At 37.5% G+C, this 72089-nt stretch overlaps 3 protein-coding genes and 1 non-coding gene across 8 annotated transcripts; 2 read left to right on the top strand and 2 right to left on the bottom strand.

Annotated features, from left to right (window-relative positions):
* The first annotated feature begins 738 nt into the window (after positions 1–738).
* LOC138910442 (uncharacterized) lies at positions 739–1455 on the top strand. Its single transcript, XM_070201682.1, has one exon. It carries the CDS (start codon positions 739–741, stop codon positions 1453–1455), a length of 717 nt encoding a protein of 238 aa, XP_070057783.1.
* A 30770-nt stretch (positions 1456–32225) lies between these two features.
* Positions 32226–36305, bottom strand: LOC104118071 (UDP-glucuronate:xylan alpha-glucuronosyltransferase 2). 2 transcript variants are annotated; one of them, XM_009629246.4, is made up of 4 exons: positions 36013–36305; positions 34827–35469; positions 33080–33487; positions 32226–32952 (listed from the first exon to the last, which is right to left on the bottom strand). In XM_009629246.4, exons 1-4 carry the CDS (start codon positions 36181–36183, stop codon positions 32426–32428), a joined length of 1749 nt encoding a protein of 582 aa, XP_009627541.1. In that variant the 5' UTR covers positions 36184–36305; the 3' UTR covers positions 32226–32425. The 2 variants fall into 2 exon arrangements, with proteins under 2 accessions (XP_009627541.1, XP_009627542.1); XM_009629247.4 differs by having other exon boundaries at positions 36008–36300.
* Positions 34481–34553, top strand: TRNAR-CCU (transfer RNA arginine (anticodon CCU)). The gene has a single exon. It is a non-coding gene; the product is annotated as a tRNA-Arg (tRNA).
* A 1970-nt stretch (positions 36306–38275) lies between the features above and the next one.
* On the bottom strand, positions 38276–43254 carry LOC104118072 (protein TIC 22, chloroplastic). 4 transcript variants are annotated; one of them, XM_033661776.2, is made up of 9 exons: positions 42786–43254; positions 42458–42520; positions 41418–41492; positions 40842–40892; positions 40589–40648; positions 40415–40477; positions 39509–39544; positions 38588–38758; positions 38276–38493 (listed from the first exon to the last, which is right to left on the bottom strand). In XM_033661776.2, exons 1-8 carry the CDS (start codon positions 43203–43205, stop codon positions 38666–38668), a joined length of 861 nt encoding a protein of 286 aa, XP_033517667.1. In that variant the 5' UTR covers positions 43206–43254; the 3' UTR covers positions 38276–38493; positions 38588–38665. The 4 variants fall into 4 exon arrangements, with proteins under 4 accessions (XP_033517667.1, XP_033517666.1, XP_033517669.1 ...); XM_033661775.2 differs by having other exon boundaries at positions 38276–38497; XM_033661778.2 differs by having other exon boundaries at positions 38578–38758.
* Positions 43255–72089: the final 28835 nt, after the last annotated feature.

Genomic DNA, 72089 nt, shown 5'->3' on the forward strand with positions numbered 1-72089 from the left:
ATGACTTTGTGAAACATGTTTAAATATTGCAAACACTCTTTTATTTCACCTTACTAACTTGATTACCTTTTGATTTTTCGTTTCTTTTTTATTATTCCCATTCCCAAAGGTTGGTTCGTGCATACTGGCATCATCAACATACCACACCAGATCCAGAGGTCCTCCTCCTCCACCAAGCGACCCCAAAGGCAAAGGAAAAGAGAAAATGGATGATTTAAGTGGTATCAGGAAAGACAATGCTACTATAGCAGAAAACGTTGAAATTTCAGATGGCCAATGTACTTCGGCATAGAATGAGTTGGTCTTACATTTGGAGCAGAAAATCCTGGAATTACAGGGCGAGCTTGAGCAGGTCCGAAATTTGGAAAACCTCTCCCTTACTCTCAATATTCCCGACAGTAACCGGCAAAACCCGACTACCCAAAACCAAATACTACCGCAGAACACACAAAACTAGAACCCACCACCAAATCCTCCCGCACCACACCAATATCCTGCACCTCCCCAAAACCTTAACCCGCCACCAGTACTGACCCCTCAACAACAACACCATCAGCCAACTCAATACCCGCAAATCACTACTTATCACATCCCTAGAATGCACCACAACCTACTCCTGATCCCCAAAACTCGACCAATGACCACCCTTATACCCAAGTTTCAGGAATCCATCAAAGCAATCCGATATATGTGGAAACCTTACCCCAATCGACTAAGAAGGACCTGCTCATTAAAAACATGGTGGAGGAACTCAAGAAGCTCACCGGTAGAGTTCAGAGTGTTGAAGGTGGTAAAGGCGTTGAAGACCTAAACTATGAGGACCTATGTATTCAGTCGGATGTGGAACTGTCGGAGGGTTACAAACCTCCCAAGTTCGAAATGTTCGATGGTACTGGTGACCCGAAGGTAAATCTGAGAACGTATTGTGACAAGCTTGTAGGAGTGGGCAAGAATGAACAAATCCGCATGAAACTGCTCATGCGAAGCCTTATAGGAGACGCCTTGTCTTGGTATATCAGTCAAAACCCAAAGAAGTGGGTTAGTTGGGTGAGTATGGCATCAGACTTCATGGATAGATTCAGGTTCATCACGAAAAATGCGCCAAACATTTTCTACATTCAAAAACTCAAGAAGAAGACGACAGAAACCTTTCACGAGTATGCTACTTGTTGGAGATCAGAGGTCGCAAAGGTAAGGCCAGCACTTGAAGAGGAACAAATGAACAAGTTCTTTTTCAGAGCTCAAGACAAGCAGTATTACGAAAGGTTGATGGTTATTGAAAATCACAAGTTCCCCGACATCATCAAGTTAGGAGAAAGAATAGAAGAAGGAATTAAGAATGGGATGGTGACCAATTTTGAGGCACTGCAGGCCACAAATAAAGCTTTTCAATCAGGAGGCATTTTGAAGAAGAAAGAAGTGGGTGTCGTGTTGGTAGCCCAGTGCCCTAAGTGATCTCCCCTCACATACCAAACACCTCCATCCGCATATAAACCCTCACCTCCTAGATACCAACACCCTACTGCCACCTACCATACCTATAATACTCAACCTACATATTACCATTCACCTGCACCCGCCCGCCAAAACTACCCGAAACCACGTCCAAAGTTTGACCGCAGACCTCCTAGACAATACACCCCAATTGCTGAACCCATAGACTAATTGTATGAGAGACTGAAGGCCACTGGTTATGTTACTCATATCCCTGTTGTTGTTGTGAAAAACACCTCCCAATGGATCAACCCCAACAAAATGTGTGCTTATAATTCAGGCATGAAGGGTCATACCATTGAAGAGCGTCGCACGTTGAAAGACAAGATTTAGACGTTGATCGACACTAAGATCATTGTGAACAACTAATTTTTTACCACACTCAAATTCTATACTATTTCAATGTAAATAATTTTTCTAGGTCTAATCGTGATATTTTAAAACTTTTATCTTATTTTTAATAGGTTTTATTTGAGAAAAGTTAAATAAATTTTGTTCCTATTTATAAAGACAAAAAGAATATTTACAAAAATATATGGTTTCTTTTAATTATAATTATAATAAATAAGTTAGTTTAGCTTTAGTATATTTTGGGTGTCATTTAATTATAGTATAAATATTTAGTTTGTCTATATTATTTTAGTCTAAATATTAGGTAGTTAATTTTCTTATCTCTATATTTTATTTTTTTTAAAGAAAAAACAAAAAAAAAAAAAGAAAAGAAAATAAACCAAAAGGTTAATTCATATATAATAAAACTAATCACTACCACACGTCCCAACCCCCATGTCCCCAATTCTTTCACCCCCACACACACGATCCCACACTCAGCATATACACGATCTTACACCACTTCACAATCACTAGTTTTTACGCACTATAAAATAAATCCATACACTACACACACAAAAAAAAAGAGAAGGAGGGCAATGAAATGGAGAGGAACAAAAAATTAAAGTGGCGGAGAGTAAGAAAAACAAAAGGAAAGAAAAACGAGATTTTAGAAAAGGGAGGCAATTTCATAAGACAAAACTAGCAATGAAGAAAAAAGAACATCGTTCTTGGAGTACGAATTTACTGAAGATATAGTTTTGGCCGAATTCTAGTGTTCGAAGCCGAAATTCGGGATTTTTCGAGGTTCTGAGTTTGCGGATCCGAAAGTTAACTATTTTCAACTTTGGAAATTAGTAGATTGTAGCTATTTATCTAATGTGAAATCTTCGCAAAAGGTAATATTAAATATCCTTGTTAGTTCAATGATAATGTCATAATTTAAGCATGAATGTGTGTTAATATTTGTATTAATTTTCGTAAAAGTTTGTTGAATACAAATGTGTGTGCTTGTTTGGTGTCTGATTTACTGTCATCTATCTCTATAATTTAGTATATATAGTGTTCTTAAAATATATCTCTAGTCTTAGTTGATTCAAATCATCTTCGAAGTTCAGTCCATAAATCTGTGATTAATAAATTTAGGTTTGAACACTTTGTTTAATTAATCCTTGAAGTCATCTTTCTATTAATTTTGCCCACTCACTCTTGTAAATAGGCCATAAATTACGATATTTTTTTTTTTATAAGATTATGATAGGTTTTTCTCTTTAAAAAAAATGATTTTGTTCTTCTTGGAATACACGTTTATAAATGTTTGATTACATAGCCATGAAAGCTGAAAATTATCGAATGTTAATTTAGTAGGAATACTTTTACTTTTTTAAAAAAAAAGAAGTCTCGTAAATTAGATCACATTCTTCACGTCTCAACTTCACTGTAAGTTAGATTACAGTGAAATTGTTTATTGTATACAACTTCATATTTTATTAGTTAAATTTTTTTAGTATGATGTTAGTTACTTAAAGTAGTCTAAGGATATAGATTCTTTCTTTGTTTCACTATTGAAGTATAAGATAGAATTTTTATGAGTTATTATCTTTATTTATAAATTTTATTTGATTTTCTGTTACCATAAATATGTTTCTTTGTAAATAAATATGATGTTTGCGGCTAGGTTACTAATTACATTTCTTTCATATTCCCATTGAATACGGGGTCATGGGAGAATATAATTAATTGGGGCTAGATATATTTCAAGGCCTATTACTAGAAAGTAATTGTGAGGGAGCAAAATGAGTCATGAAGTAACTCACGACTCGTTCTAATAAGTAAAAAAATAATAATAAAATACACAAATAAATGTCTCGAATCGGAAAGAGACAAAACAAATGAAATACCCTAAAACACTAGAAAAACTTTAGATGTACTTTAAATATTAGCCCATGTGTTCATACTCGAACCTTGGATTGATATGCTTAAATAATAAAAGGATCATGTGCGCATTCCGCATCTCGATACCTTTAGATTTAAAATAATTATGTTATAATCATGTGTACATTCCGTACCTTGGTTTAACATTTAATTTCAAAGAAGTACCTTGTGTGCGTACCGCATCTTGGTGAACACAATTAATAAAATATAATAATGAATTAAGCGGTAATAAATAATCCATAATTAATAAAATACAAGAATAGCTAAAAATTGATTTAAGCCTTACATTAGTCAATAAAGCGACTGTGCTAGAACCACGGGACTCGAGGGGTGCCTTACACCTTCCCCTCGATCAACAGAATTCCTTACTCAGTCTTCTGTTTTCGTAGACCATAAATTAGGAGTCAAATCTTCCTTTTGATAAGGGATTGAATGAATGGTGACTTGGAACACCAAAACTCAATTTCAAGTGGCGACTCTAAATAATAAATAATCCATTTTCAAAACGTCACTTTAATTGGAAAAACTCTTCTAACTCAACCTCGTAATAAGGGTTGCATGGAAAAAAGAGGTGTGACAGCTCTGGCGACTCCGCTGGGAAAAATTAATAAGAATTCGAACTTTGTACATTGATTCTTGTTTGGGTTTTATCATGTTTTGGATATTATTATGTTTGGGAGCCTTATGTGCTATTTGTCACTTATTTACCGCTTTAATATTTATTTAAACTGTGATATAAATTGTATCCTCTCTCGCACCCCTCTGAGTCTTCTGATAGGTAGTTATGTTGTGTTTGTCTTCCGGCATCACAAAATTTCTGTCTTGAGATAAAGCCAGTTAGCCTACCAGCTTCTGGTGATGGATTTAGTCACACATGTTTAGGTGGGAGAGCCGTTAGCTAGCCAGTGTTGTTCTACTACTGGTGATGCTTGACGCTCGTCGGCTCGGGTTGTCCGCCCGGGTAAGCAAGGTATAAATACCATCTCCTTTAGGGTTTGAAAACTTAGAAGAACAAGCCACAAGCAGTGAATATTCCTAGTAGGTTACGCTTTATTTGCATCATATGTATTGGACTTAGCGGGACTCGGCACAGGGGCCGGGCCCGTCTAGGACAGGTACCAATTTTTCAAACCAACATGTTCATTTTTCTGTGCTATATGTAACATTATTTGGTTGGCTTTACTGAAATGTTAACCGGCTTTAGGATAGATTTATTGAACAGAGGAGAGAGAAAGAGAAAATTTCCTCCAAGTTTGCATAAAGTACCCATTTTTTAAAATAAATAAATAATTTTTTGAAGAGTTCTATTGTGTAAAATCATAATTTTTTAAAATATTTTTTTATTTGTTTTGACCGAATTACGCGGATCTGATTCTCACCGGATGTGAGATGCGTAGGCAAACCTCATCAGTTCCGGCCCCCATTTTCAAAAAAATCCAAAAATATTTTCCCTTTTCTTAATTCTTTCTTAGAAATCTTTCCTTAGAAAATTCAAAAAAAAAATTCATTAAATCCAATATATTTTCTTTTTTTTTTTCCGAAGTCTTTCATTCGAAAAACAAAAAAACAAATTTGCAAATCAAAATCCAAAAATATATTTTTTCCTTCTTTAGAAGTCTTTCTTCCAAAAATTCAAAGAAAGATCAATCAAAATCCAAAAAAAAAAATATTTTTTCTTTCTCCTTTAAGAAGTTTTCTTTCCAAAAATTCCCAAAGAAAAAATAAGAGCTAGTTTATGTACTTTGTTCCCGGTATTTTCGAACTACGCAAGATCTGATTCATGCGGCCTCATGATACGTAGGCAATCCCCATCGGATTCGATCATTGACATCAAATAAACCGAGTAAAAAAAAAGAAGAAAGGAGTGACAAAAATAATAAAGAAAAACAAAGAGCGAAAAACAACAAAAACAGAAAAGAAAGCAAGAGTGAAAAAATACAAAAAGAGAAACTCTTGTCCAATTTAAAAAAGAAAACTGCGGAAACTTTCCGTGAATCCTGTCAAATGGCACAAGCAAGCCGCCAAGGTAAAGCCTCCAATAGATGAAGCAAAAATGATTACGGTTTTTCTACAGGCCCAAGAGGCGAACTACTTCCAGAACATGATGTCCGTTATGGGTAATCCGTTCACCGAGGCTATCAAAATTGGAGAGATGGTCGAAAGTGGTTTAAAAAGGGCCAAATCTTGAGTCATGCTGCCTTTAAGGCCACATCACAGACTGTTGAGAATGGTTCGGGGAGTTTGATGAACAGAAACAGGAGGGAAGAGGGAGCTATGATGGCTTTGAGCTCAAAGGGGGCTCGCAGGTCATTCAACCAATCATATATACTTCCTAAGGTCCCATAACAATATTATCCCCATCAATATTTTGTTTATGTCGTGGCACTGCCTCTCTATGCGGTGATAAACGCGCAAACTTACACGCGGCCACGACATTATACACAAAACCGAGCTCCACCTCCCAGAAATGCCCGTCCCTACCAAGCTCTATATAATCCCCAACCAAATGTTCCCCAATACAATCCTCACCCAAGAGAGCTCCGCAGAAGGAATCAGTTCACTCTTATAGGTAAATCATATTCAAGTTTGTTTCAAAAGCTAATCGGGCTAGGTCTGCTGCAGCCAGTGGCCCTGAACCGGCCAAATCCTGAGTCCCCTCGCACCAAGCTGATACTAGATGTGAATACCACTCTGTAGCAGTAGGACATGATACAGAGGACTGTTGGACCCTCAGAAGGGAAATTAAAGAATTTGATCCGGCTCTGAAAGCCATTATAGCCATTGCCGCAATAGAAAAGAAACCTAAAAATGGACGCCAAACCTGAAACTTTCCCTATCAGACGGGAATCTCGGTAGCCGGTCTTGCTATCTTTTCTGTATTTTGGGTTATTTCAGGGTGTAATCCGAATTTCTTTACTTTACTATCTTATTTTCTGATGTAAACCCTTCTATTTTGTTTACATATAAAATTCAAATAAATGAAATCAATATTTCATCATCCATGAATGTCTCTTTTATTAATCTTGTCACCTTTCTTATTATCTTTTCAAGTTTTGTTAATGCATATTTTAATAACATGACATGCTTGCGGACTTCATGCCCAGATCCTAAAATGATGCCAGACCTTGAAATAATGAATCAAGAAGTAGAATGTGCCAAAGATAAGGCTTGTAAGAAAATAAACAAAGAAGGGACAACAAGCCTAAACCAAGTCCAAATGAAAACCGCCCTTACCTGATTAGTTTATGGCACTGTAGCCATGATATCAGTAGAAGTTGAAATTCCTTCTTCGGATCATTGTTGAAACCGAGTTCGAGGATGAAGATTGAGTCAAGACCCGATTGAAGAAAATGACTTTGGTTGATGAAAAGCGATTTACTGTAGTTTGCCACAGGCAGTTGTGCTAACAAAGAATGGCATATGCCTACAACAAGAAAGTGCGGCCCAAGAAATTTGAAGTAGGGCAACTCGTTCTGAGGCATATTCTTCCGAATCACGAGGAAGCTAAAGGAAAATTTGCCCAGAATTGGAAGCTCCATACATTGTAACAAGAGTGCTAGCAAAAGGAAGTACTGTATTTGGGAGACATCGAAGGAAATGTTCTCAATATAACTGTTAATGCAGACGCGGTCAAAAGGTACTATGTTTGACCCTTTACGCAACTTTAATGCTCTCTGATTGGGATGACAAAAGCTTTCATTCTTACTACCCAAATACTATTAACCCTTTGCTAACCCTTTGAGCCAGATACTTTTTCTTTGGCCACCCTCTTTGGAACCTTGTATGTAATGAGAAAGAAAAAGGAAAGAAAAAAAAAAGAGAGAGAAAGAAGAAAAAAAGGAAAAAAAAGAAAGAAAAGAAGCAAAAGAAAACAAAAAAAATATCAAAACAAGTTCAAGTTAATTGAACTATGTTCAACCTGATTCCGAAAGGATACGTAGGCAGCTTCACTCTGGGGTTCGGTCATACCAAAATAAAAATCCACATTCCCCCAAAAGTGAAAACTGGGGCAAATGTTACAATGGTTCGGTGATGATTTCGCCCAAAAGGTTCCAAAGTTATAATTCAATCCAAATTCTTTTTACCCAAATCCTTTCAAGTCCTTCCGATCAATTGGCAATAAGGTTCAAGAGTTCGAGGATACGATTACTAGGATCGGATGCAACCAAATTACAGAAATAAAATGAGAGAGTCCTATTGGTGAAAACCCTCATGGGCACTGTAGGGCAATGGTGAGTAGAGAAAATAAAATGAGAGAGTCTTGTTAGTGAAAACCCGCAAAGGGCACTATAAGACGATGGCGAAAAGAGAAATGAGACAGGCCAGATAGTGAAAACCCGCAAAGAGCACTGTTAATCGAAAAGAGGATCCACGCATCCATGACATCAACACTGTCATGAGCAAGATTTCTCGATTTTAAGTCAAAAGTTGTGATGAGTTTCTAAGAGTCGGACAGTTTACACAGATCAGACATCCAGTCCAAAAGGCATGTCATATTCATTGAAGTCTGCATGTACTCCCAGATAAGTTCCCCTTTCTGTTCCCCGAAAGAGACACCTCTTGTTTTAAACTCATTATCTATTCTATTGTTTGTTTTTCTTTGAATCCCTTTCGGTCTAAATTTGTTTAGAAAATAAGGCAAAGAAAATACGGAAAGACCGATTTACAAGGTTCTCGTTTGAAGTGAACTGATATATTCAAAAGGCGCCAAGCCTCAGTAAGGGCATCAGGTCGACCCCGACTGGCCATGATTGGCCGATGCTTTGAAATTGAAAACTTTGGAAGAAGAAAATAAAATTGAAGCGCCAGCAAAGGCAAAATAAAGCTGAAAAGTTAAGCCACACGTGACTAACAGTCATTGGCAAAGTTTCAAAAGCCAAAAGTTCCCCGACTAGCCATGATTGGTCGATGCTTTGAAATGGAAAGCTTTGAAAGAAGTCAAAAGTGAAATACCCACAAAGGATTAATAATGTAGAAAAGGGTTAAGTCTCACGCAACCAACCGTCATGGTAAAGTTTGGACAAGCCAAAGGTTCTCCAGGGTCAGAAATGCAGTTGGTATTCAAGAAATAATCAGTTGCAGTTGAAATCATTAAAGAAGATGAGCCGAGATCAAGAGTTCGAAATAATCAAGGCCACAAACCAACCTCCATTTTAAAACTAACAAATCTTTCTTTGTTCTGAACAGGAACAGAACAATTTTAGGAAACAGTTCGTGAAAATACGAACACCACCAAGTGAAGTTCTCAACTCCTTGATTTTTTTTCCAATATATATGTAAACATGTTATGTTTAGTTTCCCTATCTTCAATATAGGGTACTACATCCCCTGGTTATATTTTATTTCCAACATAGGGTACGACATTCCCTAGTAGCATCTCAGAGTGCCACGAGCCTCATTTTTCTACCTACATAGGGTACGACATTCCCTAGCAGCGTCCTATGAGTGCCTCGAGCCTCACCTTATTGCCAACACAGGGTACTACATCCCTTGGTTGCATTTCTTGTTACTAACATACGGTACAACATTCCCTAGTAGCATCTCAGAGTACCATGACCCTCATTTTATTGCCAACATAGGGTACGACATTTCCTAGTAGCATCTTAGAGCGCCACGAGCCTCATTTTATTGCTAACATAGGGTACGACATTCCCTGGTAGCATCCCAGAGTGCCAAGAGCCTCCCATTATTGCCAAAACAGGGTATTACATCCCCTGGTTGCATTTTTTGTTGCAAACATAGGGTTCGACATTCCCTAGTAGCATCCCAGAGTGCCAAGAGCCTCACTTTATTGCCAACACAGGGTACTACATGCCCTGGTTGCATTTCTTGTTGCAAACATAGGGTACGACATTCCCTAGTAGCATCCCAGAGTGCCAAGAGCCTCACCTTATTGCCAACACAGGGTACTACATCCCCTAGTTGCATTACTTTCTGCCAGAATAGGGTACGACATTCCCTAATAGCATCCTAGTGTACCACAAGCCTCACCTTATTGCCAACACAGGGTACTACATCCCTTGGTTATATTTCTCATTGCCAACATAGGGTACGACATTCCCTAGTAGCATCTCAGAGTGCCACGAGCCTCATCTTATTGCCAACACAGGGTACTACATCCCCTAGTTACATTTCTCATTGACAACATAGGGTACGACATTCCCTAGTAGCATCTCAGAGTGCCACAAGCCTCATCTTATTGCCAACACAGGGTATTACATCCCCTGGTTGCATTTCTTGTTGCAAACATAGGGTACGACATTCCCTAGTAATACCCAGAGTGCCTCGAACCTTATCTTATTGCCAACAGAGGGTACTACATCCTCTGGTTGAATTTCTTATTGCAAACATAAGGTACAACATTCCCTAGTAGCATCCCAGAGTGACTCGAGCCTCATCTTATTGCCAACACAGGGTACTACATCCCCTGGTTGTATTTCTTGTTGCAAACATAGGGTACCACATTCCCTAGTAGCATCCTAGACTACAATGAGCCTCATCTTATTAGCAACACATGATACTACATCCCCTGGTTGCCTTCCTTCTTGTTAACATAGGGTACGACAATCCCTATTATAAAATATTATAAAATATTAATAAAAATCTCATTTCTTTTTCAATTCTTTATTTTGCAATAGAAAGATAGTTTATTATATTTTCAATAACTCACAAAACTTTTCTAGTGCAAACTGGGGCAGAAAATTTTTGTTCGTTTTGTTTGTTTCTGATGGCTTGCAGGTTTTTCTGCAAAGTACGGATTGGATGTGCAAAAATAAGATTCTAACTCTCGCCAGAGAAAATGGAACGTCTGATCTCAATACCAGCCAAACCAGCTTTGACGTAATGCATGCAGAGACATAGGGTCTCAAGATCCATCTTCTCATCATCTGAACAAGAATCAAGCCTGGGAGAATATTTCATAGTTTGTTACATCGAGAGCATCAAGTTTCAGTCTAAAGTCAATGGGGGAAGCAAGTCAAGAATCAAGACAAGACTCCAGATGGCATTTAGATAGAAATTTTGTAACTCTTAGATTTCAAGAGTATGTAATTTTCTTTTCATTTTGATGTAATAGTAGGAACCGCGGATCAGAACCGCGAAGGAACATCGCTCTGCTCTCCATCTAAGCATACTCTATCAGTTATTTTTCACATAAACTACACGGGACCTGATTCCCTTAGAACCCGGGATATGTAGGCTGCCTAAAATCAAGGCTCGGTCGCAACCTCTTCTTTTCTCTTCTTTTCCTTTTTAAATAATAGTGAGGTCAAAAATCAGTCACCTGGTTAATTTTCTTTGCCTGAAAACTCTTCATGTTTCCAAGCAAAGAGGGGCATGCTGTGAACAACTAATTTTTGACCACACTCAAATTTTATACTATTTCAGTGTAAATATTTTTTCTAGGTGTAATCGTGATATTTTAAAACTTTTATTTTATTTTTAATAGGTTTTATTTGAGAAAAGTTAAATAAATTTTGTTCCTATTTATAAAGAGAAAAAGAATATTTACAAAAATATATGGTTTCTTTTAATTATAATTATAATAAATAAGTTAGTTTAGCTTTAGTATATTTTGGGTGTCATTTAATTATAGTGTAAATATTTAGTTTGCCTATATTATTTTAGTCTAAATATTAGGTAGTTAATTTTCTTATCTCTATATTTTATTTTTTTTAAAGAAAAAACAAAAAAAAGAAGAAAAAATAAAATAAACCAAAAGATTAATTCCTATATAATAAAACTAATCACTACCTCACGTCCCAACCCCCATGTCCCCAATTCTTTCACCCCCCACACACGATCCCACACTCAGCATATACACGATCTTACACCACTTCACAATCACTACTTTTTTAAGCACTATAAAACAAATCCTTACACTACACAAAAGAAAAAAGAAAAAAGAGAAGGAGGGCAATGAAATGGAGAGGAACAAAAAATTGAAGTGGCGGAGAGTAAGAAAAACAAAAGGAAAGAAAAACGAAATTTTAGAAAAGGGAGGCAATTTCATAAGACAAAACTAGCAATGAAGAAAAAAGAACATCGTTCTTGGAGTACGAATTTACTGAAGATATAGTTTTGGCCGAATTCTAGTGTTCGAAGCCGAAATTCGGGATAGTTCGAGGTTCTGAGTTTGCGGATCCGAAATATAACTATTTTTAACTTTGGAAATTAGTAGATTGTAGCTATTTATCTAATGTGAAATCTTCACAAAAGGTAATATTAAATATCTTTGTTAGTTCAATGATAATGTCATAATTTAAGCATGAATGTGTGTTAATATTTGTGTTAATTTTCGTAAAAGTTTGTTGAATACAAATGTGTGTACTTGTTTAGTATCTGATTTACCGTCATCTATCTCTATAATTTAGTATATATAGTGTTCTTAAAATATATCTCTAGTCTTAGTTGATTCAAATCATTTTCGAAGTTCAGTCCATAAATCTGTGATTAATAAATTTAGGTTTGAACACTTTGTTTAATTAATCCTTGAAGTCATCTTTCTATTAATTTTGCCCACTCACTCTTGTAAATAGGCCATAAATTACGATATTGTTTTTTTATAAGATTATGATAGGTTTTTCTCTTTAAAAAAAAATATTTTGTTCTTCTTGGAATACACTTTTATAAATGTTTGATTACTTAGCCATGAAATCTTAAAATTATCGAATGTTAATTTAGTAGGAATACTTTTACTTTTTTTAAAAAAAGAAGTCTCGTAAATTAGATCACATTCTTCACGTCTCAACTTCACTGTAAGTTAGATTACAGTGAAGTTGTTTATTGTATACAACTTCATATTTTATTAGTTAAATTTTTTTAGTATGATGTTAGTTACTTAAAGTAGTCTAAGGATATAGATTCTTTCTTTGTTTCACTATTGAAGTATAAGATAGAATTTTCATGAGTTATTATCTTCATTTATAAATTTTATTTGATTTTCTGTTACCATAAATATGTTTCTTTGTAAATAAATATGATGTTTGCGGCTAGGCTACTAATTACATTTCTTTCATATTCCCATTGAATGCGAGGTCATGGAAGAATATAATTAATTGGGGCTAGATATATTTCAAGGCCTATTACTAGAAAGTAATTGTGAGGGAGCAAAATGAGTCATGAAGTAACTCACGACTCGTTCTAATAAGTAAAAATAATAATAATAAAATACACAAATAAATGTCTCGAATCGGAAAGAGACAAAACAAATGAAATACCCTAAAACACTAGAAAAACTTTAGATGTACTTTAAATATTAGCCCATGTGTTCATACCCGAACCTTGGATTGATATGCTTAAATAATAAAAGGATCATGTGCGCATTCCGCGTCTCGATACCTTTAGATTTAAAATAATTATGTTATAATCATGTGTACATTCCGTACCTTGGTTTAACATTTAATTTTAAAGAAGTACCTTGTGTGCGTACCGCATCTTGGTGAACACAATTAATAAAATATGATAATGAATTAAGCGGTAATAAATAATCCATAATTAATAAAATACAAGAATAGTTAAAAATTGATTTAAGCCTTACATTAGTCAATAAAGCGACTGTGCTAGAATCACGGGACTCGAGGGGTGCCTTACACCTTCCCCTCGATCAACAGAATTCCTTACTCATTCTTCTGTTTTCGTAGACCGTAAATTAGGAGTCAAATCTTCCTTTTGATAAGGGATTGAATGAATGGTGACTTGGAACACCAAAACTCAATTTCAAGTGGCGACTCTAAATAATAAATAATCCCTTTTCAAAAAGTTACTTTAATTGGAAAAACTCTTCTAACTCAACCTCGTAATAAGGGTTGCGTGGAAAAAAAGAAGTGTGACAGTCATACAGGCAAAGGAAGTTGCACCAAATGTTCGTAACAACCCTCTCCCAGATCACAGAGGTGAGGGAGTGAATGTGATAGAAACTGATGAAGAATGGGATCAGGAAGGGTCCATCAGACTCATCCGAGAGGGAGACATTCCTAAAACATCTCTAGTCACCCTCACGCCAGTTGTAGTACAAACTCAGGCACAATTTGAAGTTGAGGTAGCTACACCCTTCACTGTGATGGTATCTCCCATGCCATCTTAAAAGTTTGATGTCATTCCATGGGATTATGTTGCGGAAGCAAGGAGAAAGGGAAAATCAAAAATGGAGGAAACAGGTGCGGCGCAAGGTATGACTAGAACTGACAGAGTTTATACACCTGAGAATCTGGGAGGAACAAGCAAGGAAGTTGCACCTAAGCCGTCTGTTGTCGAGACTGGCACTGATGATCTTTGGAGGAAGATATAAGCAAGGGTGTATTCTGTTGTTGACCACCTGAACAAAACTCCTGCTCAGATATCTATCTTATCACTGCTACAAAACTCAGACGTGCATAGGAATGCTTTGATGAAGGTGTTAAGTAAAGATTATGTGCCCACCAGCATCATTAGTGGACAGATGGATAACATGGTCAGATAGGTATTGGAAAGCCACAAAATCAACTTCCACAAATACAAATTACCACCATAAGGACTGAGTCACAACAGGGCATTGCACATTACGGTGCAATTTGAAGATAAGTTCATCGCCAGGGTCTTGATAGATGGAGGTTCAAGTATCAATATATATCCATTGACCACTCTAAAGAGACTAGGTAAAGGCCTGCACGAGATATGAATGGGAAGCATGAATGTGAAGGCATTTGATGGATCTCAGAGAGCCACACCATTGGGAAAATCAACCTCAATCTACAGATAGGCCCGACTTGGTTTGATGTCGAGTTCCAAGTGCTAGATATATCTGCTACTTACAACCTATTATTGGGACGACCATGGATACATGCCGCTAGGGCAGGGCTTCAACTATGCATCAGGCTGTGAAGTTTGAGTGGAATCATCAGGAGGTGATCATCCATGGAGATGAAAGTAACCCCATCTACACCAATCAGACCGTTCCGGTCATCGAAAATAGAAAAAGCTGGGTACAGAAACATACCATTGCATTGAACGAGTCAACGCAATTGAAAAGGACCGATGGTGGAGAAACAAGATAGAAAGCATACTGCTGTGGATGGGGTATGAACCCGACAAAGGTCTCGGCAAAAATCTTCAAGGGATCACCAAACTCGTACAACCATAGTATCATGGTATGACTTTTGGACTCGGGTATGAATACACATGGCAAGAATACCAGAATTGATCACCACCATGGCGTGCTCCTTATTATCCACTGGAACAACCGGTACCACCTCTGTACCAGACATTCTATCAAGCTGACATGATGTGGGGATCTGAGGAAGATGAGGTTTTGGTTGGCATGAGAAAGTTGTTTCTAGATGAAGAAGACATGGATTGCAGTGCAATTGTTGAGAAGGAGGAGGAGGAAGACCTTACCATTCAGACCATGGAAGAAGGAGTTGTTTTCAAGAATAGGACTGCTGCACCATCCCGGGCCCGTCGAGTTCCTGGGTAGCCTGGCAAATTAGCATGAATTATTTTAAAATAGTTTTAAGCATTTGAGACATTTTTCAGTATTTTGTTTTGAAATAATTACTCGAGCCATCGAGCCGCACTTGTTGACGTTTTAAAAGTTTTATTGATGCATTATTGCTTTTTATATTTATTATTATCTTTCTACATTTCTTTTCAGCGTAATTATTACATATCCTGATGAACCTACGACTGTGACATGTAATGAAATAGTGCAACATAAGGACAGTGATTCAGAGGATCTGGAAGATGATATTATACCTGAGGAAATTGTCAGAGAAGTAGAAGACTTTGAAAACAAACCAAAGTCTAATTTGGAATAAACTTAGGTCGTTAACTTAGGGGGATTCCGAAACGGTCAAGGAAACACGTATAAGCATTCATCTATCACTGTCAGAGAAGAAAGAGTACATCAGATTCCTAAATGAATATGAAGAAATCTTTGCATGGTCCAATGAAGATATGACTGGTTTAAGCACATCCATAGTAGCTCGCAAACTACCCACCAATCCTATGTGTCCACCAGTAAAGTAGAAGCTCAGAAAGTTCAAGCCGGATATGAGTTTGAAGATAAAAGAGGAGGTTACCAAGAAAATCAAAGCCAAGGTTCTCCGAGTGGTCGAATACCCGACTTGGTTGGCCAACATTGTGCCAGTTCCGAAGAATGATGGAAAAGTTTAAGTATGCGTTGATTACCGAGATCTGAACAGAGCAAATCCTAAGGATGATTTCCCGTTGCCTAAGATACACATACTGATTGAAAATTGCGCCAAGCATGAACTCCAATCATTTGTGGATTGCTTCGCAGGATACCATCAGATCTGGATGGATAAAGATGATGCCGAAAAGATAGCCTTTATCACACCATAGGGAATATACTGTTACAAAATGATACCGTTTGGTTTGAAGAATGCTGGAGCCACTTACCTGAGGGCTATGACAACTATCTTCCAAGATATGATACATAAGGAAATAGAGGTGTGCGTGGATGACGTTATCATCAAATCTAAAAGGAGTTCGGATCACATAGCAGACCTGAAGAAATTCTTCGACCGGCTTCGAAAATACAACTTGAAGTTGAACCCTGCAAAGTGTGCCTTCGGAGTTCCTACTGGAAAATTGTTAGGTTTCATCGTCAGCCGCCAAGGTATTGAGTTAGACCCGTCAAAAATCAAAGCTATCCAGGACCTACCGCCTTCAAAGAATAAGAAAGATGTGATGAGTTTTCTAGGGCGCCTCAATTACATCAACCACTTTATAGCATAATCAACCGTGATATGTGAGCCAATCTTCAGAATGCTGAGGAAAGATGCTGCGACAAGCTGGACTGAAGAATGCCATAGAGCCTTCGACAAAATCAAAGAGTATTTATCTAAACCGGCCGTGCTGGCCCCACCAGAATCGGGAAGACCTCTACTGCTTTATCTGTCTGTGTTAGATGGGGCTTTTGGTTGCGTTCTAGGACAACATGATGAAACAGGAAAGAAGGAGCATGCGATATATTATCTGAGCAAGAAATTCACGCCTTATGAAGCCCGATACTCTTTTTTGGAGCGCACCTGTTGTGCTTAAACATGGATAGATCAGAAGCTGAGACATTACTTCTGTGCATACACTACATATCGCATATCAAGGATGGATCCGCTAAAATACATCTTTCAGAAACCCATGCCTACGGGTAAGTTAGCAAAGTGGCAGATATTGCTAAGTGAGTTCGACATCATCTATGTGACTCAGAAGGCAGTCAAGGGGCAAGCATTAGCAGATCATTTGGCAGAAAATCCCGTAGACAGACAATACGAACCATTGAAAATATATTTCCCGATGAGGATGTGTCGTTCGCAGGAGAAGATATCACCGAGGCATATGATGGTTGGAGGATGTTCTTCGACGGAGTAGCAAACTTCAAAGGAGTAGGCATCAGAGCTGTCTTAGTATCAGAATCCGGTCAACATTATCTGGTATCCGCAAAACTCAGGTTTCCATGCACCAGCAATATGGTGGAGTATGAGGCCTGCATCCTGGGACTCAGATTGGCTATTGACATGAACATTCAAGAGTTGCAGGTAATCGGAGACTCAGATATTTTGGTGCACCAGGTTCTAGGGGAATGGGCTACAAAGAACACCAAAATATTGCCATATTTGCACTGTGTACAAGAGCTGATCAAGAGGTTCACAAAGATAGAGTTCAAACATGTTCCAAGAATTCCAAATGGGTTTGCAAGCGCATTAGCCACATTGTCTTCCATGATACAACACCCAGATAAGAATTTCATCAATCCTATCCTAATAAGAAATCATAAGCAGCCAGCTTATTGTGCTCATGTTGAAGAAGAGATTGACGGAAACCCATGATTCCACGACATCAAGAAGTACTTGGAAAAAGGAGAATACCCAGAGAGCGCTACCCACATTCAAAAGCACACACTTCGAAGATTGGCCAACCATTTCTTTCAAAGTGGAGGAATTATCTATAGAAGGACTCCTGACTTGGGATTACTGCGATGTGTCGATGCTAAGGAGGCATCCAGATTGCTTGAGGAAATATATGTTGGAACCTGTAGACCCCACATAAATGGTTTCATTTTGGCAAAAGAAGATACTAAGATCAAGGTATTTCTGGATGACTATGGAAATAGACTGTATCAAGTACGTTCAAAAGTGTCACCAATGCCATATACATGCTGACATGATAAGAGTACCACCCAACGAACTTAATGCAACAAGTTCACCCTGGCCTTTCTCCGCTTGGGGTATGGATATCATCGGACCAATCGAACCTGCTGCTTCAAAAGGACATAGGTTCATTCTGGTAGCCATCAACTACTTTACAAAATGGGTTAAAGCCGCATCTTACAAAGCTGTAACTAAGAGGGTTGTAGCAGATTTTGTTCGGGACCGCATTGTTTGTCGATTTGGGCTACCAGAGTCAATCATTACTGACAATGCCGCCAATCTCAACAGTGATTTGATGAAAGCCATGTGCGAGACATTCAAGATCAAACACTGAAACTCTACAGCATACAGGCCGCAAATGAACGGAGCCGTAGAAGCCGCCAACAAGAACATCAAGAAAATATTGAGGAAAATGGTAGACAATTACAAACAGCACGAGAAGCTACCATTTTCTTTAATTGGTTATCATACCACAGTTTGTACATCAACTGGGGCAACTCCCTACCCACTGGTTTATGGTACTGAAGCCGTTATTCCCGCCAAAGTGGAAATTCCTTCTTTAAGAATCATATAAGAAGCTGATCTCAGCGATGTAGAATGGGTACAAAGCCAGTATGAACAACTAGCTCTCATTAATGGAAAAAGAATGAACGCGGTATGTCATGGTCAACTCTACCAGAACAGAATGGCAAGAGCTTTCAACAAAAAGGTTAGGTTGAGGCAATTCATGCCAGGGCAGTTGGTACTAAAGCGAATCTTCCCACATCAGGATGAAGCACAGGGGAAATTCTCACCTAACCGGCAGGGCCCTTACATGGTTCGTCGGGTATTGACAGGAGGAGTACTTATACTTGCAGAGATAGATGGAGAGATTTGGCCAAAACCTATCAATTCAGACACAGTCAAGAGATACTATGTTTAAGATTTTGTTTACACTTTCTGTTTGATATAACTTAACTACGCTTGACCTGATTCCCGTTTAGGAGGGGATATGTAGGCAGTCCTATGGGTTCGGTCATATCACAATAAAATCCTCATTTTCCCAATTTTCATAAATTGGGGCATGGTCTTAAGTTTGCCCGATCTCATCACGTTTGGAACCGCCGAGGAATGTGTTGCCGGAAATATGCATTTAAACTAGGGAAGAATTTTGTGGAGGATCCTCAAAATTCCGAACCAAGGAGGTGCAACGTCTCAAAATGCGTCACAGTCACCAGCTCATCAAAATCATTTGATCTCGTATATTATCACATATTTCAAACAACTACATTTTTGCAAATAATTTATCCATCACATGCATGTGTTTCAAAAAAATTGTTTCTATGGAAGCCAGACGTTACCCAGGGTGACTCAAGCAGGGCCTCAAGGCAAAAGGCGAAGCAAGGGAATGGAGAGCACGAACCAATCTTTTCCCTGCAAAACTCACGACTTTTATTTCGATGCAGGCACAATGAACATAATAGGAACATCCGCAAATATATACACACAACAAGATCACTATCTTCACAACAACAAGAATTTCCAAACGCAAACGCATCAAGCTAAGAAATGTTTTATCCTCTCGCACTTGTCATTGCTTTTTCCCGCATAGGGTTAAGCATTGCCCTCATCACTACATAAGTCCAAGCATTGCCTTTCCTTACATAAGACTAAGCATTGCCTCCATTATTACATAAGGCTAAGCACTGCCTTTCTCTGCATGAGACTAAGCAATGTCTCCCTACATTACATGAGGCTAACCATTGCCTCTATTACTGCATAAGGCTAAGCACTGCCTTTCTTAGTATGAGACTAAGCATTGTCTCCATACCTTGCATGAGGATAAGCATTGCCTCCATTACCGCATTAGGCTAAGCACTGCCTTTCTTTGCTTGAGACTAAGCATTGTCTCCATACCTTACATGAGGCTAAGCATTGCCTCCGTTACTGCATGAGGCTAAGCATTGCCTCCATTATTGCATAAGGCTAAGAAATGCCTTTCCTTGCATGGGACTAAGCACTGTCTCCATTCTTTGCATGAGACTAAGCACTGTCTCCACTATTGCATACGGCTAAACATTGCCTTCTTTGCAGAATACTAAATATTGTCTCCATCCTTTGCATGAGACTAAACATTGTCTCCATCCTCTGCATGAGACTAAGCACTGTCTCCATATTGCATAAGGCTAAGCACTGCCTTTCTTTGCATGAGACTAAGCATTGTCTCCTCTATTGCATACGACTAAACATTGCCTTCTTTGCATGAGACTAATCATTGTCTCCATCCTTTGCATGAGACTAAACATTGTCTCCATCCTCTGCATGAGACTGAGCATTGTCTCCACATTGCATAAGGATAAGCACTACCTTTCTTTGCATGAAACTAAACATTGTCTTCGCTACACTACATAAGACTAAGCATTGTCTCCCCTCAACACATAGGGCCAAGCACTGCCCTCATCTCATACAAGACTAAGCCTTGTCTTGTCTCGTCCTCGCATATGACTAAGCATCACTTATTTTCTCCATCAAACGATCGATATCACCACATCTTTGCATTTCATGGGCTGAAACATCTCCACATTGTCCGAAGGCAACATAGTCCGAAGGCACCATCCTCATAGCCTGAAGACACCATTCCATGGCCTGAGGATCTCTCGAAACTGCACATCAGTATTCAAAGGCGTCATAGTCCGGAGGCATCATCCTCATAGCCCGAGGACACCATCTCATGACCTACGAATCCCTTATCATACGCTTCATGGTCCAGGACGTCATGGTCTAAAGACATCATCCTCATGGTCCGAAGACAACCCTCATGGTCCGAAGGGAATTTGTATTATGTTTAAATTTTTGCAATAACCGACATATATTTACGTGCATCGTGTTTTAAGTTTTGCAGGTGACTCACGAAGTAACTGTTCTACAAACAGGAGAAATCTTTGCTTTGGCTTCCGTTCACAACGTTCACATCCCTGACTATCTCAAACGTAACCGAAGGCCAGTAATTGATTACCTTTTGTCCCATAACCGTTCAAATATTAGCCTTATACATCTGTAACATTCAAATTCGCACTCATAGCTCCACCTAAAATTATTCGACACTATCCTATCCAAAAGATCCCTTTTCGAAACATATGACCACTCTTATAACAACTCCATCGGTTTCGTTCGCCGTTGAATCCAGAACTACACACGACCTGATTTCCGTAACACTAGGGATATGTAGGCAACTCAAGAACCAGGGTTCGGCCCCCCATATTTTCAAAACACATCATTCCTCACTCACTTCGGACAAAATTGGTCATCATTTTCTTCACCCGACAACTCTTTCATCATTCTCGGGTAAAGAGGGGCAGCTGTTGATACCCAATGGTTGCCCTCATATTTTTTCAAATAGTATATATACTTTCAAAATATCATTTTGCATCATTACCTAATTTACAAGGGTTATATAAGTATTTTCTATAATTTTCTATAATATTTAAAGCTTTAAAATTGATTTTTCTCGCATTTTAATTGTTCAAAATATTTATTACTCCTTCAAATTATTTTATGATGACTTAATCCTCTAAATTTGTTATTTGCATCCACATATATATTTCATAATATTTTTACTTTGTTTCATGTAATTATATTTGCATTCTTTGAGCTATTTACATAATTTTGCAGTAATAGCCTATGTTCTACACATAATTATATTTATTATATTATTTATGTTAAAATAGCATTTTTATATTTTTATAATGTTAAGTTATTATTTTTTATCATTTTATTGCATAATTAATATTTTTATTATTTATTAATTTTTTATATAAATTATTTTAAATAATTTATTGTATTTAATTCTTAGCCCAATATAGGGCTAATGTTCGGACCAAAACCTTGGCCCAATACCCCTTAACCTAATATCAGCAGCCCATTATCCTATTCCCATCTCCTTACCTGCCCCACTTCCCCTTTAATCATGGTCGTTGATCTTAGATGATCAACGGCCCATAATGGCCCTTCCCCTTTCCTTGTATCTTCCTCACCCAAACCCTAGAGACACTTCCGCCTAATAGACGCCCCTAAATCCTCTCTACTCTCTTCGTCTCTAAGAAACCCTAGCCACCATATCTCCGAATCTTCTCCAATTTCGACCCCAAAATGGAATCTATCCATGATTCCCTTACCTTCTATGCAATATCTCGTTGTTTCTTACAAGACTATAGTATTACATGGTACTTGCCCCATTTTTGGCAAGTACCGATCTCCTAAATCAAGTGCCATCGCCTTCAACTTTTGAGAATTAGATGATATTTCGTCTGGATACACTCACTATTAGGATATATGGGTCTGATTCAGTGATATTTCAAACATCCGTGTTCTCCTTTTGAACTAGGGTTTGCCCAATTTTCTCCTAAATTGATTCTAAGTGATTTTGCATGCTTCTCTTTCCTTATTTGTGTTTGATTGACTATATTTCCTTATTTTGTGTGTTGATCTTTATTACTATATAAACCCCTCCCCAATTTCCCCTTTAACGAACTCTAATCGCTAAAAAACTACTATTGTCTTTCTTATTCTCGCCTTACACTATTCTGAAACTTAAACTCTTGGCCGGTTGAAAGCCAAGGCCACCGGAATTCGATTATTCGACCTTTCTCAGTGCAAGCACTGCCTGGGATTCATCTAAAACCCTTGGGAACTCTGACGTGCTGAGATTTTGGGGTTCTACTGTTCGTTCTGCTACTGACGTTCGAGATATTGCTAAAATTATTCTTTGTTTATTCATTTGTCAATTAGTAAGGGGTAAGTACCTATGACCCTTGCAATTTCATTCTCTTTCGTTTGAATTCCTGTTCTTGTCATACTGCCCTCCTAGATAACATGTATATAGGAATAAGCATGACGAATCTGTGTTCGAATATCAACTACAAGAGAGCATGCCTATAGGATATTGCTACTCGCTTAGAAAACATACCAATAGGATCAAAATGAGTAATTCTGACTTTTTTTCCAATGTCTTCACTGCCCAGGCGCGTACCACATAGAGATCATGTCTATAGACTTTAATAACACTTATCATCTATAATTTTGATAATCTAAGTAGCAGCACTGCCCATGAGATTTTACTAAGCCATGTAGTCACATAGAAGCCATGCCTATAAGTTTAAACGACTTTCATACATCTTAATTCTAAATTTGCTCATGACTCTTCACTGCATAATTTAAAATCGGTTTGTGTGCCTTTGTTGCTATATGTGGAGGCTAACATGAGCCACTCGTTGCTATTATGTGTAGTCCTACTTGTTTGAATATGCGACTAGTTTTATCATTTTTAGAAACCTAGGTAAAGTCTAGAACCACCTAAATAGTAGGTCCAAAGCCTCCTGGACCATAGGCATGGGACGGGTAGTGCACATATAGGGCACGACTTAGAATTAAATTAGAGCGCTTTTAAGTAAATAATTTCAACATAGTAATTGGGTAGCAGGAGATGATAGTTGTGCCCGCTGAATAATATGAGCAACTCCTACCTAAAAGGAGTTGTGAAGTATTATTTATGTTGCACGGGGTGATCCTTTAGGCTAAAAAACTTACCCCCCCCCTTTCCCGTACATGCTTGCTAAAGGATTGAATCACTAAATATAGATCGACGCTTTTGTAATCCTTAGTGATCCTTAAATCTGTACCAATTATTCATATAGTTTATTTTTCCTTCGCTGGTTTATGCTATAATAGGACTTTCAACTTTCATATCTTTCTTTATGTGTTCGCCTAGTTTAATCATATAATCCACATAGTTTGAATTTCGGTTCGGACCCACAGTTATGGACCTCGAAGAGTACCTAACACCTTCTCTTTGAGGTAACTTGAGCCCTTACCCGATCTTTGGTGGAGTTGACTAGTTAAAACAATATTATTTGCAAATAGGTTTCCTAACGCACCTTAAATCATTAGGTGATGACTCTTCTCTTTAATATCCATTTAAAAGAGTTGTCATACGTTGAAACCCGCTTTCATGAGAAAATAGGGTGCGACAATGGCATGATAGCTGTGGTGTGTTGTGTGGGATTGAGATTTGCATGTGCAAGGTCACGGTCAGTTTGGAAGGGAGATCATAAATTCTTAAACGGTTTGGACGATTTTTGATGTTTAGATGGATGTTATAACTACTTGTTAATTCCTGAGAAAGGTGCGCATTTCAGAAGGCACACTAGGTGTTGATTTACGGATGCTTCATTGGTATTGCGGTACACGCTTGGTTGATTGACTGTTGATATTCAGATTTTGCTATGTGGAACGAAAGAATTATGAAAGTATTCCTAGTGGGATGATCATGTATAGGAGATGTGTTAGTCATTCGGGCAAGGGAGTTGGGAGCAGATATGGTGATTAGTTTGTTTTATGAATTTGGAGACTGTTTCGTGGTTATGGGTTGTGAAGTTGTGGCCAAAGCTAGCCAGATGATAGTATATGTTATAATTAGGTCATTGTGGACTTTTGGAGGGTGATTTATCTATTTGTGGGTGACCAAAGTTGATTTGGGGTCCATTGGTAGGCCCAATGAGGATGTGTATTCTACTACGGGTCGGATTGGTTGACTCCGTACTGCTATTTTTGAGGGATGTGTCCTTCGATTATAGTTGAGCTTATTCGTGTTCTAATATAATCTATGTGTTACTCCTCTATGCTACGAGAGATTGTGATTTGTTAGTTATACGCACACATGGTGCGGTTCTGTTTGGGTCTTTTAGCGGGATCTGAGCGAGATGGTTATGAGAGTGTTGAATGATTGATTGCGCATTTGGTTATGTTCTTTCTAGACTGTGCTATTATGTTATTGGTTCCTTCGTGGTTATGGTCATATACTTCATGTATTTGATGTCGAATTGCGTGTAGTTGATTTTGAGCATGGTGGCTTGAGGTATTCCATATGGACCAGTGTCTGGATGGGGACACGCATTGCAGCTGGGTTATATCGGGATATTATCCTTTGCGTTAGATTTGTATGTCTTAGTTCTACTTTGTAAGATGGGTTTGTAGTATTGCCGTTGTGGTGGTACTTGTTGAGCTTGCAGGATGGTTCTCTCATTGGAGTCATTTTCTATGTTTGAGTACATTTGTGTTGTTGTGCATTGGTGCACGGATTGCACGGTTTGTGGCTATGGGTAGTATTCGTGTGGCATGTCATTATAGTATCTTGTATTTGATAAGATGAGGTCGTTGGACCTAGAATGGGTGCTATCGGATCTGATTGCGGTATATTTGGAAGGATAATGTTGTTGTTCGTCTTAAACATTAGTTATAGTTCTTGTCGAAGGAGAGGGAGCTCCATGGCTTGTTGATCTGATAAGTAGTTATGAGTTTCTGCGTGTTTCTTCCATCATTGGTAGTGTACGAAGATTTTAGAACGATGTTTTATTTGATATGAGGTTTATTACCGGTACCGGGTTTGCTTCGAGCAGTTATTGTGGTCAAAAATTATTGCTATGAGTATTTGAGTTATGTGGCATATCATGTGATTGCATTTTGGGTTATGGTTATGGCTTGATACAGCTTGTTCACACCTATGCAGTGTGTAAATGCGAGATTCAGATCTTATAATAAATTCCGGATGTTGAAAATTGGATTCTTTAGTTTACGGGCTAAGGTTGAAGTAATGATCTTCAGTTATGTTACGTTGTCAGGACTATATACAACTGGGTGATGTGGGATCACCCCCGGGGTATGTGCATGGTAAGGATACATGGCGGTTTGATGGCTTTTGGAACAACTCTTGGCACGTTCGAGGACGAACGTATGTTTAAGTGAGGGAGGATGTAACGACCCGACCGGTCGTTTCGAGCATTTTCACTTCGCTCGATAGTTTGAGGGCATGAGTAGCTTCGTATGATGTATTATGACTTGTGTGAATCATCGGTTTTGGTTTTTTGGGGTTAATCGGAATCGATTTGGAAGAATGAATTTCATGATTTAAGCTTTTAAGTTAGAAGAATTGACCAAGTTTGACTTCTATGAACTTGACCCCGGAATGAAGCTTTAAGGGCTCTGTTAAGTCCGGATGGTGATTTTGGACTTGGGCATATTCCCAGATTTTCATTTGGATATTTCTAGAAGGATTCGGCGCTAATTGGCAAAAGTAGAAAATTTGAAGATTTGGAAAGTTCATAAGTTTGACCGGGAGTTGACTTTGATGATATCAGATTCGGATTGTGGTTCCGGGAATTGTAATAGCTTCGTTATGTCATTTGGGACTTGTATGCAAAATTTGAGTTCATTCCGAGTTGATTTGATATGCATCGGCACGAGCTTTGGAAGTTGAAAGTTCAAGAGTTCATTAAGTTTGATCAGAGATGCGATTCATTATTTCGATATTGTTATATGTGATTTGAGGCCTCGAGTAGGTCTGTATCATGTTAAGGGACTTGTTGGTATATTTGGACGGGGTCCCGAGTGGCTCGGAGGAGTTTCGGACAAGGTTCGGTTCGTTTGGATCATTTTTTGCTAGGATGGTGTGGCTGGGCTTCTGGTGTGACCGCACCTGCAGAGCTATTTGCGCAGGTGCGATGGTCGCAAAAGCGACAAAGGAGTCGCGGGAGCGGAAGCGGGCTGGGATCAGGGTTCCGCAGATGCGAGAAATGGGTCGCACCTGCGGAAGCACGGAAGCAGTGCCTTGGGTTGCAGGGCCGAGGTATGGCGCAGGTGCGATGGCAGAGCCGCATCTGCGGGCGTGTAGGTGCGAAGTGGAGTTCTGCAGAAGCGATGGCTGCTGAGTTTGGTTTGTTCACATAAGCGAAGATTGGGCCGCATGTGCGATTCCGTAGAAGCAGAAATTTGGATCGCAAATGCAATAATCGCTGGGCAGAAGCTATATTTTCGAGGATTGGTCATTTTATTCTCATTTTGAGATTTTGGAGCACGGTTTGGGGGACTTTGGAGAGGAAATTCACCGTGTGACTTGGGGTAAGTATTCTTGACTCACTCGTGATTTTATTTCGTGATTCTATCTTCTTTTTAAGTAATTTGACTATGAATTTTAAAGAGAAATTGGGGGTTTGAGTCTAAAGTTTCATATAGTGAGTTTTTTAGTTTTGAACATCAATTCAGAGTTGGATTTGGGTGAAACTAGTATGGTTGGACTCGTAATTGAATGGGTTGTCAGATTTTGTGAGTTTTGTCGGGTTCCGAGGTGCGGGCACGGGTTTGACGTTTTGGCCGATTTTGGGATTTTGATTAAGAATTCGACCTTTATCATTTGGAATTAGTTCCTTAGGCATTAATTGATGTATTTGAGTTGCTTTTGGCTAGTTTCGAGCCGTTCGGCGGTCGGTACGCACGAGATGGAATTTTTGGAGCATCGCTCGGCTTGCTTGGTATTGGATTTGGCTTATTCGAGGTAAGTAACACTTCTAAACTTGGAGCTGAGGGTATGAACCCTCATTATACGTGTTATGTGATTTTTTTGAAGGTTACGCACGTGCTAGGTGACGGGCGTGTGGGTGTGCACCGTAGAAATTGATACTCGGTCGATTCCGTAGAGCTGTGTAGCCAATTGACTTGTATTTTCCATGTGTTTTTTTCATGTGTTAAAGAAACTGAGCTGTGACTCATGTTAGAAATCACGCTTAGGCAAATGCTAGTATTATTGGGACCCATTGAGGTAAATTCTGCTGTCGAGTTATATGTTTAAATTGTAATTTCGTACCCAGTCATGTTCATTCATTGCATATCATATCTTAGTCTCTGTTGCTATTTATTGATACATCATATCATCATTTTGGGCTAGTTTCATGATATTGTGATCCCGAGAGCTTGGAGAGATTGATGATTGAATGAGGCCGAAGGCCTGATTATGAGTGTTATTTATGGGATCGGGCTGCACGTCTCATCATGTTTTATTGATTTATGTCTGGATTCGGCTTATTATAGAGCTTGGGCTGAAGAAGCCCCTCTGGAGTCTGTACACCCACAGTTAGCGCAGTGATATTATATTGAGGGATGGATCTTCCCTGGGCATGGATCTTGCCTAATTATTTATACTGAAGGATGGATCTTCCCTAGGCTGGATTGGCCCTATACAGTATTGAGTGACTACATGCCAGTTATCATATATATCTATTTGGGATGGATCTTCCCTGGGTTGGATTGACCATATACAGTATTGAGTGGCTGTGCGCGAGTTGTCATTTATATTTGGGCCGAATCTGCCCTGTATAGTGCCGAGTGGCTGAGTGTGTTGAATATTGAGCATGAGGAGTGGAAATGCGAGACAGTGAGATTGAGTTCTCTGAGAGTGTGAGTACATGAGTTCATCATTATGCTGCATTGCATTAGACATGCATACTTGATATGTAGGCATAGAGAAGTATTTTTCCTCATGCCATCTGATAATGGAATTTCTTATCTGTCGTTAAAGTTTTTTATTGAGAAAAATCACAGATTTCAGACTTACTCATACTTTCGGTGATTTCGGCAAAAGATTTGAGTTTTGCTGTTATACTTGAAAAGAAAATATTTATTTTCCGGAATTGTATACGAGCTGAGCATTTATTTATTGAGTTATTTCTTGTACCATCTTTATTATATTATTATGAACTGTTGTTGGTTATTGGAGTTGGACTCTGACCTTTGTCCCAACTCGTCACTACTTTCAACCTAAGGTTAGGTTTGTTACTTATTGAGTACATGGGGTCGGTTGTACTCATACTACACTTCTGCACCTTGCGTGCAGATGATAGATGTTGATGTTGTTGTGCACGGCGGGAGATGGATTTGAAGATATACCAGCATTCCGATCATAGCTGCCTCTTGATCTTGGTAGCTTTAGAATTTTAATATGTTCTTGTATAGTTCAAACAGACGATGGACTTTATTTAATATCAGCCTTGTAAATTTTAAATCTTAGAAGCTCATGATTTGTACTACCAGTCCTTGAAAAATACTTATATAAAGCAGTTGTATTTTTATTTCTTTTCTTAATAAATCTCATTTAAATTGGATAGTTGTTAATTGGCTTACCTGACGGGTTGGGTTAGGTGCCATCACGACTAGTTGAATTTTGGATCGTGGCACTTCTAACCCGTTAGCTTGTTGCCCGCTAGATTTAATAGCTTAGCTTTCCAACCTGTCAGCTTGTTGTTCATTTTATCAAGAATGAATTGGTAATCCCTACCTTTAGGGAAGTGGGATGAAAGATAAAAGCTAAGGTATTTGCCAAAATTTGTAGATGAGCAAATGTTTAGCGCATTTGTTAAAACTGCGTGGATGTTCATGGAAATATTTTTGGAGAAGAAAATTTTTGATTTGGAGAAGTTTATTTTTTGACCCGACTGAAAGTGCAAAGAGTTGAAGATATTAATAATCGTGGTGGCATTTTGTATATCAGCTCGAGAGAATAAGATAAGGTCGTCAGCAAATAATAGGAGTGAAATTGGTGGTCCCGATCTACTGATTTTAACTTATGTCCAGTCTCTGTTGAGGGTGGCCTGATCAATTAGGTGAGTCAGAGATTGCATACAAATTATGAAAATATAGGGGGAGAGGGGGTCTCCTTGACGTATGCCTCTCGATGGTTCGAAAAATTTTGTGGGCTTGCCATTTATCATGATGGAAATGGAAGCAAAGGAGATACAGTTCATGATAAGGTTAATGAGGGTGGTGGGGAAACCTAAATTATGGAGGGATTTGTGGATAAAGGACCATTCGAGTCTATCAAAAGCTTTTTCAAGGTCTAGCTTGAGCATCATATTGCCCATGTAACATGACATATTTTGAAATGAGTGGATGACTTCTTGGACGATGATGGCATTATCAACAGTTTGCCTTCCTATAAGGAAGCTGCATTTGTTGGGACTGATTAAGTGTGTAAGAAAATGATGGATTCTATTAACAATAATTTTAGTGATAGTTTTGTAAACTGTGTTGCAGAGGCTGATTGGTGATTGTTGATGGGTTAACTTGGACTAGCCCAAAACAGCCCATCTTTAAAACTGTTCTAGCCCGAACCCATTAAAACTTGGACGGGTTGGACGAGTCAAATGAGTTTGAGTTAGTTTTGCCACCCCTACTCTAACATTTGATTAGAGTACATTAAAGGCCTAGTTAGAGAAAGTTAAGGAGAATGACAAGGATACTTTTGTGCCACTGTTAATTTTTTAATACCAGTAACAGAAGTTTTGAAAAATAGCCGCACACCATATTTTATATTACGTTTGCCAGAATTTCAACAAGCTATGATGATTGTCAGAATTTGTGTAAAAAACTTAACGATCATCGGAATTTTCAGTCACAATGCTGAAAAAATCTGGTAATCATCAGGATTTTGTCACAAATAATCCTGATGGATTACCAAAAAATTTCAGAATTGTGGCTGAGTGCTTCAAATTCAATAATTGTCAGGATCGCTTATCAAAATTTTGACGAACGTGCTTCAAAATTCTAATCGGAGGATATTTTACCAAGACATTTCTTAACGGGGTCAAAATTTAAATGTTGGTCCTAAAAAGATCACTCCAGAGTATTTTATTTTTTTTCCCGCTAAAGTCTCATCTTAGCTACTTGTTTTGCAAGTTCAAGACTTCAAGTGTCCAATTTGGACGGTGTTTGACAATTTCTTGAATTTTATTTTTATTTTTAGAAGTTTTCTGGGGAAGTGTCTGATGAACAAATATACCTTTTTTATATTTAAATATTTTTATTTTAGTATTCTCATTTCGACCTTAGTTATAGGCTTTTATACCAATGACATGAGATATTGAAGCAACAAGATTTTAAAGGTAACTTGGATATATTATTTAGTACATCTTTAGCTTACCTTTCAAGAATGTATTTTCTTTCTCACATTTTGCATCCAATAAAAAATCGTCATATCAAATGAAAACTATGGAATGCCCATTTAGACCGACAAAATTTTGAAATAATAGCCGCATATAACATGACCTTAATATAATTGGATTTACAAATATAATTGATTTTACTGTCTCTTAAAAACGACCGCTCACCTAGCTAGTGATATAGTAAGATAAAATTGACCGAGGAAATGATAGTAAAATAAATGATAGTTAAAATTTTCACAAATATTTAGTTAAAATACTGAAAATGCAGAAGTTGTTTTTTTGTTGAGAATTTAAATATATAGCCGACAGCATCTCAGATTGCACTCTTGGAAGCTTCTTCAAAAGTTTCTGTTAATATTTTCTCATACAAAAAATAAATATATTAATTATGTTAGCTGAATTGTAATGTATGTTAAACAATTTGTTTGCACTTGTTAGGTGCACCTAAAAATTAGTTTGCTCAACTAATACTTTTTTTGTTTTCAACTCTTTCATTATCGCATGCCTTGGCCTTCACCCTAATCATTTAGCTAATTTTACTTTTTCTTCTACCCAACAACAAAGATTGATCACACGGTCTTTGCTTTTCATCTAACATTGAAACTAATCTATCTAACAATTAAACCTTTTAGCTAACGCAAAATTCACAATCTAAGGTAAAAAAAATCAAAGCCACCTATTAAATAAAGGCATTTTTTTCCTGAGCGAAAAATTGCATTTTCCTTTGACCTCAAAGTTTATCAGTTACACTACGTTGCTTATGCTAGTAATAATTAAATATAGCAACCCATCCATAGGAAGTTCATGTCTTTTTTTAAAGTATTTATCTGTCATATGTAATTTAATTTAATATATTTGATTTGTTTATAGTTTGAATTGTTGTAGTTGGGAACAAGAAAATGCACTAGTTGGAGGCCACACTAGGCATGTACATAATCATTTTTCAATGATGAGTCATGTGTCACATAATTTCTTTAAAGATTAAACAAGTTCGATGATACCATTTTGAAACTCGAGTCCAACTGATCAGTGTAAACAGTTTCTTAAAGTGGTCATTCAATAGGAATAAGTCTTACTTCACTAAGGTTTGTAATCTTCCTTATAACATTTCAATAGTCCCATCTTACTTAAAATGGTTATAAATATTCTGACCCATTTTATACGAGAGTACTATTTGATGTGATAGACAGATAAAGTTAAGACTTAATTGTTGAGAAGTTATTGATGCAAATTAAAAGATATCAAATCAAAGTACTTTGAAAATTGAAGAATTAAATAAATTTGAATTTTTAAAAGTATATAAATTGCATATGATGATAACATTCATAATGGTACTGTGTCAAATATTTGACCTTTCGATAACGAGTGTTATATAAATTAGGAAAGAATGGGGTATAAGTTGAGAGAAACACACTCTGATAATGTGACGAATTCCTTGAAGTATATGAAGAAATAATAACATTAAATATTACTACATTACCGTGAGTTTAACTTCATTTAGAAAATGTACATAACGGAAGGAAATAAGGGAGATATACTAGCTATTTTTCATGTTCCAAAAATGGAGTACAAGTATCCTTTATACACATGAATAAATAGTGTAAAGGCCATGTTCATAAATTCTCTGTGCAAAAGTACTACTGCAGTAGTATAACTGTCAAAGTCTTAAGGGAAAAAAACTGAAAAGAAAATTTAATGGGAAAACGATCAGAAAAATCAAGTGAATTTTCTAGGATCAGTAACATTAATCCTCCAATGTTCATCTTTAAATCCCATTTTTCCAGCCAAGTTCCTATCCCATTCTAACTCAATTTTCCTCTGCTTTGTCAACTTACAACATTTCTGTAAGCTCTCATCCATGGAGTCATGGAGTTTCCACCATGTCTTATGCGCGACATCGCTAGCATAAACACGTTGATCTCCTATATCCCAGTTACAATCGTAGTCCCTGTAACAAACCCATGGCTTTAACCCTAGATAATGTATAGCGTACACTTTTGGAGGATCTGCCCCGAATAGTTGGTTCTTAACACTGACCTCGTTAGAATTATTTGACCAAAAATTCTTTAAGAAATTAACCCTTCGAGGCAACCTATGCCACCATACGTATACTTCATTTAGGAAACCCTGATCACCTCCGTTATACGATATAATCTCCTTTGTACGTTGCATGAACATGTTGAACGTGCAATTTGATGGCTCGATCACCATTATTCCTGAATTGAAGATTGACGCATCATTACCTGCAGATAGATTCAAGATTTAATATTTATGGATGAACAATCCAATATATACATATATCTAAGAATATTGATTATTTACATATATATATATATATATATATATCGAGCCGAAGACTGTAAGTATTACCTGTAGCTGTCATTTGAGGAAAATGAAACAGAAGGTCGATGTTACGCTGAACGATGATGTCGGCATCAATAAAGATGATCTTTTCATAGTCAGTGAGTTGCCATAACCTGAACTTGCTGTAATTGTATTCATTGTACGTGTTTTTCTCAGCTTTAGGGTTTCTAATCCTCTTGATAAACCGGAGTTTCCAGCCGGCTTTAATGAGGGCGGCTCGTTTGGGCTTGGAGATACTCCGGTCCAGAAGAAGGATAAGGTCACGTTTGGTTCCGGTTCGGAGAAGACTCTGAGCTAAGGTAATGGCACCACAAACGTATGTTTCTGAGGAATGGAGAACTGTGGCGTAGGCTTCTCTTCTTGATATTTTTGTACTGCTTTCAATGTTGGAAATATCATAGACCTCGTTGATTTCTGGAATCAAATGTTTGTCAAATATTTTGTAAAGAAAATCCTGTTTTATGCACTAACGTAAAAAAATTCACAAGCTGATTAGCTATAACAAATTAAATTTTACCGTAAAAAATCTATACACTGTCAATGCTAGTTATTATCAACTGTCACAACGTAGGAGTAGTCATAATATATATTCAATTAATGAAGTTATAGGATAGGGAGTTGTACAATGACACTACATGTTTTTTTTATCGATACAGTATGGAAACTTTAAAAAATCATTATTAAATTAATATTGGAGGATAGTGAAGTAATTGAAAGCTCCAGCATGTGCACTTAAATATTTGAGTTTGCATCTTACGTTCAATCAATCTGTATTATTAGCTTCTTGATTAGGTGAAGAGAGCAAGGTAATCTTATTTTTGTTGACTTTAGTTTGTATGAAGAAAAATTATGGAGTAATTTATTTCACTGTCGTGTAATTGTCATAATACACTTCTGCCTATTTTGTATTTCTACATGCAAGTAGATACTTAATTTCTCTAAACCTACCAAACATTTTACTGAATAACAGGATAATGCTTTTCAACCTCCTTTTGGCACCAAACTCTCAAAATCAACTTTGCCAAGTTAGTTGTCAACAATATTAGTAGTCTCATCACCTTGCCAAGAAATGTAAGAATATTATTACAACTAGGTGAAGGGAAAAAAATATGTAATAATATTGCTCCCTCAATTTCATTTTATGTGGCAAAGTTTGAATAGACACGAAATTTAACAAAGAAATAAAATTTTTTGAAATTTGTGATCTATAACAAATCATAGATATTTATGTGGCTATAAATCTTATTAATGATAAAATAAAAAGTTTAAATTAAAGTTGAATTATTACCAAAATTAGAAAGGTTTCATTCGTTTTTTAGAACGGACAAAAAAAAATGTTGCCACATAAAGTAAAAGGGAGGGAGTAAACCAATATTATAAAGTCGTAGTACTGCGCCTTTCAAAAGGGCGCCTGTAGCTCAGTGGATAGAGCGTCTGTTTCCTAAGCAGAAAGTCGTAGGTTCGACCCCTACCTGGCGCGTTTTAATTTTAGATTTGAAACATCCTAATACCTTTTTTCCGTAATTACCATATAAAACTTGATACTGTAAACATTTTTAACCCGTATAAAATTTAAACTCTTTTAGAGAACTGTTTTGCAGGTCCTTATTTTAATTGTCGGAAACATAATGTATAATGATTTAACCGTATGCTTTTTCCATTTACAACCAACTTCTAACATCAACAAGATCAAGAAAAGAAGACATTAAAGACTTGGAAATGAAAGCAAGTAAAATTTGAAATTTTTACGTACCTTTTCCCCAGAGAGGCAAAGCCAATTTACAAGAACCAATTGGCAATGAAACTTTTTGCGTCAATTTATCCATATCTGGCTCATAATACCACCAATTCCCTTCCCTTTGCTTTAACTCATCACATCTAAACATCTCCACCATTGGCCTACACTTACTCAAGAACACAACTTTCATCCTATTCCCATTATTCCAACCCTTTTTTCCTCTTTTCACAGCCAAATTTGCTGCCACAAGATTAACTTGTAGCCTATAAACATCTCTTCCCCACCCTTCTTCTGGATATTTGCATGGCAATTTCACTACTATCATGTCCATATAACTATAGCTATTAAAATCTGGCATGGGTATTTCTGGACATTCAGTTCCATCCATTTCTTCCTCTTCATCTATCCATTCTGGAAATAACTCTTTCCATTCTAACAATTTTGAAACTTTCTCGAATTTTACTTTTATTATCTGTCCGTGAACTTTCCATTCACTAATATCTTCCCCTTCCATATTCACCATTCCTATTTTCATTCCTCTCCCCATTTCATTCAAGAAACTTGGCTTTTCGCGCTTCACCATCTTCTTCTCTGCCTTTGCCTCATTCACTACCAACCTTTCTTCTAGCACTGCTTTCATCTTTATCCCACCTTCACCCTATTCAGATCAAGAAAAAAAGAACTTTAAGTTCCATGCAGTGACAATGTAAATCTTTTTTTACATAATAAAGTAGTAACTTATAAGGTAATTACAGAAAATTTTTATGATAAGCATTAATAGTGATCCGGTAAAAATGTGAACTAACATGCTATTGCATGTTAAACTAAACTTATATTGTAACTAAAATCGTTACGGTGTAACTTATAACAAACGATAAATATGCCTCATGCCCAAACAAGTTGGGTTGGTTATATGAATCCTTATTGATCATGTTACTCCAGGTATATAACAAAGCATAAATGCCTCATGGATTTTTCTCTTTCCAAATAGATAAATCTTGATTTATCCGTTCTCGAACTGAAAAAAATCCTTGAGCCGAGGGTCTATCGGAAACAACCTTTCTACTTCAAGGTAGGGGGTAAGGTATGCGTATATATTACCCTCTACGGACCTCACTTTGTAGGACTATACCGGGTTTGTTATTATTGTTGTTGACCGAAAAAAGAAAATAAACAGAAGGAAAAAAAAAGCTCACCTTACCTTATGATGGCATTCGCGCAATGAACATACAAGGGATGCTGCATATTCGTGGTAAACAGAAGTTGATGGCCGGAGAAGAAGCGCACCATATGCAACTAAGAAGCAAGCCAAGAAAACTAAGTTGATTTTGATGATCAATGCTTTAGAAGGAAGGAACTTCATAATCATCATTTCAAGAAAAACCCCAAGTGTAGAAACCAGAGTTCTAGTTCCTATGCTATATAAAATGTACACTCTCACTCTCTCTAGCTAATAATTGTAGTGAGCAAGTAAAAACTAGTAGTATATAAGTTAATTTGGAGTGATTAACATATATTTAAAAGGGATTTGGCAGCAGTTGTTAGAGACAGAGAGGTTGCCTAATTATGAAAAGATTAGGGGATAAGTAATTAGAACTACTAGAAAAGCTCCAAGTGTTGTTTCTTTGTCTTTTTAGATTTCCTTCCCTTGGAGATCACTATAAGGGTCGGACTAAATTAAGGAATTTTAATTGTTTGCCATATGTTTTAAGTGTTGTTCCTTTTATTCTTCATCTTGTAAAAAAGCTGTCGTATAATTTTCCTCAAATACCCATCCCTTAATCGCCAAGACACCGAGGTGATAATGACCGTATAGTCAATTTGCTTTTCTTTAAGGGAAGGGCAAGCATTACCCTCCTTTAATGGTTGAGTTTACTTTCTATTTATACATTAATCGAATCACCTAAAAAGATAACTACTCATAAAAAACGAGATTAGTAATCTAAAAAATAGGCAATTATCTGTTATAAAGGTTAAAATGTAATTACAATATCGTCGGTGCATACAAGATAAATATTCTTGTTATCTTTTCATATAGGTTTGCCGCTGGCAGTAAATATTGTTAGCTTGAGAAGACAATTATTATAAATAACTTGTTTTTGAAAATCCACGATTTGAAATATTTGGAAAACTTATAGCTAAAAGGAGAGGCGTCTGCCAACAACTTGTTTAGCTGCCCTGTCAATGTCCTATGAACAAGCAAATGTCGCTTTTAGCCGTTACGAAATCGCAAGGTCGCACCAATACTTGATTTTATACACATTTCGACAACTAATATTCTATATTCTGTATTTTTTTTTTTTAAATAAAAAAAATGATCGTCCTGAACAAATGAATTTAATAGGCTTTAGGTGGGGATAACCACTCCTTACCAAAACAAAAGATTGCCATGTCGACCAAACTAGAGATATTACGATAGAAAATCATTGTTGTACTCAATGTCAAATTGTCAACCCTTTCAATGATTATTATCACATAACGGGGCACCAAATATTGGAACTAATACCCAGCTCACCCTTGTTATCATCCTCCTTTTCCTATTTTAACAAGAAAGGAAATGATCAAAACTAGGTTGTTAACAACATTATAAACTATATTAATTGAAGGAACTTAGTTGCGGATGAGTCGAACTTTCTCTTCTCTTTGAAGTAAATAATACTATTAATATCCCTCTGGTTTCTAGAGGTTTTTCAATATCACTGTTTTTTAGAATTTAGAATTAAAAAGCAACCATTGTAGTTCTTTTTGACAAACCAAAAAGTTGCAAAGACATTTTGACTGCATCACATAATGTTTTCCGTTTCAAAAGGCTTCTGACAACACAATTATCACAAAAACTTTTTTCCGGAGAGAAGTATTGAAAAGGTTAAAAAAGGACTGACCAAAATGAATGAAAAGAAAACAAGAGTCCAATTGTTAGCCGCGACATCTCTTGATGACACTTGTCGTCAGCTCTGGTCCAAAAGTAACCTTAAATGCAAAGAAAGCCGGTACATTCATCAAATTGTTCATTTTTGCCCTTGTTCATTACATATTATATAAATTCAGAAGAGACCTTTCATTTATCTTTACTCCATCAGCGCCAGCAGTTGGTTCTTGTCTTTCAACCTTCGAGGAGCAGTTAGAGGGTGCAAAAACAGTTTATGTATAAATCAGCGTGCTCAACTATATAATTGGTTGTACAGCTAGTGGTTTTTAGATATAATTTTACTGAAACCTATGAGTACACGTCTATACATATTTTCGTCCCCAACTCAGGGTACCATAAAAAGGTCCATATTTTTCTCGTTCTCTCAAAATGAAAAAAAAAGGTGGGTGAAAGTGTGCAAAGCATCCTGGGATAATGTAAAATGACTAGGCACTGTCATTTGAGATTGAGTAACGTACAACAATTAGATAATAATGATCTCCTAATCAATCGGCATCCAATGGAATTACTGGAAGAGAATGAAATAATGGACATATTACCAAAAAAAAGTTGACATCGTAAATCTGATAGAAGTTATAGCACAAGAGCAAAACATAATTCAACAATTTAAACAGTGCAATGTACATATGACACCGAGTAAATTATGCCTCTAGTTACCAACTCATTGACTTTTTATGTATACATGTTAGTTGTTCCCTCATTAAATTTTCAAGCAAGACTTGATCCTTCGTGTATCTTTAAGCTATCCCAGCACTACCTGAGCATATCAAGAAATTAGTAATTGCTTCTAGAAACCCATGAAAAGTTGATAAAACAAGTCAGAGGGAGAAAGCATACGGAGCTTAACTATTTAGAATTTTCTGGTCGACCAAGTGCACCTGCCTCTATTTTGATTTGTTTCCAACAGAAGTCGGTTCCAAGAAATTCATGCTTTTGCGACATCTTGAATGTGCTGTGAATGGCTTTTGCCTGGAGGAATAAAAATAAGGTCCTCCCAGCCAGAATGTCTCTGACTTATCTGCCACGGGAAATACAGAGAAGCTAAGAGAAGTAAACGACAAGGGAGGGGAGGAGGGTACCATGTTAGAATGGTGTTGTTTTTGCTTTAACAAAGGATAGAATAAAAAATCTTTAAGATTTTAACTCACAGAATATTTCATCTATAGACCATTTGAAATTTAAATTTTGAGGATCAGCTTCATCCCTTATAATTTACCCCTCCTGCACGTGTGTCCCTTTCCCCAGAACCATATTGGCCCAGTACCAAACTCAACATAAACTTAAAACAATCAAACAATAAGAAAGAGCATAAAGATTGAGAAATGATGCCTGTGTTTTTATTCTCCAATTCTTCCTTACAATTTCCAGCAAGGAACAAATTTAACAATGTGCAAACATCTTTTGACAGTATAGACTGCAGCATTTAATTTTTGGTATTATCTTCATTTCTTCAGAAAAGAATGGGAGGGGGGTTGAAGCTGGTAGATTAGTCATGTATTCTGGTAGATTAGTCATGTTACTTTCTTTTTCTGAAATCAATAATTATCATATTGGTTCCCCAACAAGTTTCTGGGGGAGACGTAATTGATTGATCAATATGACATCAATTATCTGAACTCAATGGTGCGAAAGTTCATCATTACAAGGTGTGTAGTGCGAGAACAAATGTTATTGGTGCAAACAGAAGCAAGGAGACAAATAATTCAAAGTATAATAAACCTTTTAAAATATTAAATCCTAACAACATATAAAATGTCCAAGCACCTACCTCCATTTTTTTAAGGACGTCTTCCAAACTCCCCACCTGTTAATGAGGAAAAAGAATACTAGTAGTTAATGTTAGCTGCTATAGTGCCTTGTTAATTAACAATGGCAGATCAAACAACAAAAAACTTGACGAATGCAGAAAAGCCAGCAAACATAGGCCTTTCATGGACAAGCCTGAGATAGTAAGTCCAATAGGAATCTTTAGAAAAGAACAGGAACACTGTTCTTTTGATAGCTTAGTTACATAGAGAGGATTTTTAAACAGCACAATGTTAATGTCCTTCGCATTCATCAAACCTCTTTCAGGGTTATTAGCTCCATTTCCTTCTCATAACTGATGTAGGAGATTTTATATTAACGTTATAAATAACTAGGGAAACGTAGCTCTATATTTCAAGTAACTACTTTAAAAATAGGACTTTCAACTGTTAATCCTCTCCATTGCATGCTAAATTTAATATGTTATGCTCTCCAAATGGAACTTGTTGCATGTGAACTCAAATTTAAAAATCCTCTCCACACCTTTAGTTTGGAAAGAATTTTCCAGCAATTTTACTTCTACCAGCATGCCTCAAACGAAAAAAGTGAAAGACATTATGGAAGCAACATACCCCCCCCCCCCCCCCAAAAAAAAACCCCCCAAAAAAAACAAAAGAAAAAGAACACACTTATGGAAGTGAACAGTGCAGGGAATGAAACAAACTATGCATAATTATTAAAAAAGCATCTTTGGAGATTCAGACAATGCTAAGCTTGATAAAAGAAAGATTATGCCAATAAAATTTACTCCAAGAAACTTATTTAAAAATCTCAAAGACATTCTACATTCACCTTTTACAATTTTTGAACATTCTAAAACTATCTGCATGCCCTATTGGAAAGCAAATAGAAAGAGTGATTATGATACCATAATGTGCTGAGAAGCACCTCCTCTAGATGCCCTTGACGATAATTCCTTTTCTATATCTTCCTGTATACCAACAAATGAATTCAATTGATAACCATCATGAAATTTTTTTATATCTTCTGACTGTACAAGATATAATTACATTCTACATTTCAAGATGCTAAACCAACATACCTTTCGAAAGTATATTGGACAGTATCGCCTGTTTCTTTTTTTCACAACTAGGAGGTCAGACTGCAGGAGATAAAAAAATCTAAAGAATTAAGTGGAGTTTAACCATATTCAGTACAGTCCTCCCTCAATATATAAATTTTCCATAAGAAACTTTGCAGTGAGTGAAGTTCGTAATTCTAAAAAATACACAGGCTGAGTATATAATTCTCATAGGTTTTCTAGCATATAGTTGGCAAAGAAGTTTATATGGTACCTGGAAAACAGGGACTCCATCAAATCCAGTCTTTACATCAGAAGCTTTTAACTGTCACAGTAAAAAGTCAATGTTAAAATGAACAGATTTATTAAGCACACATTAAAATGAACATGTTTATGAAAAAGAGATTTTTTCCTTGTTAAGAGGAGGAGAAGGAGACAGAGATCAGGTGGCAGTGGACGTGAAGCCATTAGTAATCTATGCATCGCTAGAATCAAAATCTGCTAGGCTAGCGAGCAAGAGCCTACGTACAAGGCATGTCAGTAACCCGAGTTCATATCTTGGGAGGACCTCCATTTTGGAAATCTTAAGTTTATCAGCAAAAAAAAAAAAGGCAAGGGCAGGTCAGTGACATTCAGAATTGGTGGGCTGCAATCAATTTTACTGCATCTGTTCATTAGTCAAAACTACATGCCAGCGTACTTTCACTTAAAATTATTACATGTAGATGAATATATAGTATAACTTCACTTGCACAACCGGAACAGGAACCCTATGCAATACTACTGAATTCAGAGAAAACTACAAGGATCCCAGACCCAAAATTTAAGTAAGACCAATGAGGATAACAACCTCTATTGCATTCTGAACTTGAACAGGATCTGGCAAAAATCGAAATGCGATTCCTTCAACCTTCAACATATAAACCTGCAAGTTGACACAGAACCAAGTAGGTGTAACCAATCAAAATATGATACTAGTGTCTAGTAACACCTCTAAGAAATGGAAAAACAAAATAAGAAATTCTTGGACATACAGATAACTGCAACTAGTTGCAATAGATTACTTAATGTAACTGGACCTGTTAAGTAGAGATTAAAAATGTCTTCCATTCATAAATTAGGCTTCAATTTTTCCTTTTTAGTTTAATAACTGAAGAAGAGATATTAAATGGGCCTAATCATAAGTCTGAGGCACAAAAAAGTGTATGATATGATCTTTTTCCCTTATGAATACAAGATATGAAATGTCTGACAATGCAAACGCCTTATCTTAAAGATGTAAAAATGTGAACAAATCACTAAACAGAAAGGTAAAGGGAAATGGCTCAATGAAATTGTTAACCCTGTGGAGGCCAGGTAATCTAACTGAGCCTTGACTCAAGGGACACCTTTGAAAATTTTTGCCTATTGCAAAATAGGATGCAGGGTCTGTTTTGACTCAATCAATCAGCTATATGTCAATCCCAAACAAGTTAGGATCGGTATCTATATTCGAATCCGATTCTTTTTTGACTAATACACAATTTAAAAACCATCAAATTTTGTACCCATTCTTGCAAGAAGAAAATCTCAAATAAGCACAGAACAAGATTCAATATATACATATAACTATATCATCACTTTCACCAATCAATCTTGATGAGCACTAGACACAAATATTTGTTCATCACTAATACCATACATATTACCACATTCTCAGAGTCCTCATATTTTGCTAAAGTTCAAACTTTACACAATAAAAAGGCATTCTCTATAAAGTAATCCACGCATAAAGTATGCTATCTTTGTCTATTGAACCTACGAACTTGTAAAAAGTGCCTATAAAAATACCAAAAGCAGATAGTATATATTGGAAAGAAAAATTTAAAGCAAAAGTACAAAAACATTCACCTGATCAAGTGTCAGTGGAACTACCTTAGCTCCACCTCTAACTTCCCCCTTCCGCAACCGTACCTGAAAAAACCTCGCAGTTTATTTCTCCGCAAAACTAACCTTCCATTGTCTAACGATAATTTCTATATCAATTATCCAAAACTACACCTCAAAATCGCAAACTAATAAGCTCAGCATAATCAGGTCTGCTATCTTATGTATCTATCCCGCTCTATTACATTCTAATACTACTAAATATTACTACATAACTTAAAGGCAATCTTCCAATGCTAAACAATATGAAGTTAACAAGAAGTCTATAGAATGAACAAAATATGAAGTGAACCTGAGCGAGAAATGCCTCGGCATCCTCTTGACGGAAGCACAATAATCCGATTGATTTAGCACCGTTAGGGTCCGAAATGAGCACGAATTCATTGTTAGAATTGCTAACAGTGTATACAGATGTTCCAATTAGTGTCTTAGCCACATAGTCTGAGCTCAAACCAGCGTTTTTAGTGACCTTATCTTGACGCTGCGACACAGAGGCGAATGGAAGAGATAGAGGATAAGAATGCGATGCCGGCAGCGGCGGCGGCGGCGGCGGAATAAAGTCGGCGGCGAATTTTGAAGTCAGCCGTTTGGCTTCGTCGAAACGAGTGGCGAGTTCGGCACCGAGTCGGGACCAGTGTTGGTGGACGAAGGTGGAAAGAGAGAGCAGAGGACTACTGGAGGGTCCGAATCCGATTGAGGGTTTGGACTCCATTGTTGTTCAGTGAGAAGGGGGGAACGGAATTCGGAGAAGAAGGCTTTCATATTTCAAGTTTGGGCTTCAGTTCTACCTGGGTTTATCATTAAGTCCAGCTGTCGTTGGATCTACATAACCCATCTCCAAAAACCCATTATTGTTTGTCCACTGGGCTGAGTCAGGCTTTGGGGATTGAGTATCTTAGACATTAGTTAGCAAAAATATTTGAGTGAAAATAGCACGGGCTAACCAGTTTTTGAACTGGTAATTAAAAAATAGCTAATATTTTGCTGCAACACATAAAATTTCAGCACAATATACTGGAGATTGATGCATCTGTATCTGAACTTCCAGCATATTATGATGGAACTCCAACACACGGAAAGTTCCAGCATAATATATTGGAGATTGGAGCACTTGTGTATGAACTTCCAGCATATTATGCCGGACCAGTATATTATACTGGAACTCCAGTATATTATGCTGGAAGTCCAGTATATTATACTGGAACTCCAGTATATTATGTTAAAAGTCCAGTATACTATGTTGCAAGTCCAGTATATTATACTGAAATATTTTCCGGATTTTGAACAATATTTTCATTCAGATTTATCTTTACATAAAAAGTGGCTAAATTTCGATTACTTTTGAAATTGTGGCTATTTTTTAATTACCACTTGTAAATCTGGCTATTTCTGAATTTCACCCAATATTTGAAGAATTAACCCAACTAGTTATCCACCCAATCGCTTAAACTAAAAATAGCTGGTAGAGGTATAATATATGCATAATTTTTGTATTATATGTGTTTAAATATGTATAATCAATATATAAACTATGTATATGGCTAGAAAAGAATCAACAATGAATATCGCTGGCCATTTGTGTAAAGATCCCAATATTTCTACTTGGGTAACTGCGAATAGTTCTATAAGGCTATATGGGCGCTGATATTTAAATATTGTCTTCGTTTATGAAAATATTTAAAAAATGACCCTTGATCCCACACACATTTATTGGTTGTTAGAGAATTTTTATTGGATTGGTAGATTTTATATTATATTTATTCTACCATATTATTAATTATTCATAAATTCTATCTAGTTGGCATTACGTTATGATTGTTCAATTGTTCGTAAAACTTTTACTATATTGGCATGACTTTGTTTAACTGCGTTCGATCTATTTATGTAATGACTCAACCGGTCATTTTGACTTTTAAAACCACGTTCCCCTAAATAAAACTCCATGTATGTGCTTTTACTAATTTATGACTTGTGGGGACAGTTGGTTCGGAATTTGAAAGTGTTCGGGTTGAAATCGAAACACTTGGTTCCTTAGTTTGTCTTTAAAAGGCTAAGTTTGACCTCGGTCAACATTTTAAGAAAACGACCCCGAAATAGGGATTTGACGGTTCCAATAGATTTGTATGATAATTTTGGACTTAGGCGTATATTCGAATCGGATTTTGGAGAAACCGGGAGCGTTTCGGTGCTTAATAATGAAAATTAATTATTTAAAGGTTTAAGGTTCTTTAAATTTGGTTTGGAGTAGGTTTTGGAGTAATTGAGGCCCGTTTGAAATTTCGAGCTTAGGAATAGTTCCGTATGGTGATTTAAGACTTACACGCAAATCTTGGTGTCATTCCAGGTAGTATAAGTATGATTCGGTGCGTTCGGAGGAATTTACAAACTTGAAGTTCATATTTTGATCCAATTCAGTTTTGGGGTATGATTCTTAGTTTCGTTATTGATTTACGTATTTTGAGAGTTCGAACAAGTCCGTGTTATGTTTACAGACTTGTTGGCACATTTGGACGGGGTCCCGGGGGGCTCGGGTGAGTTTTGAACCACCCGGGGCTAAGTTGGAAAAAATAGAAATTCCAGTTCTGGTTTCCTTCTTCGCGAACACGGAAGAACCTTCGCATTCGCGGAAGAACCCTTGCGTTCGTGAAGAAAGAAAAATGGTAGTTAGGCAATTTCCCTTCGTGTTCGCGTGGAGGGTGACGTGTTCGTGAAGCCCGGGATTTTTGGCCTACGCGTTCGCAAAGGAGGACTGGGGTAGGGGTGAAATTACCCTACGCATTCGCGAAGGGCAGGCCAGGAAAGCCTTCGCGTTCGCGAGACCCTTGTCGCGTTCGCGAAGGGCATTTTTGAGGCTGTGGAATTTTGCCTTCGCGAACGCGAGGCCTCTGTCGCGTTCGCGAAGAAGGGGCCGACAGTGCTGAGCAGAATGTCTTAAAAAAGGGATTTCACCATTTTTAACCCTATTTCATTCATTCTTGGGCGCTTTTTGAGCTTTTTGAGAGGGGATTTCAACTAGCAACTTGAAGGTAAGTTAATTCTACACACTTTGAGTTAAATACATAGAATATGGGTAGGTTATAACCTGTAAATCTTGAAAGTCTAGGGTTTACATGAAAAACCTAGATTTATATAAAAATGAGATTTTAACCACGAAAATGGTTATGGAATTGAATGAAAATTGTATATTTGAGTTCTTGAAATTATGGGTAACGTTTTCCTCCGAAAATTTTCGGAATCCGGGTATGTGGGCACGAGGTGAATTTTAAGAATTTTATCATTTTGGGTTGGGTAGTTAAATCAATAGCCTAATTTTGAATTATTGAGTATGTATTAATTATTATGTATAACATTTGGATAGTTTCGAAATTTTCGGCATTGAATTGAGACTTTAACGCGACGTTGTGATCGGGAAGTGGGCTTGAGACAAGGTAAGTCTCTTGTCTAACCTCGTAAGAGAGAATTTACCCCATAGGTAATTTAAATTAATAATTATTGCTAATTGTAGGGGCTACGTACGCACGAGGTGATGAGAGTCCGTAAGTAGCTACTATTTATGCTAAGTCCGGGTAGTTTAGGACTCAAATCATGAATTACGTGTGATAATTGTATCCTTTATTTAACTAAAGTGTTGGAACTATATTGTAAATTGTTAGAGAAAATAGTAAAAGACTAAAATTTCACGTACTTGAATTTTTGTGAAAAATCTTTAACTGTTGATTGAAATTTGTATATCCTCTTGTATTAATCTTATAATATATATATTCTCATTCCGAAGGTACATAAGAAAATGTCCTCCTTTCTTGTGGAGCGGACTGAATGCCTCGGCAGTATAGATGCATCTATGGATCGTACCGCACGTCCCTTGGCAGTATACACGACACTCTGGATTGGGTCGTACGACCTCGGCAGACATCGTACCTAATAATAATAATTACACGATACCTTGATATTTTAATTGCAGCTTGTGAGGCTAATTGATAAATTGAAAAATTATCGAAATTTAATGAAATAATTATTTCTGTTGTTAAGGGAATTATTGTTGTTCACATGAATCATGCTTTTTTAAATATTCTACTTTTAAATTTTATTGGCCTATAGTGAGTGTCAATGTCGACCTCTCGTCACTACTTCTTCGAGATTAGGCTTGATACTCACTGGGTACACGTTGTTTACGTACTCATGCTACACTTGCTGCACTTTTTTGTTCATGACCTGAGACATGTGCTATAGTTGGACCTACCGATGCATACCCATGTCATCCCGAGTCTTAGTGGTGAGCTGCCTTTTTGAGCCGTTCTGCAGCAACTAATGCCTCTTCTTGCATTTGTATTCTGTCTACTTTATTTCAGACAATATTTAGAAATTTTGTATAATCTACTAGATGCTCATACACTTGTGACACCAGGTCTTTGCGCACACACTAGTAGAATTTTGAATTTAATTAATTTTTCTTGGTTTTTAATTAATCAGATCTTTTCATATTTCTTATTTTGTTTTAATTTATTTGCAAGTATGAAGGGTTTAATAAATCATATAATTATTTAAGAAATTTAATATTTGTGTAACTCACTAGTCGGCTTGCCTAGCTGTGAAGTTGGGCACCATCACGACCTATATGTGAAATTGGGTCGTGACAATTTATTAGATTGTTCACAAACTCTAACCATTTAGCATAATTCTATGCTTGTTCAATTATTCACCAAAGTCTATCATATTGGTATGACTTTGTGGTATCTGCAATTGATCTATCTGTTAAATTGTTCATCAAAGTCTACCCTAACGGTATAATTTTTTTATGTTATTCAACAAAGTGTTCTTCGAAATTATAATTCCAATTCAATCATACCATCCCAAATATACTCCAAATGGTCTCAATTTTGAAACAAAACCTCCAAATACCAACACTTTTTTTGTACCAAAGTAAAGAATGGATATATATATATATATATATTTTGAAACAAAACCTCCAAATACCAACACTTTTTTTGTACCAAAGTAAAGAATGGATATATATATATATATATATATATATATATAGCATTGTGGTTAAGCCAAGTGGCAAGCTATTAAAAAGCCACTTGGCATTCTTAAAATGAGTTTAGAGGGAGATTTTCAAATAATAAAATAGAACTTATATTGAATCCCATTTAATGGAAACCTTAGTTTTTAAAAACAAAATTAGTTTGACTCTTATATGGCAATCTTCAATTCAATTTTGCTATAAATCTTTAATTGTTTCATCTCCGGCTAAGTAGTTTCCTTTGTCTAGACAAATATGAAAAAAGAAAAAGTAGGGATTTATTAAGATAATTAAAAATTGTATCAATTTTCTATAAAGATGCAGATATCATATAGAATTCTATAGTTATGGAAACAAACAAAAAGAAAAGAAAAACATCGAAACATTCATGGATATAAAAAGCTATAGGAATTACTTTAACAAAAAGGAAGACGAAATAAATAAAGCTATATGAATTGTTAAAAAAGAAAAAAAAATATAAATTGCTCTTCCACACCGTGCATTTGATATATAAAACTGTTTATGCGTTTGAAATATAGTAACTAAAAGAGTTTTATTTGTTTTCACATTTTTCCTTTTATTCATAAATAAATTGAAGTATTACTGTAAGAGCAAAAGAACAAACAACAAAAATATTGAAAGGAAGATAAAGACTTAATTATTAGTTTTGTTCTAAAATTGACATGTGACTTTTTATTAGCCTCCCATTAATGGTGTAATGACCCAAAAGGTCATCTCATGTTTTAGAACTCGATTCTGCGCTATTAAGCCTTAAAAATCTTATTTTTATCCTCCTCGATTTGCGTGTGCAGTCCGGGCTTGTTTCCGAAAAGATTTTATGTTGAAAATTGATGAAAATAATTTTTTTGCCTTAAAAGTCGATTTTAGTTGATTTCGGTCAATATTTTAAGTAAATGGACCCGGACTCATATTTTGACGGTCTCAGTGGGTCCGTAATGAAATATGGGACCTGGGCATATGCCCGGAATCGAATTCGGAGGTCCCTAGCTCGAGTTATGAATTTTTGATGAAAATTAAAAAGCCTGAAAATCTAATGTCTTTAAGAATTGATTGATGTTTGACATTGTTAGTACCGGATCCGTATTTTAGTTTTGGAACCCGATACAGGTTCATTATTATATTTAAGACTTGTCTGTAGAATTTGATGAGAAACGGAATTGGTTTGACGTGATTCGGATGTCCGGATGAGAAAGTAGAAGTTTCAAAGTTTTCTTCAAAATTTCATTTGAATTTATGCTAAATTTGTAGTTCTAGGTGTTATTTTGACGATCACGCGAGCAAGTTCATATGATATTTTTAGACTTGTGTGCACTTTTGGTTTAGAACCCCGAGGGCTCGGGTGAGTTTCGGATAGGCTACGGAGTGAATTGAACATAGAAATCATAGCTGCTGTGCTTCAGGTCTGCAGACTTCGCAAATGCGAGCATTGCATTTGCGAAGAAGCTTCGCATTTGCGAGAAGTGGGGTTGGAAGGGGTCCTTCTCATTTGCGAAGTTCAGGATCGCAATTGCGATCATCACAGGCCGCATTTTCGAACGATTGTTTGCATTTGCCAAGATGGACTGGGATTGGGATTCTCGCATTTGCGAGATTTCTGTCGCATTTGCGATGGTTCAATGTTCGCAATTGCGAACAAATGGTTCGCATTTGCCAAGGCAACAGAGATACGAGGAGTTCGCATTTGTGATATTTTTCTCTCATTTGCGGGCTTTGCATTTGCGAAGCCCAAGTCGCAAATGCGACATCTACAACTGATCAAAATGACTTTTGGACAGGATTTTTGATTCATTTCCCAAATTTTCAAAACCTAAAACACAAGTGGCGATTTTCCAAAGACCATTTCTTCCCCAAATCATAGGTAAGTGACTCTAAACTAGTTTCTTTCAATCTTTCACTATATTTTACAAGATTTCAACCTAAAATCTAAGGTTTTCATGGTGGAATTGGGGATTTTTGGGTAGAAACTAGGGATTTCGAAATTTGGGGATTTAGACCTCAAATTGAGGTCAGATTCTAACACCAATTATATATTCGGACTCGGGGGTGAATGGGTAATCGGGTTTTTGTCCGAATTTCGGGTTTGGACCAGGCGGGTCTGGGTGTTGACTTTTGTTGTCTTTTCCAAAAATGGCCTAAATTGAATTCCTTGCAATCATGGGTAGTTCCTAAAGCTTAAATTGAATCATTGGTTGATGATTTACTAGATTCTATTGGTCCGGAGGCTTGTGTGAAAGGAAAAGTTGTGATTGAACTTTGAGTTTGGCCGTTGGAGCGAGGTAAGTATCATGGTTAACCCTGGCTTGAGGGATTAGGTATTATTCGCTTATTTGCTACGTGTTTGTATGTTGAGTACAACGTATAGGTGAGGTGATGAGTACTTATGCGTTGTTGTCGAGTCATAACAACGCGAGTGAGTCTTATTATTGTAATTGTGGTATTCCTTGATCATATTGTTCATGATTAAACTAGCTATTCGTTATGTTGAATAACTCTTATTATGTTTTACGGAAATTGGTATTGATTGAGTATTGACTCAAAGTTGAGGTTAGTAACGTGGAATTGAATGTTGAAGTAAGACTTGTTCTTGATATTTCTATCTCCCTGTTGTTACTGTTCATTGTCTTGGTGAGGGAGAGTGTTAAAGCACGAAGGGTGATGTCGTGCAATATTTTGTGAGTGAGTGATAATACACGAAGGGTGATGCAGTGCCATGTTATGAGAGGGTTAATGCACGAAGGGTGATGCCGTATTGTTTCTATTGTTTCTTATTGTGAGCTTGAGAGTAAAAGGACGAAGGGTGATGTCGTGCACTTTCCTATAGTTTCTTATGGTGAGGTTGAGAGTAAAAGCATGAAGGGTGATGTCATGCACTTTCCTTTACTCTGTTTACTTGTTTCTTTCTGTCAAAGATATATCGATTGATCATGTTCTCATTCCTATTGTGATTCCTTGCCATGTAATCCCCTCAGCATGTTCCCTTCCCAATATTTCTTGCCTTGCTTCTTTAATTGTTGTTATTGTACAGGTTTATTTGTAGGTGTCTTGTCCTAGCCTCGTCACTACTTCGTCGTGGTTAAAATCGACACTTACCAGTACATGGGGTCGGTTGTATTGATACTGCACTTTGTACTTTCTGTGCAGATTTTGGTAACAGACCGAGTTGACCCTGAGTCTTGCTGCTGGCTTGATCTGTTTGGAGACCCAAGGTAGTCCTGTTGGCGTCTGCAGGCCCTGGCGGCCCCTTCTATGCATTTCCTTTACTTTTTCATTTGTATCGAAAACAATTGTATTTCCTTTAGATATTTACTTGTAATGAAATCTTAGAAGTTCGTGAATTGTGACTCCATATCCGCGTGGTAGTAATTAATGCAATTTTTCTTATATTATTCCGCACTCACTATATTCCATCTTAGCTAATTTGTTGTTATTTACTGAATGGAATAAGGATTGGTTTAATGATTTTCTAACGTTGGCTTGCCTAGTAAGTGAAATGTTAGGCGCCATTACGGTCCCGGCGGTGGAAATTCTGGGTCGTGACTTCAGGATGCTTTGGTCCGTTTGGTGGGCCTTATGGAGAGTGTGGCCCAGACTGGCTCATTTCCTATGGCACCAGCCGTCTCTCAAGCTGGAGGAGGAGCCCAGACTCCCACTACTCCCGTTCCGGAGAAGATAGCTCCCCAGTATCAGGCTCTAGCAGCTCAGCCTGTCAGAGTAGTTCAGCCGGTTGTTGCGGCACATACCGAAGATGGGTGAGCTATATCTTCTGAGGCTTTATGGAGATTGGACAAGTTCACCAAGCTCTTTCCAGTTCACTTCAGTGGTGCTCCTTCTGAGGATCCCAGGAGTATCTCGATAGTTATCACGAGGTTCTACGGAACATGCGTATAGTGGGGACTAATAGGGTCAATTTTGCTGCATTTCAGATGAATGGTTCCGCCAAAAAATGGTGGAGAGATTATTTGTTGACCAGCCCAGCTGGGTTGCCTGCTCTTACTTGGGACCAGTTTTCTCAGCTCTTTCTAGAGAAGTTTCTCCCTATCAAATTGAGGGAGGAGCATCGCCGTCAGTTCGAGCATCTCCAGCAGGGCAGTATGACTATTACTCAGTGTGAGACCCGTTTTGTGGATTTGGCCTGTCATGCTCTTATTCTACTTCCTATAGAGAGAGAGAGAGAGAGAGAGAGAGAGAGAGGGTGATGAGGTTTATTGATGGACTTGCTCAGCCTATCAGATTGCATATGGCTAAGAAGACTGGGAGTGAGATTTATTTTCAGGCGGCTGCCAATATTTCCAGGCGAGTCGAGATGGCTTTAGCTCAGGGGAGTGGTCATGGGTCTGATAAGAGGCCCCGTCACTCCGGTGGATTCAATGGAGCCTCATCTGGAGGCTGGGGTACTTATGGCAGAGGCCATCCTCCCAGGCCATTTCATTCAGCACTCCAGGCATCCCATGGTGCCTCAGGAGGACGTGCCCCTCAGATGCATTATTCCGACCAGCTAGCCTACAGTGCACCACTAACCCTATTAGTGCACCTCCGCTCCAGAGTTTTTAGGGTGGTTACTCAGGTCGACAGGGTCAGTTTCACGGCCAACAGTCACAACAGCCGAGGTCTTGTTATACTTGTGGTGATCCGAGGCACATTGCTAGATTTTGCCCTCGGACATCGGGCAACTCACAACATCAGGGTTCTCGTGCCATGGTTCCGGCACCATTTGCTGCACCACTTGCTCAGCCAGCCAAAGGCAGGGATCAAGCAGCTAGAGATAGGGGCCAGACTGTTAGAGGTGGAGGTCAGGTCGTTAGAGGTGGAGACCAGCTAGCTAGAGGCCGTCCCAGGGACGTAGTTCAGGGTGGTGGGCCCCAGTCCCGGTGTTATACTTTTCCAACCAGGCCTGAGGTTGAGTCTTCTGACGCCGTTATTACAGGTACTATTTCAGTTTGCAATAGGGATGCTTCAGTTCTATTTGATCCGTGATCTACTTACTCCTATGTGTCATCCTATTTTGCTTCCTATTTGGTCGTGCCTCGTGATTCTTTGAGTGCTCTTGTGTATGTGTCCATACCAGTGGGAGATGCTATTGTTGTAGATCGTGTTTATCGTTCGTGTGTGATCACCATCGGGAGCCTTGAGACTCGTGTAGATCTTCAACTTCTTGATATGGTTGATTTTGATGTCATTCTGGGTATGCATTGGCTGTCACCTTATCATACTATATTAGATTATCACGCCAAGACGGTGACCTTAGCCTTGCCGGGGTTGCCTCGATTAGAGTGGAGAGGGACTCATGTACATTCTACCAGCAGGGTTATCTCTTATGTGAAGGCTCGGCATATGGTCGAGAAGGGGTATCTAGCTTATTTGTCTTATGTCCGCGATTCTAGTGCGGAGGTTCTTTCCATGGATTCAGTGCCAGTTGTTCGTGAGTTTCCAGAGGTGTTTCCTGCAGATCTGCCGAGAATTCCACCCGACAGGGATATTGATTTCTGCATTGATTTGGCTCCGGGCACTCAGCCCATTTCCATTCTGCCATACTGCATGGCCCCGCCAGAGTTGAAGGAATTAAAGGAACAGTTGCAAGATCTGCTTGATAAGGGCTTCATTAGACCTAGTGTCTCGCTCTGGGGTGTACCTGTGTTGTTTGTGAAGAAGAAAGATGGCTCGATGAGGATGTGTATAGATTATCGACATTTAAACAAGGTCACCATCAAGAACAAATATCCATTGCCGAGGATTGATGATTTATTTAATCAACTTCAGGGTGCCAAGGTTTTTTCGAAGATTGACTTGAGATCTGGCTACCATGAGTTGAGGATTAGGGCATCTGATGTCCCTAAGACAACTTTTCGGACTCGGTACGGGCATTATGAGTTTCTAGTGATGTCTTTTGGGTTGACAAATGCCCCAGCAGCATTCATAGATTTGATGAACCGGGTATTCAAGACCTACTTGGATTCTTTCGTGATTGTGTTTATTGATGATATCTTGATCTACTCCCGCAGCCGAGAGGAGCATGAGCAGCATTTTCAGATCATTCTTCAGACTCTAAGAGACAACCAGTTATATGCTAAGTTCTCAAAATGCGAGTTTTGGTTGAGTTCAGTTGCTTTCTTGGGTCACGTTGTATCAGCAGAGGGTATTCAGGTTGATCCTAAGAAGATTGAGGGAGTTCAGAACTGATCTAGACCCATATCAGCTACAGAGATCCGTAGTTTCTTGGGCTTGTCGGGCTATTACTGTCGATTTGTAGAGGGGTTCTCATCCATAACAGCCCCATTGACCAGGTTGACCCAGAAGGGTGCCCCGTTCAGGTGGTCAGATGAGTGTGAAGTGAGCTTTCAGAAGCTCAAGACAACTTTGACTACGACACCGGTATTGGTGTTACCCTCAGGTTCAGGATCTTATATGGTATATTGTGACGCATCTCGTATTGGTATGGGTGCGGTATTGATGCAGGGTGGCAAGGTTATTACGTATGCTCCACGATAGTTGAAGGTTCACGAGAAGAATTACCCTGTCCATGACTTAGAGTTGGCAGCCATTATTCATGCGCTGAAGATTTGGAGGCACTATCTTTACGGCGTGTCATGTGAGGTTTTCACGGACCATCAGAGTTTATAGTACTTGTTCAAAAAAAAGAAGCTCAATTTGAGGCAGAGGAGGTGGTTAGAACTATTGAAAGATTATGATATCACCATCTTGTATCATCCCGGAAAGGCCAACGTGGTGGCCGATTCCTTAAATAGGAGGTCAGTGAGTATGGGCAGCCTTGCGTATATTCCAGTCGGTGAGAGACCGCTTGCACTAGATGTTCAGGCTTTGGCCAATCAATTCGTGAGGTTGGATGTTTCTGAGCCCAGTCGTGTTCTAGCTTGTATCATCGCTCTGTTTTCGTTGTTTGAGTGCATCAGGGAGCGACAATATGATGATCCTCATTTGCTTGTCCTTAAAGACACGGTGTGACACGGTGATGCCAAGCAGGTTACAGTTGGAGATGACAGAGTTTTGAGGATGCAGGGTCGTGTTTGTGTGCCTAATATTGATGGGCTTCCTGAGCTGATTCTTGAGGAGGCTCATAGTTCCCGGTATTCTATTCATCGTGGCACCGCCAAGATGTATCAGGACTTGCAGCAGTATTATTGGTGGAGTCTAATGAATAAAGACATAGTTGCATATGTAGCTCAGTGTCTAAATTGCCAGTAGGTAAAGTGTGAGCATCAGAGACCTGGTGGTTTACTTTAGAAGTTAGAGATCCTTGAGTGGAAATGGGAGCGTATCACTATGGATTTCGTTATTCGACTCCCACGGACTCAGAGGAAGTTCGATGCTGTTTGGGTCATTGTGGACAGGCTGACTAAGTCAGCGCATATCATTCATGTGGAAGTTACCTATTATGCGGAGCGGTTGGCAGAGATTTATATCCGCGAGGTCGTCCGTCTTCACGGTGTGCTCGTGTCTATTATTTCTGATCGAGGTACGCAGTTCACCTCGCACTTCTGGTGGGCAGTACAACATGAGTTGGGCATGCGGGTTGAGTTGAGCACAACATTTCATCCTCATACGGACGGACAATCCGAGCGCACTATTCAGATCTTGGAGGATATGCTCCGCGCATATGTTATAGACTTTGGAGGATCGTGGGATCAGTTCTTGCCCCTTGCAGAGTTCGCCTACAATAACAGCTACCAGTCGAGCATTCAGATGGCTCCCTATGAGGCACTATATGGTAGACGGTGTCGATCGTCGGTCGGATGGTTTGAGCCGGAGAAGCCTCGGTTATTAGGTATAGACTTGGTACAGGATGCCTCGGACAAGGTCAGGATTATTCAGGATAGACTTCGCACAGCTCAGTCCAGGCAGAAGAGTTATGCCGACCGTAGAGTTCGTGATGTTGCAATCATGGTCGGGGAGAGAGTGTTGCTCCGGGTATCACCCATGAAGGGTGTAATGAGGTTCGGAAAGAAGGTCAAGTTGAGCCATAGGTATATCAGAACTTTTGAGATTTTGGAGATAGTGGGAGAGATGGCTTACATGCTTGCGTTGCCACCTAGTTTAGCAGTTGTTCATCCGGTGTTCCATGTGTCTATTCTTCTAAAGTATCACGGTGATCCGTCCCATGTGTTAGATTTAAGCTTTGTCCAGTTGGATAAGGATTTGACTTACGAGGAGTAGCCGGTGGCTATTCTAGCTCGGCAGGTTCGCTAGTTGAGATCAAAGAGTTATCCTTCAGTTCGAGTGCAGTGGAGAGGTCAGCCTATTGAGGCAGCTACTTGGGAGTTCGAGTCTGATATACGGAGTAGATATCCCCACCTTTTCACCAGCTCAGGTACTTTTCTATGTCCGTTCGAGGATGAACGATTGTTTTATAGGTGGAGATTGTGATGACCCAAAAATTCATCTCATGTTTTAAAACTCGATTCTGCACTCTTAAGACTTAAAAATCCCATTTTTACCCTCTTCAATTTGCGTGCACAGTCCGGGCGTGTTTCTAGAAAGAGTTTATGTTAAAAATTGACGAAAATAAGAATTTTTGCCTTAAAATTTGATTTTAGTTGATTTCGGTCAATATTTTGAGTAAACGGATCCGAACCCGTGTTTTGACGGTCCCGGTGGGTCCGTAATAAAATATGGTACCTGGGCGTATGCCCGAAATCGAATTCGGAGGTCCCTAGCTCGAGTTATGAATTTTTGATGAAAACTAAAAACTCTCAAAATCTAATATCTTTAAGAATTGATTGATGTTTGACATTGTTAGTACCGGGTCCGTATTTTAGTACTGGAGCCCGGTACAGGTTCATTATAATATTTATGACTTGTCTGTGAAATTTGGTGAGAAACAAAATTGGTTTTTATGAAAATTTAATTTGAATTGATGCTAAATTCATAGTTCTAGGTGTTATTTTGGTAATTTGATTGCGCGAGCAAGTTCGTATGATGTTTTTAGACTTGTGTGCACTTTTTGTTTAGAGCCCCGAGGGCTCGGGTAAGTTTCAGATAGGCTACGGAATGAATTGAACAAAGAAATCATAGCTGGTGTGCTTCAGGTCTGCAGACTTCGCAATTGCGAGGCCTGGCTCGCAAATGCGAGCATCACATTTGCGAGCAGTGGGGTTGGAAGGGGCCCTTCACATTTGCGAAGTTCAGGATCGCAATTGCGATCATCACAGGCCGCATTTGCGAACGATTATTCGCATTTGCGAGATTTCTGTCGCATTTGCGATGATTCATTGTTCGCAATTGCGAACAAATGGACGGTAGCAGAGATGCGAGGAGTTCGCATTTGCGATATTTTTCTCGCATTTGCGGGCTTCACATTTGCGAAGCCCAGGTCGCAAATGCGACATCTACAACTGATCAAAATGACTTTTGGATGGGATTTTTGATTCATTTCCCAAATTTTCAAAACTTAAAACACAAGAGGCGATTTTTCAAAGATCATTTCTTCCCCAAATCATAGATAAGTGACTCTAAACTAGTTTCTTTCAATCTTTCACTATATTTTACATGATTTTAGCCTAAAACTAAGGTTTTCATGGTGGAATTTGGGATTTTTGGGTAGAAACTAGGGATTTCAAAATTTGAGGATTTAGACCTCAAATTGAGATCGGATTCCAACAACAATTATATATTCGGACTTGGGGGTGAATGGGTAATCGGGTTTTGGTCTGAATTTTGGGTTTGGACCAAGCGGGCCGGGTGTTGACTTTTGTTGACTTTTTAAAAAATGGCCTAAATTCAATTCCTTGTAATCTTGGGTAGTTTCTAAAGGTTAAATTGAATCGTTGGTTGATAATTTACTAGATTATATTGGTCCGGAGGCTTGTGTGAAAGGAAAAGCTGTGATTGATCTTTGAGTTTGGCCGTTGGAGTGAGGTAAGTGTCGTGGTTAACCCTGGCTTGAGGGATTAGGTATTATTCGCTTATTTGCTACGTGTTTGTATGTTGAGTAGAACGTATAGGTGAGGTAACGAGTATCTATGCATTGTTGTCAAGTCATAACAATGCGAGTGAGTCTTATTATTGTAATCGTGGTATTCCTTGATCATATTGTTCATGATTAGACTAGCTATTCGTTATGTTGAACAACTCTTATTATGTTTTACGAAAATTGGTAATGATTGAGTATTGACTCAAAGTTGAGGTTAGTAACGTGGAATTGAATGTTGAAGTAAGACTTGTTCTTGATATTTCTATCTCCCTGTTGTTACTTTTCATTGTCTTGGTGAGGGAGAGTGTTAAAGCACGAAGGTTGATTGCGTGCAACATTTTGTGAGTGAGTGATAATGCACGAAGGGTGATGCAATGCCATGTTATGAGAGGGTTAATGCACGAAGGGTGATGCCGTGCCGTTTCTATTATTTCTTATGGTGAGGTTGAGAGTAAAAGCACGAAGGGTGATGCCGTACACTTTCCTATAGTTTCTTATGGTGAGGTTGAGAGTAAAAGTACAAAGGGTGATGTCGTGCACTTTCCTTTACTGTGTTTACTTGTTTCATTCTGTCAAAGATATATCAATTGATCATGTTCTCATTCCTATTTTGATTCCTTGCCATGTAATCCCCTCAGCATGTTCCCTTCCCAATATTTCTTGCCTTGCTTCTTTAATTGTTGTTATTGTTGTATATATTGATATATTGTACATGTTTATTCGTAGGTGTTTTGTCCTAGCCTTGTCACTACTTCGCCGAGGTTAGACTCGACACTCACCAGTACATGGGGTCGGTTGTACTGATACTACACTCTGCACTTTCTGTGCAGATTTTGGTACCGGACCGAGTTGACCCTTAGACTAGCTGCTGGCTTGATCCGTTTGGAGACCCAAGGTAGTCATGTTGGCGTCCGCAGGCCCTGTCGTCCCCTTCTATATATTTCCTTTACTGTTTCATTTGTATCAAAAACATTTGTATTTCCTTTAGATATTTACTTGTAGTAAAATCTTAGAAGTTCGTGAATTGTCACTCCAGATTCGGGTGGTTAATTAATGTAGTTTTTCTTATATTATTTCGCACTCACTATATTTCATCTTAGCTAATTTGCTGTTATTTAATGAATGGAATAAGGATCGATTTAATGATTCTCTAACGTTGGCTTGCCTAGTAAGTGAATGTTAGGCGCCATCACGGTCCCGATGGTGGTGTGATGACCCAAAATGTCATCTTTAAATTTAATAATTAATTTTGTGTTCTAAGACCTCGAAAAGCACTATTTATCATTCTTCTACTTGCGTGCGAAGTCCGTAAAATTTTTCGAAAAGTTTTCAGGTGAAAAATGGATTAAAATGTGAATTAAAGTTTTAAAACTCAACTAAGTTGACTTTGGTCAATATTTTGAGTAAACAGACTCGGATCAGTGTTTTGATAGTTCCGTTAGGTCCGTATCATGAATTGGGACTTGGGCTTATGCCCGGAATCAAATTCCGAGGTCCCTAGCCCGAGATATGGAATTTTGATGAAAAGTTAAAAGTTTAAGTTCAAATAGTGACCGAATATCAAATTTTGTGCAAACGACCCCGGAATAGAATTTTAATGATTCCAATAGCTCCGTATGGTGATTTTGGACTTAGGAGCGTGATCGAAATTTTATTTGGAAGTCCGTAGTGAAATTAGGCTTGAAACGGCTAAAATAAGAATTTAAAGTTTGGAAGTTTGACCGGGGAGTTGACTTTTTGATATCGGGGTCGAAATCCAGTTTTGAAAATTTTTAGAGCTCCGTTATGTCATTTATTACTCGGGTGCAAAATTTAAGGTCAATCGGACTTGATTTGATAGGTTTCGACATCGAATGTAGAAGTTGAAAATTCTAAGTTTCATTAAGATTGAATTGGAGTATAATTCGTGATTTTAGCATTGTTTGATGTGATTTGAGGTTTCAAATAAGTTCGTATGATGTTTTAGGATTTGTTGGTGTATTGGGTTGAGGTCCCGAGGGTCTCGGGTGAGTTTCGGATGGTTAACGGATCAAAAGTGGGACTTAGTTGCTGCAAAAGCTGCTGTAATTTTTCTGCTGGAAATGCTGTCAAAAATCTGACTGCCTGACAAAATCGAGGTCCCTGAAAAAATCAAGGTCCCTGACCAAATCGAGGTCCCTGACAAATCGAGATCCCTGACAAAATCGAGGTCCCTGACTATCGAGGTCCCTGACAAATCGAGGTCCCTGAAAAAATCAAGGTCCCTGACAAATCGAGGTCCCTGACAAATCGAGGTCCCTGACAATCGAGGTCCCTAACAAATCGAGGTCCCTGACAAAATCGAGGCCCCTGACAAATCGAGGTCCCTGACAATCGAGGTCCCTGACAAAATCGAGGTCCCTGACAAATCAGTAAGTTATAAAAACAGGGGACTTCGTCCCATTTACCTTTTTGATGAATTGGAGCTTGAGGAGAGGCGATTTTGATATATTTTCAAGAAAAAATATTTGGGTAAGTGATTCTAACTCAGATTTGGTCAATATACACGAATACATCATTGTTTTCACCATTTAATTAGTGTTTTGAGATAGAAATTTGGGAAAATTTTAGAAATCTAATAGAAACGAATTTTTGAGATTTCGGTGTCGATTCGGAGTCCGATTTGAGTGAAACTGGTATGGTTGGACTCGTAATTGAATGGATTATTGGATTTTGTAAGTTTCGTCGGATTCCGAGATGCGGACCCCACGTATAATTTTTGAGCTAATTTCGGATTTTTATTGAAAAGTGTAATATTTTCTTATGAAATTGATTCTTATAAATTTTGTTGACTGTATCGAATTAATTATGACTAGATATGAGTCGATCGGAGTCGGAAAAATCGAGAAAAAAGCATAATACTTGGTTAAATTGGAGCAAGTCGAGGTAAGTGACTTGTCTAACTTTATGTGGGGTAAATTTCCCTAGGATTGATAATTGTAATGTATGAAAAGTCGTGTACATGAGGTGACGAGTGTGTACACGGGCTAAATGTGAAAGATTATATTTTAAATTGTGTAGATCATTATTGCGCATTAATTAAATTATTTTATTTTATTATATTTTTCATTATTGATTTAATGTTTATATTTTTAAATTTGCTTGACCTTTTCTTGCTAATTCTTTTATCTATTTAGTTGAAACTTGGTTTTTTTTATTTTGTGCATTATTTGAAGGTTGATTTTATTTAAATTAAACATTATTAATATGAAGTATTTGACATTTTTAAACTTGATATTGAAGTAACGTATTAAAGATTTTGAAATATTATTTTCCTGAATTATTTACTCCTGAATATTTTTGTAAGATTTTCGTACTTATTGTGATGGAGCAGTGAGCTCTTTATTGTGGAAAAATATTATTGTTGAATTATTTTGACATGAGACGTGAGCTCTTTATTGTGGAAAAATATTATTGTTGAGTTATTTTGACATGAGTCTTGAGCTCTTTATTGTGGAATAATATTATTGATGAATTATTTTGGCAAGTTAAATTATTTGAGCACCTGTGGTGTAAATTATGATATAATGTGATATTGATACGGATTCGGTGGTATAAGGTCTGGGTATTGAAACGCATGCGCTAAGATAAAGGTGGCTTGATACGCGTGGCTAGTAAAGGGAACTACTAGAAGTCATGCGGTATGATAAGGATAGATAAAACGCGGGATGCTATTTCGGAAAAAATATTTTCTTTAAAATAAATTGTGAAGGCTCCCGCGGTAAGATAAGGAAATGAGATATTGTGAATTTGTTTATGATTTGGGACTACGAGGCAGTACCTCGGGAGTGCCATTGTTGATATTGATTTATGGCCGCAGTTGCCTTTGATTATTGTTGTGATTTTCTTCAAGTTGAAAAGAATTCTGTTTTGTTTCCACGAGGTATTTATTTGCCATTATTTGATGTAATTAAATGTGACATACTACTTGATTCATTTCCATTGTCATTTTATCTTATAATATTGTTTAAACATTTTACCACGCCATTATTTATTCTACAGTAGGGCCTGACCTGACCTCGTCACTACTCTAACAAGGTTAGGCTTGGCACTTACTGGTACCGCTGTGGTGTACTCATACTACGCTTCTGCACATCTTTTTGTGCAGATCCAGGTACATCTTATCAGACCACGCATCAGTAAACTAGCGGTACGAGGAGACTTCGAGGTATATCTGCCAGCGTCCGCAGACTCCGGAGTCCCCTACTATCTTACTATGTTGTCTTCCTTATTTGCTTTAGACTTTGATGTATAGAGACATAGAGAATAAATTCTTAGAAGCTTGTGACTTATTTCTACCGGGTTTTGGGAGTTGAAATTGTTTGAATTGTAATTTATTTATTTCAGATATTTATTATTATTCCGCATTGATATGCTTACCTAGTCTTAGAGACTAGGTGCCATCACGACATCCTACGGAGGGAATTTGGGGTCGTGACAAGTTGGTATCAGAGCCCTAGGTTCATAGGTGTCATGAGTCACAACCAGGTTTAGTAGAGTCTTGCGGATCAGCACAGAGACGTCTATACTTATCTTCGAGAGGCTATGGAACTGTTAGGAAATATTCACTTCTTTGATTCCTTATCGTGCAACATTGATTTAGCTTGAAACATATATCTTATATTCCTTTGTATCCACTCATGTATGACATTGCGCACTTGGTATCAGTTGTGCGTCGACGGTTCGTGATGCCGCAAATGGACTATGAGGGAGCCAGAGATGCTCAAACATTGCCTCAACGTGTTGTTCCGACTGAAGATGTGGGCATATTGAGGGATCACCTAGTGAATCATGTGCGGGGTGCAATGGACATTGACGTCTAGTTGATTTATACAAGCTGTGAAGGTTATTATTGTGGATCATCGGACGTTGTGACCTATGACTTCACGTCGTCCACTATCAATGGGTGGATTGCGGGTTCATGTATTATATCAATTTTGGCCTGAAATGTATATATGTGGTACTGAAAGGTTCCCTAAAATTTACACATGTTTAAGGCTTGAGATTTTGTAGAGGATAAGGTTGGGACTTGCGGTATGTCTGCCTCCTTAATAACCCTATACTTCAGTACCAAAGGAGTTATAGAAACAACTCTAAATTTACAGAAGGTCTACTTAGCGTGGACGTCACAATTGCGGATTTTGGGGTGCTTTGGAGGAAGTACAGTTGTTAACGAGATTCTGGACTATGTGGTTCGTGCCAAGAATTGTCTATATGGAGCTCTATTTTTGTGATCGTTGTGTATAAATAGGGGTAAGGGTTACCCCAAAGAAGTATCGAAGAGTATGTTAAGAAATGGGTCAGCTCAAAAGTGTTGAGTTAACATAACAAAAGAAGAAATTTGCCTTGGGAGAGATAATTCTCCACCGGTGTTCGTGGAAAGCCTATGAAGGGGGCAGACCAGCCAATGTAACACCGCCCACTTGGCTCAGTTCTCAGAAATGCTTTTGAAAGAGTTTGTTTCCCGGACTCTCCGTAATGCATGGCGCATAGGGTATGAACGGTTGCGTCAGGTCACCATTGACGGTGTCAGAATATGCCATCAAGTTCAATAAGTTAGCCCGTCATACTCCTACTTTGCTTCCTACAGCCAGAGGGCGAGTCCACAGACTCATTAAAGAACTCAGTTATGATCATAAAATTTTGTACGACTCGGGAGCTACAATCTGATACTTCATTGCTGCTAGTTGTACAAATTACCAAGATATTAGTATGTGTTCGGGGTGAGGAAAAAAAGAAAACTAAGGAGACCAAGACGTCTCGAGGTTCTGGGGGATTCAGTGGATTCTACTCCATAAGTATAAATCTTTATGGTAGGGGCTCGGGTAGTCGGCCAGCCTAGTTTGCACATCAGATTACTCGGGGTGCTCCAGTAAGTTCTATTAATTCAACACCAACATGAGTTCCTACAATGGTTATTCCAGTTATCTGGCACAGACTCAATATGAGCAGCCAAACCTGCAAAGGGGTTGTTATGAATACGGTGATACTAGGCACATCATGAGAAAATTGTCCCAAACTTGGGAGAGACATATTTCATCAAAGCACTCAGGCTACGTGCCCTATTGAAGTTACTGCACCACCCACACGACTAGTTAGGGGTGGAGGACAGACGGGTAGAAGGCGTCCTAGAGGTGGAGACCCAACCGTTGATATAACTTTATGGTATGGCGGAGGTCGCTACATCAGTTGGTGTCGTTACAGATACGACCTTGATATAATATAAAGGAATAATTTACTTAACTTGATTCGGTTCTCAGTATCGAAACGAGTCCTTCTATGGTGCTCCACTTATGAGTGAGCTTCATAATTCTATAATCTACTTATGTGTTTCCCCTTGTTGGGAGATTTTATGGAGATAACAACGCCTATCATTTCGTGTTGGTCACTAATAAGAGCTGCAAGGCTAAATGTGGCTTTCTGTTACTCATTTCTATAAGTTTTGATGTAAATTCCGAATAATTAATTGCAAATTGTGAATTATATGCCCTACCGGTATGTGGTTCATTATGTGTTGTGATTTTGTTCAACGGAAATTATTTAGAAGGAGCAAATGGAAAGTTTCTATTAGCACGATGTGCATATTACTTGTGATTCAGAACTGAGGACGAGATCCTCGCATTTTAAAAATAAACTGATATGTTTAAACTAGGCTACGAGCTGCGGTGGAAGTTATATAAGGACGAGATCCTTGTGAGAAAAAAATCTTGTGTTTAAGTTCTCCCTTGTGAGATCCAATTTGTACTATAGTACTAATAGAGAGTCATGCTTGTTAGGCTTATTTGAAAATACTTATATGAAATTCTCTGTGCATACTTGCCAAATTTGTGTTGTAACTATTGAGTTTTAACCTACGAGATAGGTTCCCGCCCAGGTGACGTTAAATGTGACTCATTATTTCGGGTATATAATTTTGAGGTCTTCATGCCTCGTATCTCGTTATCAGTATTGTGAAAGTTTGAAATGAGATTTTTTTAGCATGAAGTTAATTGATGATTTTGTAATTGATTATGAACAACTATTAAGACCAGATTGACCCAAACGGGTGCTCCGTTCAGATGGACCGAGGAATGTAAGGAGAACTTCCAAAATCTCAAGACAACTTTGACTACAACCTCAATATTGGTATTGCCTATAGGTTCAGGGTCTTATATTGTGTATTGTGATGCGTCGTGTATTGACCTCGGCGCAGTGTTGATGCAAGACGGTAGTGTGATTGCCTACGCGTCTAGACAGTTAAATGTGCATGAGAAGAATTATCCTGTACACAACCTTGAGTTAGTAGCTATTGTTCATGCCTTAAAGATCTGGCGGCATTATTTGTACGGTGTCCATTGCGAGGTCTACACTGATCACCGAAGTCTACAATATCTGTTTAAACAGAAGGATCTTAATTTGTGGTAGCGGAGACGGTTGAAGTTGCTTAAGGATTATGATATCACCATTCTCTATAATCTTGGAAAGGCCAATGTAGTGGCCAATGCCTTGAGTCGTAAGGCAGAGAGTGTGGGCAGCTTAGCATATTTACCAGTAGGAGAGAGGCCTTTGGCCTTGGATGTTCAGGCCTTGGCCAACCAGTTTGTCAGATTGGATGTTTCCGAGCCGAGCTGAATTTTGGCTTGTGTGATTTTATAGTCTTCTCTTTATGACCGTATCAAGGAACGTCAGTATTATGACCCCCATCTGCTTGTCCTTAAGGACACCGTTCAGCATGGCGATCCCAAGGAAGTCACTATTGGAGATGAAGATGTATTATTGATGCAGGGCAGGCTATGTGTGCCAAATGTAGATGGTTTGTGCGACTTGATTTTTCAGGAGGCTCACAGTTCACGGTACTCCATTCATCCGGGTGCTGCAAAGATGTATCAAGACTTGAGATAACACTATTTGTGGAGGCGGATGAAGAAAGACATAGTGGAATATGTAGCTCGGTGCCTAAATTGTCACCAGGTGAAATATGAGTATCAACGACCAGGTGGATTGCTTCAGAAGTTGAAAATTCTTGAATGGAAATGGGAGCAGATCACTATGTATTTCATTGTTGGGCTCCCACGGACTCGGAGGAAGTTCGATGCAGTTTGGGTGATTATGGATAGATTGACCAAGTCAGCTCATTTCATTCTTGTGATTACCACTTACTCTCCAGAGCAGCTGGCTCAGGTATATATTCATGAGATTGTCAGACTTCACGGTGTACTGGTATCTATCATTTTTGACCGGGATACACAGTTTACCTCACGATTTTGGAGGGCTGTACATCGAGAGTTGGGTACTCGTGTGGAGTTGAGTACAACATTTCACCCTCAGACGGACAGGCAATCCGAACGCACTATTCAGATATTGGAGGATATACTTCATGCGTGTGTGATAGATTTAAGGGGTACTTGGGATCAGTTCTTACCACTTGCGGAGTCTTCTTACAACAACAGTTGCCAGTCAAGCATTCAGATGGCTCCGTATGAGGCCTTGTATGGTAGGCAGTGCCGGTCCCTAGTGGGTTGGTTTGAACCGGGCGAGGCTAGGCTATTGGGTACAGACTTGGTTCAAGATGCCCTGGAAAAGGTTAAGTTGATTCAGGATTAACTTCGTACAACCCAATCTAGACAGAAGAGTTATGCGAATCGAAAGGTTCCTGATGTTGCATTCATGGTTGGTGAGCGGGTATTGCTCCGAGTTTTGCCTATGAAGGGTGTGATGAGGTTCGAGAAGAATGGCAAGTTTAGCCCTAGGTATATTGGGCCTTTTGAGATTCTTGAAAGAGTTGGAGATGTGGCTTACAAACTTGCACTACCACCTAGTCTCTCTGCAGTTCATCCGGTATTCCAAGTCTCCATGCTTCGAAAATATCACGGTGATCCATCTCATGTGTTAGACTTCAGTTCGGTTCAGTTGGACAAGGATCTATCTTATGTTGAGAAACCAGTGGCTATTTTAGATAGGCAGGTTCGAAAGCTGAGGTCAAGGAACATTGCTTCCATGAAGGTTCAGTGGAGGGGTCATCCGGTCGAGGAGGCGACTTGGGAGACCAAGCTTGATATATGCAGTCGTTATCCACACTTATTCACCAGCTCAAGTACTTTTTCTAACTCCGTTCGAGGACGAACGTTTGTTTTAGAGGTGGAGAATATGCTGACCCAAAATGTCATCTTTAAATTTAATAATTAATTTTGTATTCTAAGACCTCGAAAAGCACTATTTATCATTCCTCTACTTGCGTGCGCAGTTCGTAAAATTTTCCGGAAAGTTTTCACGTGAAAAATGGATTAAAATGTGAATTAGAGGTTTAAAACTCAACTAAGTTGACTTTGGTCAACATTTTGAGCAAACAGACTCGGATCAGTATTTTGACAGTTCCGGTAGGTCCGTATCGTGAATTGGGACTTGGGCGTATGCCCAGAATCAAATTTCGAGGTCCCTATCCCGAGATATGGAATTTTGATGAAAAGTTAAAAGTTTAAGTTTAAATAGTGACTGGATATCGAATTTTGTGCAAATCACCCCAGAATAGAATTTTAATGATTCCAACAGCTCCGTATGGTAATTTTGGACTTAGGAGAGTGATCGAAATTTTATTTGAAAGTCCGTAGTGAAATAAGGCTTGAAACGGCTAAAATAAGAATTTAAAGTTTGGAAGTTTGACCGGGGAGTTGACTTTTTGATATCGGGGTTGGAATCCAGTTTTAAAAGTTCTCCCAGCTCCGTTATATCATTTATGACTAGAGAGCTAAATTTGAGGTCAATCGGACTTGATTTGATAGGTTTCGATATCGAATGTAGAAGTTGAAAATTCTAAGTTTCATTAAGATTGAATTGGAGCATGATTCGTGATTTTAGCGTTGTTTGATGTTATTTGGGGTTTCAAATAAGTTCGTATAATGTTTTAGAACTTGTTGGTGTATTAGGTTGAGGTCTCGAGGGCCTCGGGTGAGTTTCGGATAGTTAACGGATCAAAAGTGGGACTTAGTTACTGCAAAAGCTGCTACAATTTTTCTGCTGGAAATGCTGTCAAAAATTGGACTGCCTGACAAAATCGAGGTCCCTGACAAATCGAGGTCCCTGACAATCGAGGTCCCTGGCAATCGAGGTCCCTGACAATCGAGGTCCCTGAAAAAATTGAGGTCCCTGAAAAAATCGAGGTCTCTGACCAAATCGAGGTCCCTGACAAATCGAGGTCCCTGACAAATCGAGGTCCCTGACAATCGAGGCCCCTAACAAATTGAGGTCCCTGGCAAAATCGAGGTCCCTGACAAAATCGAGGCCCCTGACAATCGAGGTCCCTGACAAATCGAGGTCCCTGACAAAATCGAGGTCCCTGACAAAATTGAGGTACCTGACAAAATCGAGGTCCCTGACAAATCGAGGTCCTTGACAAATTCGAGGTCCCTGACAAATCTGTAAGTTATAAAAACAGGGGACTTCGTCCTATTTGCCTTTTTGACAAATTTAAGCTTGAGGAGAGGCGATTTTGATATATTTTCAAGGAAAAACATTTGGGTAATTGATTCTAACTCGGATTTGATCAATATACACGAATACATCATTATTTTCACCATTTAATTAGTGTTTTGAGATAGAAATTTGGAAATGTCATAGAAACGAATTTTTGAGATTTCGGTGTTGATTCGGAGTCCGATTTGAGTGAAACTGGTATGGTTGGACTCGTAATTGAATGTGTTGTTGGATTTTGTAAGTTTCGCCGTATTCCGATACATAGGCCCCACAGGCAATCTTTGAGCTAATTTCGGATTTTTATTGAAAAGTGCAATATTTTCTTATGAAATTGATTCCTATAAATTTTGTTATTGTATCGAATTAATTATGACTAGATATGAGTCGATCAGAGTCGGAAAAATTGAGGAAAAAACATAATACTTGGTTAAATTGGAGCAAGTCGAGGTAAGTGACTTGTCTAACTTTGTGTGGGGGAAATTTTCCTAGGATTGATAATTGTAATGTGTGAAAAGTCGTGTGCACGAGGTGCCGAGTGTGTACACGGGCTAAATATGAAAGATTATGTTTTAAATTGTGTAGATCATTGTTGCGCATTAATTAAATTATTTTATTTTGTTATATTCTTCATTATTGATTTAATGTTTATATTTTTAAATTTGCTTGACCTTTTTCTGCTAATTATTTTATCTGTTTAGTTGGAACTTGGTTTCTTTTATTCTGTGCATTATTTGCAGGTTGATTTTCTTTAAATTAAATATTATTTATATGAAGTATTTGACATTTTTAAACTTGATATTGAAGCAACATATTAAAGATTTTAAAATATTTTTTTCCTGAATTATTTACTCCTGAATATTTTTGTAAGATTTTCGTACTTATTGTGGTGGAGCAATGAGCTCTTTATTGTGAAAAAATATTATTGTTAAATTATTTTGACATGAGCCTTGAGTTATTTTGACATGAGTCGTGAGCTCTTTATTGTGGAACAATATTGTTGATGAATTATTTTGGCAAGTTAAATTTTTTGAGCACCTGAGATGCAAATTGTGATATAAGGTGATATTGATACGCATGCGGTGGTATAAGGTCTGGGTATTGAAATGCATGCAGTGAGATAAGAGTGGCTTGATACGCGTGTCTAGTAGGAAAACTACTAGAAGTCATGCGGTGTGATGAGGATGGCTAAAACGCGGGATGCTATTTCGGAAAAAATATTTTCTTTAAAATAAATTGTGAAGGCTCCCGCGGTGAGATAAGGAATTGAGATATTGGGAATTTGTTTATGATTTGGGACTACGAGGCAGTACCTCGGGAGTGCCATTGCTGATATTGATTTATGGCCTCAGTTGCCTTTGATTATTGTTGTGATTTTCTTCAAGTTGAAAAGAATTCTGTTTTGTTTCCACGAGGTATTTATTTGCCATTATTTGATGTAATTAAATGTGACATACTACTTGATTCATTTTCATTGTCATTTTATCTTATAATATTGTTTAAACATTTTACCACGCCATTATTTATTCTCCAGTAGGGCCTGACCTGACCTCATCACTACTCTACCGAGGTTAGGCTTGGCACTTACTGGGTACCGCTGTAGTATACTCATACTACGCTTCTGCACATCTTTTTGTGCATATCCAGGTACATCTTATCAGACCACGCATCAGTAAACTAGCTGTACGAGGAGACTTCGAGGTATATTATCTGTCAGTGTCCGCAGACTCCGGAGTCCCCTTCTATCTTACTATGTTGTCTTCCTTATTTGCTTTAGACTTTGATGTATAGAGACATAGATAATAAATTCTTAGAAACTTGTGACTTATTTCTATCGGGTTTTGGGAGTTGAAATTGTTTGCATTGTAGTTTATTTATTTCAGATATATATTTTTATTCCGCATTGATAGGCTTACCTAGTCTTAGAGACTAGGTGCCATCACGACATCCTACGGAGGGAATTTGAGGTCGTGACAGGTGGGAATTTCGGGTCGTGACAAATGGGATGTAACTGAATGAAGGTATCTAAAGTATAACTAATAAAAGTATTTGAATGAAGTTATCTGAAGCATTAAATAGTTTAAGTAATCTAAATGGCGTATTAAAAATATATAAATAAGAATATTTGAATTGATAATTTTTTTGAAAGATAAAATTATATTACTTTTAAATTTTGCCTCTAATTTCTAAGATCTAAAATAAAGATAGTTATAAAATTAATTACACACGTAAAAGTAAATAACAAAAATTTAAAATAAAAAAAACCAATATTCTATTTAAAATAAAGGAGAACATAAATTTAGGCTTGAAATAATGACATATGCATTAAGCTATATGTTTAAGATTTATGTATTTTTTTTATGTGTAATAATAATAGTAGTAGTTTATATTCTTCTATCTATTTATTTTGTTAAACAAAACCAAACAAAAACTTATCCAAACTTTTGAATTGAAAAAGAAAACTCCAAAGATGAAAAACTACCTTGAGATTTTGGTAAAGTATAAAGTATGAGCATATGCACTTCTATTTTTGTATTATTATTAAATTAGTACTAGATGAAATAATCATATCAAATTTTATAGTAAGGGAAATAATATAGAAAGAGGGAATGGAGATAGTGTGAGAAAATTTATACTTTGAGTAATGTAAAAAATAAAATAAAGATAATAAATAAATAATACTCAAAAATCCTATTGATAAGTTTAAACATTAATCTAAAATATAGAATAAAAGAACACGAGAATAAAAGTAGATGAAATTTTTTATTACAAGAAAAAAGAAAAACCAAAGTCATTGTTATAATGAGAGTAGCGGAAGATATCAACAAATCTAAATTATGGGTAACTTAATAACATGGACAAGAAAGCTAAAAAAGGGAGAAAAGAAATATGTAAATACAAAATTTTAATGTTGAGATATATAAAAGGACAAGACTTATTTGATCTTTGAGATGATAAAGTTTTTTGAAATAATTCATATGGTCATGCTATATAGATAAGATCGCGTCACTGAAAATATTATAATAGATAAAACTAAAAAAAAAATATAGACAATTGGCATAATTCTAAGAAATAAATAAAAATATAAAGAAATAATTTAAGTTTTTATGTAGTAATTTTAATAAAATATTAAAAGTCAACTTTCATACTAAATACAAAAAGGAAGGAGAACTTAATTTAATTGCTTATTGAAAGTGATACTAAAATAATAATTATTACATTTATTAGTGGAATTTATGATATATAACAAACAAACTTCTCTGTTTAAACTTTGAACTAATTCAATACGACGAATTTAGAAAAATAATATAACAATATTTATATTATAGATAAATGCTAAACAAAAAAAAAGTTAAAATACTATAGAACAAAAACTAATGCATAAAGAGAAAAATAGAGATAATACTTTAAATTTATTTGACAAAAATAAGTAAATAAATAATATTCAAAAATATTATTGATAAATTTGAACAACGAGAGAATTCTGAGAAATAGTCATACAAGATAAAGTCAAGTTAAATTTATGAGTAATATAAAACTATATCCATTTTATTATATTAATCTGGTAGTTGCTAAATATTTCATGTCATAATTTGATAATACTAAGTAACGTATAATACAATTAGAATAAGTAAGAAACAAAAAAAAACAAATTTAGAAAAAATATAGAAATATAAGACTTATAAGTAGATTTATGATGAGAAAATTTGTACATATACTCATAATTGAAATGATAATAAACAAAGATTCATAAAGGAAAAATATTAAAGAAAGAAAGAATTCCAAGCAACGGTGTAAAATGTATATATTAATTAATTTTTTCATAAGGGAAGTTTTAGTTATTAAATAGAAGAATATAACTCATAATTCCATATTGAAAAATATAAAAATAAATACTAGGATATTTATATATAAGATAAGAATATTATGTATATAACACAAAATAACAATTATTAAAAATATTAGTATATTTTTAAAAAGTAAAATAAAAAGTCTTATCTTTTTATATTTTTGATGGATTCAAAATTATAATTTAACCAAAAAAATTATATTACATGATTTTAATTACAAGTAGATTGCAAAACAAGAAAACTAATCAAATATTACAGTAGAAAAGAAAGTATAAAAAGAGAGAAATAAAGGTAACATTAGAATATTTATAATTT

This window comes from Nicotiana tomentosiformis, chromosome 4 (assembly GCF_000390325.3).
Source record: "Nicotiana tomentosiformis chromosome 4, ASM39032v3, whole genome shotgun sequence".
Lineage (NCBI taxonomy): Eukaryota > Viridiplantae > Streptophyta > Magnoliopsida > Solanales > Solanaceae > Nicotiana > Nicotiana tomentosiformis.

What these genes read in the sequence shown, in the direction of transcription:
- LOC138910442 (XM_070201682.1), top strand. Translation starts at nt 739, where the DNA reads ATGGTGGAGGAACTCAAGAAGCTCACCGGTAGAGTTCAGAGTGTTGAA.
- LOC104118071 (XM_009629246.4), bottom strand. Translation starts at nt 36,183, where the DNA reads ATGATGATTATGAAGTTCCTTCCTTCTAAAGCATTGATCATCAAAATC. An exon ending in TGCGCGAATGCCATCATAAG is followed by an intron (nt 35,470 to 36,012) that starts GTAAGGTGAGCT and finishes TGATCTGAATAG; the next exon opens with GGTGAAGGTGGGATAAAGAT. An exon ending in TCCTCAAATGACAGCTACAG is followed by an intron (nt 32,953 to 33,079) that starts GTAATACTTACA and finishes ATCTATCTGCAG; the next exon opens with GTAATGATGCGTCAATCTTC.
- LOC104118072 (XM_033661776.2), bottom strand. Translation starts at nt 43,205, where the DNA reads ATGGAGTCCAAACCCTCAATCGGATTCGGACCCTCCAGTAGTCCTCTG. An exon ending in CCGAGGCATTTCTCGCTCAG is followed by an intron (nt 42,521 to 42,785) that starts GTTCACTTCATA and finishes AGGTTTTTTCAG; the next exon opens with GTACGGTTGCGGAAGGGGGA. An exon ending in GTCCAATATACTTTCGAAAG is followed by an intron (nt 40,478 to 40,588) that starts GTATGTTGGTTT and finishes GTTGGTATACAG; the next exon opens with GAAGATATAGAAAAGGAATT.